The 61,135-nt window shown below is 34.7% G+C and overlaps 2 protein-coding genes and 1 long non-coding RNA gene across 3 annotated transcripts; all 3 read left to right on the top strand.

The window, feature by feature from the left end:
- The first annotated feature begins 14,979 nt into the window (after positions 1-14,979).
- Positions 14,980-22,728, top strand: LOC135838231 (uncharacterized). The gene is made up of 12 exons (XM_065353855.1): positions 14,980-15,365; positions 15,485-15,662; positions 15,760-15,886; positions 16,268-16,403; positions 16,533-16,670; positions 18,002-18,024; positions 19,909-20,128; positions 20,270-20,447; positions 20,560-20,686; positions 21,074-21,209; positions 21,297-21,434; positions 22,541-22,728. Exons 1-12 carry the CDS (start codon positions 15,234-15,236, stop codon positions 22,580-22,582), a joined length of 1,575 nt encoding a protein of 524 aa, XP_065209927.1. The 5' UTR covers positions 14,980-15,233; the 3' UTR covers positions 22,583-22,728.
- Positions 22,729-50,134: 27,406 nt separating this feature from the next.
- On the top strand, positions 50,135-52,785 carry LOC135834209 (uncharacterized). The gene is made up of 3 exons (XR_010556611.1): positions 50,135-50,476; positions 50,710-50,922; positions 51,130-52,785. It is a non-coding gene; the product is annotated as an uncharacterized LOC135834209 (long non-coding RNA).
- A 728-nt stretch (positions 52,786-53,513) lies between these two features.
- Positions 53,514-59,138, top strand: LOC135834208 (uncharacterized protein K02A2.6-like). The gene is made up of 3 exons (XM_065348045.1): positions 53,514-53,886; positions 54,045-54,242; positions 54,323-59,138. Exon 3 carries the CDS (start codon positions 54,722-54,724, stop codon positions 58,961-58,963), a length of 4,242 nt encoding a protein of 1,413 aa, XP_065204117.1. The 5' UTR covers positions 53,514-53,886; positions 54,045-54,242; positions 54,323-54,721; the 3' UTR covers positions 58,964-59,138.
- Positions 59,139-61,135: the final 1,997 nt, after the last annotated feature.

Here is a 61,135-nt window from a genome sequence, read left to right as displayed (position 1 = left end):
AAATTTCAAACAAAAAGCATTTTATTATTGAATTGAAAGCAAAATATACATCCATGATTTAAAACTTTTCTGGCAGAAGAAATTTTACTCCAATTTTTCCTGAACTGCCATCAATTTACCTTCACGTCTCTAATAGCATAACCGTGTCCCCAAACAGGTGTTTTATTTACCCGATACTCCTAATTCAACTTATTTCATCGAGAATATATAAATCTTGAATGCAAACTTTTAAAAAATCTGCGCTTGATTGAAACCGTATCCTCTACAATAGTCAGTCTACTCGCGCAAATTCAGCTAAAGAAAAAAAAAGAACGTCGAAAATTAAGCAATTTAGATATACAAAGGAGTGGTTGAAAAAAAAACTCGAGCTGAAAAAAAAACAAGACACGGTAAAACGTGATCCGACGGCGGTGCGAAGCCAGAGCAAGAGCATTTAATTGCCGTAACAGTTGCCATCGTTTGCGAACGCGATACGCTTCATTTTAAATGATGATACATCGTACAACCATCTTTTTAAAGTGCTACATTAGCGGAAAAACTTGCGAAATAAAGTCATTAAAGGCTTTCGGAGTTGGAATAGAAAACGGTAAAGAAATAAAGCGCGATAAGAAATTCCAAACTTTCAAGTAGAGCTTTATTACATTATACGGCCACCACCTCGGCTCTCCTCCATTTCATCGTCAGTTACTCGTAGTATGCCGGGGGCAAATGTTATACCAACACTGACATTCGGAGGGATGGTTGCTTACCTTTTGGCTGGGCTGTAAAACACCTCGTCGCCTTGTTCTCGCTACGCAAGAATATTGTTGTTTTTCTCGCATATATATATAGAAGGTATGTGTAGCCAAAAAAAAAAAAGAAAGAAAAAGAAACGAGACTTAAACACGCATTAATCTTATACAAGAAGTATGAAAAAAAAGCCACACATGCGATCTAGTGGAGTCTTCGTTAGTTCGTCGTCGTATCAAAAACCTTATAAATGTAGATGGAGGTACCTACCTAGACCTATGACTACGGTTATGGCGAGCTAAAGACCCATACTTCGTGAAGCTTTCGTAAAAACAAATAAGAGCACCAGGTGAAACCATTCCATGTATCCTCACCTATTTTTGCCATTTCACCCTCCATTCTTGCAAATTGCGAAGGAAAGGCCGCACAGTAGATTCATAATTTAAAAATTACTCGACACGAAAAACAATAATTAAATCAAAACGCAAACGATAAATTTTACTGGTTGATTAAGCGATGAAAGTTTGAGTGCTTGTAAAGCTTTTAAAAGTGAAGCAGTAAACGTTTATGAACAGCATTGTTAAGTTATATGGTCTCTAATTTTGCCAATGTTGGCACCCTCTTTATTTATTAGGTAATAAAATCGTTATGACAATCAAACACCGAGAGTAATTCTTAACACTTTTGCAAGCGACGCTTCGAGTCAACGTCGTCGTGGGCTGCACATTCGACCGCCACTCCTGCGCCAAATCTAATAAGCTGAAGATATTATTTCCGATCTTTTCTCTTATTATCCTCCCTCTTTACACGGTTTATTTTGTCGCCATTAAAAAGTCATTTATCGGTTTTAAATTTACTTACTTACCGAGTATTCCAGCCATGGTGCCATGCTTCGTGTATTTGGCGTAATATTTTTTCACGCGTGTTGCACGCGGCCCTAAAATTACTCCGAGTGCCGAGCTGGTGAGTTCCCCCTCTTCTTCAATGTGGTGTGGTCGACGAAAATTGTCTGATTGTGGTCGTAGGGGTGTTTGTTTTTCATTTAGCTGCAGCACCTCGTCATTCTTGATTTTTTGCAATGAAAATAATAATGAGAAATGAGTTCCCCTGAATTATTGGAGTTGATACAATTTTTTGTTGCTAATATCTGCTCCTTCTTTATGTGTAAGTATGCAGCATATTCTACTTGTATGCGTAAGCATTCACTCGCCCAAGTAAAAAAGATGCTCATTTAAAATCGCCAATTATTCCATTTTTCACATTTTGAGCCATAGTAGTAAAAAAAAAATCAATTTTTAAGAAGTCATCGTAACAAACTGATTTTGATTCCATTCTCAGCGAATTTCTAAATTTTTAAGTTACAAAATACGTACAGTAACTACCTACGTAGGTACGTTTGTTACTCAATTACATAATTTTTCTTTAACACATGTTTGAAAATCGATCTTTTTAGACTTAAATTTTTCTGATTTGAAGGACGTAAAGCATTCCAGAAAATTTAATTGCTGTGAAGAAAAAGAGAAATAGCCTGATAGCCGCGCCGGGGAGCCCGCATAAGGATCTATTGCAGCCCCGTCGATCCTCCAGGCCAACTTTTTTCATAAAGGGGCGGGAGTCCTAAGAAACATTTCTAGCCCTTGTCCCTAAAAAAATGTGGCCCTACTTACAAAATGGATGGTGGTCATTTTGATTGGCAGATCAGCCGAAATCGCAGATTTTGCGTTCCAAAATAGGACTTGCACGACATTTTTTAAACCGTACAAAGGTATGTAGATCAAAAAAATCAGGCAAAAATTTATCACCCGTCAAAATTTCAAGTGCTAAAAAGCTTTTCTCAATTTTTGGTGAATTTTTAAAAATCAAATTTAGGCTAAAAATGAGAGAAAAAAATCAAAATTTTACTGAATTGACCAAGAGAGACGAAATTTAGGATATGCGCTATTTACGACATTACAAATCGATTGGAAACTGTTTCAAACCGTTTTTAGCAGTTCTGGATCCTCCAGCAGATTTTTGAAACTCGAAATTTACCAAAATTTTGCGTCAAATGGAGATGGAAAGCCGAATTTCATTCTGCGAAATAATTTCAATACGCAACGAAGTCGACTGCAGGTGGATTTCAAGTAGTTTTGGAGCCTCCAGCGACTTCTTGAAAATTACTGGAGCCTCCAGTAGATTTTCGAAACTTGAAATTTCCCAAAATTTCTTCAAAGGGAGACGGAAAGCCGAAATGTACTCTGCAACTAATGTCTTGTGGAGCCTCCAGCAACTTTTTGAGAATTACTGGAGCCTCCAGTATATTTTTGAAACTGGCAATTTCCCAAAAGTTTATCAAACGGAGATGTAAAGCCGAAATTTACTCTGCACTCCAGTTTTAACACCCTCTGAAGACGACTTCAGGTGGGTTATAGACATTCTTGAGCCTTCAGCGACTTTTTGAAAATTACTGGAGTCTCCAGCAGATTTTTGAAACTCTAAATTCCCACAAAATTTCATTAAATGGAGTTGGAAAGGCGAAATTCATTTTGCAAACTAATTTCAATACGCTACGAAATCAACTGCAGGCGGATTTCAAGTCGTTTTGAAGCCTCCACTGACTATTTGATAATTACTGGAGCTTCCAGTAAATTTTTGAAACTTGAAGTTTCCTAAAATTTCATCAAATGGAGATGGAATGCCGACATTCATTCTGCAAACCAATTTCAATACGCTACGAAGTTGATTTGCTGGTGAATTTCAAGTCGTTTTGGAGTCTCCAGCGACTTTTCAAAAGGTTGTATGGTTTTTTTTTTTGAAAATTGAAACTTCTGAAAAGTAGCTGGAAGCTTCAAAACCTTTTAAAACCACCATGCAGTCGACTTCATATCCGAAGTAAATTTCAGCTTGCTTCAAGTTTCAAAAATCTGGTGGAGACTCCAGTAATTTTCAAAAAGTCACTGGAGGCTCCAAAACGACTTGAAATCCACTTGCAGTCGACTTAGCAGCGTATTGAAATTAGTTTACAGAATTAATTATGGCTATTTGATGAACTTTTGTGGGAATTTCGAGTTTCAAAATTCTGCTGGAGGCTCCAGAACTGCTCAAAACGGTTTGAAACAGTTTCCAATCGATTTGGAATGTCGAAAATAGCGCATATCCTAAATTTCGGCTCTCTTGGTCAATTTAGTAAAATTTTGATTTTTTTTCTCTCATTTTTGGCCTGATTTTCAAAAATTTACCAAAATTCGAAAGTACAATTCAACAAATTTCATTCCTGTCCTATGTTGGAACGTAAAATCTGCGATTTTGACTGATCTGTCAATCAAAATGGCCACCATTTTGTAAGTGGGGCCCCTTTTTTTTAAAAAAAACAAGTGCTATTAGAAATGTTTCTTAGGACTTTCCCTTAAAAAAAATGTTGTCCCGGACGATCGATTGGGGCCGGGGGGGGGTTACAGTAGATCCTTATGTAGGCTTCCCGATGATGAGCGAAGCGAGGGCAAATGCTTTTGGAAATTTATAATTAAAGTCGTATGGAACAGATTGAATTGACCAAAAAAAAAAAAAAAAAAAAAAAAAATGAAAACATTGACAGTTTTGTTGATAACGTTTCGTTCTTTGTCAGGGAATTTTCTTTGATAAAATTTTGTTGAAATTCTGAGTTTCAAAACTCTGCTAGAGGCTCCATGAACTGCTCAAATTGTTCAAAATCGTTCTCAATCGATTTAAAAGATTGGAAATGGGATTTTTGACCCAAATTTGATTTTCAAATATTCACCATAAACTGAATGTTGGAGTGTACCTATATGAGGGGAATGGGGAGAGGGTCGTGATGCTGGAGAAGGTCTCAGCTCTATCGAGCCTGTCTTCGTCCACAGGCTCCTGAGAATTAAGTTTTTCAATTTTGTATTATTTCAAATGCGACTGAATCGAGTCTGGGTCAACAGAGAGTTGGAAATTATTCGTGTTACCACATACAGCTTTTTTAATTCCTCTGAGTATTCAAAATCATTCGAAAAAATATGAAACGAAACCACGGCTGCGAAATTTTCACGGTGTGATTTTAGTAAAAAGAAAAAAAGAAAAGCTACCCAACTTTGCGTCGCTGTCGTCACCGAGGGTTGAAAATTATTAAAACGAAGAGTCCTTATTACATCATTGTATACGTAAAGGGAGTTCATTTATGCTTTTCATATGACACAGCCGAAGTGCCGGGGATGGCGAGAAAATTGAAAGTGAAGTAACCATTTCTTATTCATGAAAGTGCAGGAGAGAGTTGACGACGAAAAAAAAACACACACACATATTGATCAGTGTAGCTTTTTTATGTCCTAATAACTCTTTTCATACGATATTATGGCGCTGCATTATCAGGACATACATTTAGAATATAGGCAGGTACACGTAATGTAGGTAGGTATTCGTCGTCTCGGTTCAACCGAATATCCGATACTGTGTGTTTTTTTCCTCTATCTCTTTGTTTGTAGGTAAATTATACTCGGCTATATGGGGAAAGTTTAATTTATAAACGGATTCGGCGACGGTCTCTTCGTTCTTTAGTTGTATATAGCGATGAGCGTACCTTTGTGTAATAGTCTTGAAAACTTGGTAATAGTAATTAAAAGCGATGTCAAGACTGGCGTAAAACTATACAGCCAGAGAGTTATTGATTACGGCGTATTATTAATGAAAGTTTTAAGAAAAGGAAAATTCGACCATTAATATTCTACCTCACGAATTTTCCTTTAAAGCGGCTGTAAGCGTCGTGAAATTAATCCCTTCGCCGGTATTAAAAGCAAACGCGATGTTGCCTCGTTCCACCGCACCGCGATCTAAACAAACTCTCTAAAGGCAGAAGCGCCCAACAATGATACTCCAGCTCCACAACCAAACCCCGGCCCCGAGCCGCGCGTTACGAGTAAAACGAATACAAACCAAGAAAAAGCTCTCCGGAAAGGTGGACATTATTCATTTACAACTGAAGATCTTCGTTCTACACTTCGCTTGCCTCATCGTCTTCCACGCTGGAATTTATTACACGAGAAACTTTTCAACTTGTGCACAATTGAACCATTGAAAAATAGCCATTTATAACGCCAGCCTATACAGTATACACGAGCGACGAACGTGCGGAAGAAGAGCATCGAACGGGCTCCCAGCCAATTTCCAGCTAAAGCTCCGATGGCGAAAAGAGATTGCAATTTTTTGGCGGTATGGTATTTTTTTTCAAGCGACGGAATCCTTTATTAGAAAACTCGATCTGGTGTATTGCGGGTTGCGGCTACCTTCATTCGGATTAGTTTATCGCAAATATTTTCCACTAGTTGTAGCATATTTCAGCGCTGTGCTAAAAGAATAAGATTACGGAGAATTAAACTATTTTTACGAAACGGAAAAAAGAACGAAAAACGTAGTTACGAGGAGACATGAGTATTACTCTTTACGAGAGCCGAATTTGTTTATTGGAAATTCTTCTAGATGCTGATACCCAGCTCTTTGAGCAGGATAGAAAGAAGTAGTGTCCCTGTATCTTAGGTTAAAAAGTGAAAAAATGTATTATATTGACCAAAGATTATTCAAAAAATCTCAAATATTTTGAAATGTACAATTGAGCAGCTGTGGACAACTGCAAAACCCTTTCCAGACCATATTTGAGATGAAGGTGGACCGCGAAAAAAAGTACCTATTACGGATTTGGACCGAACTCGCTGGGGTACTTTTTTTTTGAAGTGGAAAGTCACCAGAAAAAATTTGGGCCTCCAAGACCAAAGGGAGATGGGCCAGGGGGTCTCAAATGTACGGTCTTCTTCGAAAAAACAGGGTTTTTTGACCTGGACAACCCCTAAGCACCGTATGGTAATATTTCGGAAACGGCACGAAAAAGGCAAAATTTGAGTTTTTTTTACATCCCTCTGAACCATTTCCGACTCGATTCGAGGGTACATTTAGTCCCTTTGTCATTATGTTAAACTTTTAAAAACGAAGATATGCCTAACTAATTTAGCTGGAATTTTGACATTACCTTACCTGTGTTACATTCTCTGACATTTTAATTTTAATATCAGACCTTTAAAAACTTGGAAAAAAGGATCAATTTAAGTACAATGCTTAGAGCACTTATCTGGTTTTACAATATTTTATCCGACTTTTTAGAACCTGGAAAATATGAATAAAAAATTACTTATCTTTGAAATTTTAACTAATATTGAAACGTAATCTGACTTTAAGAACTTGAAACATAATTACCAAATTGCTGATACGTTCGACAGGTGGACAGATGGCCTTGAGAAGCCAGACAGGTGGACTATAATGTGCTTGAGAATCCAAGCAGACGGTTTAACAAGCTCAACAGACTAGACTGGTGGCCCTGAGAAGCCAAACAAACTGGTCAACGACCTCCAGAGGCCAAACATGCAACCCTCAGAAGCCAGACAGACGGGTAAATGTCCTCAAGAGGCCAAACGGACGACCTTAAGAAGCCAGACAGATGGGTCAATGACTTCAAGAGGCCAGACAGACCGAAAGACAAACTAACAGTTGGTACATGACCACTTCCAGCTTTCCAAATCAATTTGGTGACATTTTGATTTTTCCCCCCGTACGTTTTTGCCACAAATTCAAGTTTTTAGGAATTCGCCAAAAATCGAGAAATGAATTTCAGTAAGTCCTTGAAATTTTGGCTCGTGGTGTTTTATCGATTACATTTTTTTTAAATTCACTAATTTTTGTGAAGGTTGGGACATTTATCTCGTATTACTCGTAAGAGGAATCAAGGATCCAAAATTTTAAAAATCAGTATTTTCTGTATTTTTTGAATGGGTTATTAGCGTGTTGTGTTGATTTTTTGTTTGAAAAAAAAGTAGAAATCTAATGCCAAACAGGGCAAAAAAATGGCAAAATAGCACGGTTTTTGACAGATTTTGATTTTTTGAGCATGTTGCACCGATTTTTGGCTCCATAAAAAATATATGTTATATTTTGGGGTGTACCTCGCTAAATTTCTGAAAAAATTAGCGGAGGGGAGTGGGAAGAGGAACCCTCGCCATTTTTTTCATGAATTTTTGAATTTTCAAATTTTCAACTCTCTCCTCCCCCCCCCCACCAAAAAAATGAACATGGAAAATTTTTTTCAAAAAAATTTTGCGCACGCACCTACCTACTGACAATTTTACATGAAAGTTTCAAGGCACTTATTTCAATTTTTTTTCATTTTTAATAAAGACACACGTACCTTTACAATTTGGCTGTTTTCTCGATACGAACTCGTGAATTTATAATTTTGAGTGCGGGCATCCGAAAGAGTATTTATTCAGCCCCAAATTATCGAAAAAAATTGCCAAAAAATGGCTGAAAAATGCGAACGGACTGTTACAACTTCTGGAATCATCTGAAACTCGACTTGTATGGCTAGAAAATACGATTCTCAGAGTTATAGCTGTCCAATCACATTTTTTAAATGCAGTTTAAAAAAGAAAAAAATTAGCATGTGCATTGTGCATGCATAAATCAGAAAACTTGATATTTTAAATGACTTTTTCAAAACTTTTTGTGAAATCACTTTTTTTGACCATTTTTGTTTTTAATATTGAAACCTAAGAAACACCTTTTTGGATGCGCTGACTAAAAATCGTACCCAAGTCCCAAAAAACTCGACTTGTGATTAGAAAAGACGAATTCCAAAGTGGTATCTCCCTAATCGCATTTTTTGGCCATTTTTAGACATATTTTTGAGAATTTTGTACCCATAAAATACCATTTTGGATGCACAGACTCTAAATTTCACCCAAACTTCAGGAAACAAGACTTGTGATTAGAAAAGACGAATCCCAAAGTTGTAGCTACCAAATCGCCTTTTTCGATCATTTTTGGACACATTTTTGAAAATTTTGGACCCATAAAATACTCTTTGGGATGCGCAGACTCGAAATTTCACCCAAACTCTAAGAAGCAAGACTTATGATTGGAAATGACGATTCCCAAAGTTGTTTTTGCCCAGTGACATTTTTCAGCCATTTTTAGACAATTTTTCGAAAATTTAGAGCCAAAAAATATTTTCTACGCTCAATAAATCCCAGCACTGTTTAAAATACATATTTTTATTGTTGAAATTGACCAAAAATCAAAATTTTGAGACCTTATGAACACCTGTGGGACAGATCGGTTACTGCACATTCGTGAGGTTCCTTTGTCAGCAATGATATCAGCATTATGTTGAGATTCGAGTAAGTAAGTACCTATTGGGTAAATTTTTAGCTTTCTAACTTCATCGAGTAAAATTTTGAGAAGATAATTTCGACTTTCAAAATTGTTCAGGGGGCTTCAGAGCTGCTTAAAAAGGGTTGAAACAATTTTTAATCGATTTAAAAAGTCAAAAATATGGAACGCATTCAGCTTTCTTGGTCAATTTGGTATAGTAATTCTGATTTTTTTTCCATCTCTGTCCAATAAATTTTTAAAAATTCATTTCGCCCCTTAAAACATTTGCTGGCGAACCAACATTCGATATAATAGTAAGTACCTAGTATAAAGAACATGTGTTCGTTTAAGTCTAGATACCTGTGCAAATGGTCGGCCATTTGTTAATGTATTAAATTTGAATGAAAACAAGCGAATAAACACATTAAGGGTTGATGTAAGTCGTTAAGGATACAAAATCGTCGAATCTCGTAATAATATCGCACATTATAACGTTTCTGCTACCTAATTCACGAGAACCATCTTTTTTTCTCATAATCGGTAATGCAAAGCTATACAAATACATACAGATACAAAATACGATAACTTCCACAGACTACCCCAGACCACGTTTAAAAATGTGATTCGACTAATCGTCTCCATCGAAAAAACCCTTTCAAATATTCGTGGCCACATGTCATCTAAAAATGACAGTTTTATCTAACCACAACCTAGACTCCGCACTACTGTACATTATAATGGATATGTCAGTGCGTTGAAATACAAATGACTTCCACGTACTGATAAACATCTATACACATTAAAAATCACATACGCTACTACCCTCTAACGTTGGTTTTTAGCTTCCATATTCATATTTTTCTGCAGCGCCGCAGCAATTAGTTCAATTTTTACCCTTATAAATAAGCTGTATAACTCAACGCTCGCTGTCACGTTTCAAATTCTTATTTCCATATTTGATTTCCAGAAGCTCCACAGCGAGAGAAAAAATAGCCACCGAAATTCAATTTAGATTTCTACGATTTCATCAACGAAAAAGCATGTACGAGGAGTAGTTGTGGACGTCTGATTTCTAACAGCGCGTTGGCGAAATATCTGGAATACATTTCACCGCTTGCGTTTAGGGCACATTTGTTTTTGACAGCTGCTGATAATCCATTAATAATGCAAACAAACCGCCACACAGACATGGCGTTTTAGGTACGTGAAAAGGTACATAATCTCCGCACCTTATTATAAGCTAGGAGAGGAGATGACTGCAATTTGTAAGCGAGATTTCGGCTCTTGACTAAAATAAACGTCTAGTTGAGACCGCAAATCGCCTCTGAAATAATTTCATGCTTTCGCAAGTTCGCCCAAACCTCGTACCGTATTTGTTCGATGATCTTTTAGCGATTAGGTAACCTGGAGTTTGGTTATTTATCGATAGGTATATTTTACTGGTAATTTCTGAAATCATTTTATAATTTTTTTTTGCACTAAAAGCAAAACAGAAGCATGAAATTTAAATTGCAATTTTTTCAGAATAGGGCAAACTGATGCTAACTTTCGAACTTGGACAAAAACTCATTTCAGAATTTGAAAAATTGGGATGATGAGATGCTGAAAAATAGGTAGAAATAATTTTTAATTACTATATTTTTGCGTCTCGATAAAATAATAATGTACATATCGTATGCCACAAAGCAATACCGAAGAAAAAAGGTACCTACAGGAAGAAGGAATATGTACGCGAATACGAAACTCGTATAAGGGGCTGGTAGCGGGGACACGAATAAAAACGTAGCTGTAATTTAAAATTGTTTATGGCGGTAGTTTATATTGGATACGGGATAAATTATCTTTTGCGAAAAGTGAAATGCTCGTAAATCACAATATAGTGTTAGTTCGACTCGAGAGCTGCCTTCAATATCAGATTGTGTCTATAAATTACGAGCAGTCTTAAAATATATTTCAGCTTGTGTATACTTTTCCATTCAGCACGTTTCGTTTTCGCCCTCGAAAAAAAAAGTAGCCGATTTTCTGGACAGCGTTTGGCGCTTTGCTGTACACGAGAAGAGTGAAAACTTTGTACGACAAAGAAGTTTTTTCGTTATGTGCTGTGTGTAAAGTAATACTTACACAATATATACAAAGCAAAATGTACGAGTACTCTGGCAAACTTTTAGTATATACTTTCATGCACCACACCATATACCGTGCTCTTCTGCTGATTGGTCAACACAATCGAATATACGTGTGGAAATTGAACAGGCGTCACCACCGCGAATTAATTATAAAATACGGTCGACAGAGCTTTTCGACAGACATGAGATAGAGGAAAACGCGAAGGCTTGTTTTTAGCTCTTCCCTTCGCTTTGTCGCGTCGTATTTTTTAGTTTTAGTTTTTGTATAGAGCGACAGTTGCGAGAATAACAGATTTGTCTACAATGCTTAAAACCACCAAAATAGAGACAGAATTGTGTAAAATTGAGCTGATGTCGCTGTGAACAGTTTGAACTCTAGTTCAAAGCCCTTTTTGTCTCTTCGCGGTGTCTGAAGGGGAAGCAAAGGCAGAGGTGTGCCGAACGGGAGTGTTGGGGTCTCTCATGCCCCATCCTCCTCCAACAGAAAAATTTAGGCAAAAAATTGGCCGAGTTGAAAAAACTGGGAAATTCGAAGAAGATCCGAAGAAATTGTGTAAGCAGGGAAAATCAATAAATTATCAAAAACCAATGTTTTTTTTTTGTGGGGGGGGTGTGTTTATAATTGCAGGATTATTACACCCGTGGAAAGAAGGGTTTAGATTTGGTTTATTAGGTTGGTGTTTTTTAGTGGGGTTATAAATTTTTGGATTTCAGAAGGGTTGTCTGGGATGATCATTGAATTTGGGTCTATTTGGAGAGATAGTCTTTTTTGCTGTAATTTAGGACAGGTGAATAGTAAATGTTGGATGGATGTAGGTTCATTTTCACAGAATTGACAGTGGGGTTTTGGAATTTTTGATAGAGATGGCTGTGGGTGATTTTAGAGTGATCTATTCTTAGATGGGTTATAATTATTTCTTCTCTTCTGTTTAGGTGATCAAGGTTCTTCCAGGGGTAAATTGTTTTTTTTTTGTGTTGAAAGAGTTGTTTGATGTATGTGATGACCAGAAATTTTGCCATTTAGAGTGAGCGTTTTCTGTAAAGAAGGATTTTATATCGTCAGTGGTGAAAATGGTGCAGGGTGGGGGGTTAGTGGCTGATTTAGCATAGGTATCAACAATTTCATTTCCTTCAATGCCGACAGGCGACATGACCATGAGTATACATACGATGGATGGTGCGGTTTGAATTTTGGAGATCTAGCAGAATTTTGTGGATATTTTGAACAATAGGGTGATCCGAAAAAATGTTTTGTATGGATATCAAGGAACTAAGAGAGTCACTTTGTATTAAAAAGTTTTTGTTTTCAAGCTGTGTGGTGGATATGTTCAAAAGACAATGGTGAATTGCAAGAAGTTCGGCAGTATATATTGAAGAGACCTCATGAATTTTAAAATTGAAAAATTTTTCCCTTTATTGAGAAATCATATCATGTATGTAGGTTAGAGATTTTGGAACCATCAATAAAGCATAAATTGAATTCTGTGTAGTTTGATATGAGTTTAAGATAGTGGCTTTTGATTTCTAATGGGGAATGGTTTCCTTTTGGATAATTTCTCAGTTGAAAATCCATTTGTAAGGGTTTTAATAGCCAAGGAGGGTAGGTTATGGGTTTTTGAACGAGATTTTTGAGATCAATGTCAAGGTTTTTTATTTCAGATTTGAACTTAGTAAGTGGGTTGTCATTTTGTTGGAAATGTTGAAGCTGAATATTGAGATAAGATTTTGGAGAGGAGGTGATGGATTAGTTGAGGCTGATGTAATGAATTTATTGGTTACTAGTGATTTTCAGAAATTTGAGGGTAGATCTGCAGCTTCACAGCAGATACTATCAATGGGTGAGGAGTAAAGAGCTCCAATGCAAATCTGTAAAGAATAATTTTGAACAGTTTTCAAGATATTGGCTGTTTTATTGGAAATTTTTGTAAAGCATGGACTACCATAGTCAATTTTGCTGCATATGAGAGATTTATATAGACGATGGATTAATAATTTACAGGAAGGGTTATATTTAGGGTTTCTAATTACTTTTAATAAATTGATACGTTTCAAGAGTTCTGATTTTACATTTAGAAAATGGGGGGGGGGGTCCAAGTTAGTTTTTTATCAAAAGTAAGTCCGAGAAATTTGGTAGAAAATTTGAACTCCAAGGAGCGACCTTTAAATTTTAGAGTAGCTTTTGGGTTTATTTGTTTTTTTTGGAAAAAAGTACACAATGTGTTTCAGATTTTGAAAAACTTAAACCATTTGTTTCAGCCCATTTTTCAATTTGATTTAGGGTTTCCTGAATTATTTCTACTATAAGATTGATGTTTTTAGATCTAATTGTAAGAGAGATGTTCAAGTCATCTGCAAAAATTCTTAAAGAGTGTGGCTTAGTTATAACATCACAAATGTCATCGATTTGTATCAGAAACAAGATTGTACTAAAAACAGAACCTTGAGGAATTCCATTTTCAATTTCAAAAGATTTTGAGTGAGTGTTATCTAGGCGAACTCTGAAAGAACAATTTGTTAGAAAGTTTTGAATAAAGTATGCCAAGTGTCCACGAATTCCAAAGGAGTGTAATTTTCTGAGAATTTTGTAGCGCCAAGCTTTATTAAATGCTTTTTCAAGGTCAAAGAACACTGAAAGTACATATTCTTTATTTGAAAAGCAGTGTTAATTTCATTTTGTAGGCTAAAAAAATGGTCTAGTGTAGATCTTTTTTTTCTAAATCCACTTTGAAAGGAACTAAGAGAGTTTGCGCTTTTTATGAACAATTTAGTCATTTGATAACCATTTTTTCTAAGATTTTGCAAGGGACTCATGTTAAGGAAATGGGTCTATAACTAGAAGGAAGATGAGGATTTTTACCTGGTTTTAGGATGGGAATGATAATAGCACTTTTCCATGTTTGAGGAAATGAATTTGTAGTCCAAATTTTGTTATATAAGTTCAATAGGTCATTTTTTCCATTTTCATCCAAATATTTCAACATGTGAGGGTGGATGTCATCAGGCCCTGGAGATGAGTCCTTTATGTTGTGATTTAAGCAGTATAGTTATTCTTGAATAGAAAAAAGGGTGTTATAGGACTCTAGGTTTTCAGATGAGAAATCAAAGGTTTCATTTTCAGCTTGTGCTTCGATCATATGGAAAGTAGGACTATAAGAGCTTGTAGAGGAAACCTTTGCAAAAGATTGGGCCAGGACATCGGTCACATCTTGAAGAGAGGTAATTGTTAAATTTTCATCAGTTATTTAGGACATTTCAGTTGGTATGTAACATCCATTTAAAATTCGAATTTTTTTCCACATTTCTTTCACTGATGTGCTTTGAGTGATTTTCAACATGAACTTATTCCAGCTCATCTCTCTTTGTTTAGATAGATTGATCCTACAGGCAATAGCACATTTTTTTTTTTTTTTTTGAAATCAATGAGGTTTTCCATGATGCTATTTTTCTTAAATTTTTTAAAGGACCTTTTGCGTTAAAGGATTGCAGTTTTTAATTCCTGGCACCACCAGTTTTTACTTCTCGAATCATAAATTTTCAAGTTATCGCTCATTGCTTCACTCGGGCCAGATCGTTCTCCTGTTCTTTTCTCAGACCAAAGTTAGAAGGTTCAAAAATAGGTATGTCTCCTGTTTACTCGAATAAATAAATAAAACTCTCTCGGAAAGCTGCAGCGACTTTGAACTGTTATATTAAAATACCATTGGTATTACGAGTAAATACAAACAGAACAAAATTTTTATCCATTCAACAACTTTTGTTTTATTTTTAATGAAATGATGTATGTACCAGCCGGCAATCCGGCATCCAGAAAAGATAAGAAGCAATTAACTTATCGTAAAAATATTCCGAAACATGAATGCAGAGGTAATTGAACAACATGTGACCCTAGATAACCCATTCCCCCAAATTGAAAATAAAAATTTTTCTGTCAAATTATCAACCGCGCCGACAATTAAATTAAGATCAAAATAATTACGAGTACAAAAATTCAAGGCCTTTTCCTCGCGGAATTAAACAATATGAAAATAATTTCGTTGGTCGTGGGTAATTGAAACGATATCGCTCGAAAGGTCACGTGTTTTGAAATTTTTTTATGTTTACGCGAGAAAGAAATCTCAAACCAAAAGCACACAGTTTGTAATCTCAGTGCAAGTGATCGAACTTTTGACGCGACGAGAACTCCGCTTAGACTTACATATAATAATGGAAAAATTCGTAGGAAAAACTGCCATCGTTACAGGAACCAGTTCAGGAAGTGGTGAAGCTATAGCTAAACAATTATTACGATATGGTATTAATGTAGTTGGTTTAGCAAGACGAGTTGATAAACTTGAGGTAAGAAATTAATTATTACAAGATTGTCAAAACTATTTATTGAGCGATCTACATATAAGCTGCATTGTACGAGTACAATGTATGTACATACCTAATATTTATTCACGATTGTATTATAGGAACTAAAACAAGAATTGGCCAATTCTTCGGAGTATAAGGGTAAATTCTACCCCTTACAATGTGATGTAAGCAAACGAGATGAAGTAATTTCTGCGTTCAATTATGCGTTCGAAAATGTGGGTCAAATTCATATCCTGGTAAATAATGCGGCAGTTATGCACAACGTTTACATAACAGGTACTAATTTTTTTTTAATATAATAAATTTTTGATTCATATTTCCATTTAAGAGTATAATACAAGACAATTTTTTCTTGGAATTCATCGTTCTTCAGATGCTGAAATGGAAATGGTGGATGGTTTGTTCGATGTGAATGTCAAATCAGTGATCTTATGTTCCACACTAGCAGTAAAACATATGGCAGCCCACAAAATAGCAGGACATATTATCAATATCAACAGGTAGATATATATATAACTGATGGTCGACCATCTTTATTAGGTTACAAAAATAATATTTTTATTTTTCATCGTGACGAAATTATTATTTTTTTGTATTTTATTTGTCATCGTTTCTGCTCAAAGACGAGCATTTAATTACTTAACATGCTCCGAATTAAAAATTTTGATCACCATCGAACGTTTCATATTTTGCTCTTATTTTGTGAAATTTTTTCATACCCTTCAGGTGTGCCAGAAAGTTTACTATTTTTCGATTGAATTTAAATTTAAAGCAATTAAGTACTTACCTAAGTAAACCATAAAAACGAAACTGAGCAAAACCAAAATGCTAAAAAGAAGTAAGTAGGTTCTAAGTACATACGAGTATTTTTGAATTTACAGTGTTTTAGGACAAGTAGCTTCTTTCATAAAACCAAACGTATATATGCTGTTTTCGAGTACAAAGCATGCTCTTCGAGTTATTTCTGAAGGCCTGAGACGTGAGATGATAGAGAAGAAACTTGATATCAAAGTTACGGTGAGTAGGTATTTCAAATAATTTATGTTAGTCACTCGTTTCAGAGAGGGAAAAAAATCTTTGAAACTGTAAATTTTACGTAATAAGTTTCATTGGAACATTAAAAAACGAATTCAACATTGTTTTCAGGATCTAAGTCCAGCTTTCGTTAATACAGAGATGACCAAAAATCTGGACGTACCCGAAGAATTTAAAAAAAGGGCACTGCGACCAGAACATGTGGCCAAAGCGTGCATAAGTTGTTTAAATACCCCGCCAAGAGTGGTTGTAAGTATAATCAATGAAAACCCGGGAAAAAATGGGACAGATCTAATTGTATCTGATCATATCTAATGTGATCAAATTAGATCTAAAAATTGATCAACATAGATCAGATTTGATAAAATTGTATCTGAATGTTGATCAATCTTAGATATAAATTTGTCCCATTATATCTGGTCATACATATTAAGATCCAATTGGATCTAAAAAGCTTGAATCGAATTTCTTACAAACATATCTATTCAGATCAGATTTGATCAAATTATATCTGAATTGATCTCATTATATCTGGTCAGATCTATGAAGATCGTTGGATCTAAAATGTTTGAATAGTATTTCTTACAAACATTATCTATTCAGATCAGATTTGATCAAATTATATCTGAATTGATCTCATTATATCTGGTCAGATCTATGAAGATCCAGTTGGATCTAAAATGTTTGAATCATATTTTTTGCGGACATATCTATTCAGATCAGATTTGATCAAATTATATCTGAATAGATCTCATTATATCTGGTTAGATCTAATGAAGACCCAGTTGGATCTAAAATGTTTAAAACGCATTTCTTGCAAACATGTCTGTTCAGATCAAATTTGATCAAATTATATCTGAATGGATCTCATTATATCTGGTTAGATCTATGAAGATCAAGTTGGATCTAAAATGCTTGAAAAGTGTGTCGTTTTGGCTACTCGCAGATAAAGTCTTGAGCAGAATCCTATATAGGGTTCAAGGCTCAAAAACTTCCAAATTAACTTTTCATGGTTCCATCTAAGTAAAATTGATCAAGTAAAACATTTCTGTTGAGAATTATAATTTTCAATATTATAATTCGATCTACCCATTTTTTGGAGACAAACTACATATTAAAGGGCGAGGATCCAAATTAAACTAAAACACTTCTACATGTAAATGTATAAAACTGAACATTGACCAATAACATGGTTAGATCTAACTAGATATAGAAAATGTCTCTATCTAGATAGATCTAACTGGATATAATTAGATCAAATTATATACAGTTAGATCTATCTAGATAGAGACATTTTCCATATCTAGTTAGATCTAACCATTTTATATATAATTAGATCTAATCCATTTTTTCCCGGGAATATAAGTAATTTAAAATTATTGTTTGCTATTTTCCGGTATTCAACTTTCTCAAAAACATCACGAGAAAAAGATAAAGTACCTAACCCTAGAGTTTACCTCTAAGGGCGCAATGTAAAACAAAATATTAAATCACCAAGGTATGGAGAGGGAAGGGGAATGAATTTGAAAATAAAATAAATTTTATCATTTTAAATTTATATTCGAATTTGCTTGTTCCAGATAAATGAACTGGTTTTGTTGCCGTTGAATATGAGATACTAATCTAAAAAGGACACTGTTGCTGCTAATGTACGAGTAGACTAGTTACTTCAATTCAACTACCTCTTATTCATACCTACTTAATTCAATTATAATTTTTGTGCATTGCTTTTTGCTTACCTAAATAAATACTGAATGAAACTTGAATTCTATATTTTCATCTTATGTATACTTGAATCAAATGCTCCTACAAAGGATAATTTTACTTTTTACAATATGACTGGAGGCTCATTCAAATTGGCTTGAAACCATCTGCGATCAACTCAGAACTCAGTATGCTGAAATCTGAAAATAAAAAATGTTAAGCAGAACATCAACCAAAAAATAAGCCAACTGATCAGTTTCATTATTGAAAATATATGAACCATCTACGTAGCATTTGTTTTTGAAATAAAACTTTTTACAATATTGGAATTTTACACATTGAATTTTGGAATAAGGTAGGTGCTTACAGATTTTAGAGTAAAATTTTGAGACGAACAAAAAAGGATCTCTCGTGAAATGGCGCATCTTTAAAATTTATGAATTAGGTATAAGAGATTGAAATCTCAGAATGAAAGTGAAAAAATTCCCAAGCAAAAACCTAAAATGGTTATGAGAAAGTTGTCAATTTGGTTCCTTCGCATTGAAGTGACATTGCTGACGAAAATTGAAAACTTGCTTGAGATTCTAGAATGTCTCAAAAGTGAATATTTTTCTGTAAAGAGAATCAAAATGAATCAGTCGATTCTTTTTATATTTTTGGTGAATCATCCACGAACGAATTGAATACTTTATTTGCGAACGAATCGATTAATTCAATTAATTTTTGGTAAATCATTCACGAACAAGTTGAATAATTTTTTATGAATCATTCGCGAATGAATTGATTTATAAATTAATGAATTAATCAATTCGTTGGCGAATGTTCGCTAAAGATGAATCTGTTCGTATGGGAATTGTTATTTCAAAAATTAGTCAATTCGTTCATGAATGATTCCTTTAAATGAACTGATACTCTCACGAACAATTCACTGAAAGATAAATTGAGTTTTTCTATCGAAAAGTGGGTAAAGGTGCATTTCAAAATTGCGTTAGAGAGAAGGTGCAACAGCCTCCTCTTGCTGAATTTTGAAAAAATTATTATTTGTGGAAAATACGCTGAAAAACGTGATAATGATTTTTTGGCCTTTTTCCAAAATTTGTAATCTTCTCCACGTGGCCCGGTGATTGAGAGTAGAAACTTTTAAAACTTTTGAGCGGAAAAAATCATATTTTCTAAGAAGGTTTGTAAGGAATGAAAATGGTTGAGAGGATTCCCAATTAGCTCAGACCACATTTAAAGGTGCTAATTAAAGTTCATTTTTGACCCTTCCAAAGTGATTCGAAGTTTCCAGAGAAATTTTAAAAATCGACGGAGGGCTCCAAAATTGGCCTCAAATTTATCAATTAGTTATTGATGTGTGCGAGTTAAGTAATTGGAAAATTATTCGCATTGGTTCATTTTGTCCAAAAAAGTTAATACTTCTTAACAGTTAAAAAACGTCCTCAAAAAAGCTTTTGTAAATTTTTTGCAATTTTCAAAAATTCGCCAAAAATCTAGGAATTTTTTTATGAGTGAATAAAATTATTTCCCACTGATGAAAAAATAGCACCGAGAACTTTATACCCACCATTGAAAAAATGTCTCTGATTAGATAGGTAGGGGAAGAATCAATTTAACTTACATATAACTTATTATTTACGAAGACCCCGATATCGCGATAAAACAATTCGATGATTACCGCTTATCATAACAAGATTTACACAAAATTCAGACTTCAATGAAATAATTAATCAAATACCGCAGTATGCCTCTAATTATATGTACTTACATACCATTAAATAAGAAAAAAATTTCGACAAACGTTTTCATTTAAAATTTACAATTCATTCGTCATTCGTGTACCTTGTATACAGTCAGCAAAATATAGAAAAATGGAAAGATTTGTTGGAAAAATCGCTGTTATAACCGGAAGTAGTTCGGGAAGTGGTTTAGAAATTGCTAAATATTTACTCAGAAAAGGCGTACATGTGGCTGGCATAGCTAGACGGACTGATAGACTTCAGGTAACTAGTTTTTAATACTTTCATACTTTCAAAACTTTTTCAATTCGATTATCTACTTTTAAAAAGTAAATAAAATTCCTTAAACAATTTTTTTTAAAACACAGGTATTTTAATAATTTGTGTCTTTTTTTACATTTTTAGAAAATACGTGATGAAGTCGATAACTCGAAAGAATATAAGGGTAAATTTTATCCCATAACTTGTGACTTGACCAACGAAGCTGAAATTATTTCTTCTATGAAATGGATATTCGAAAATCTAGGACCAGTTCACATACTTTTGAATAACGCAATGATCTTCGAACGCACTCGCGTACTTGGTAAAGATAATTTTTATTCTTAAATTAGCTCATAATGATGATACATACAAGGTTACTTTGAGAAAAAAATTCAAAATCCTCTTCGAAGCTCAAATTCAATTTTTTTTTGCAGAGGCTACATCAGATCAGGTGAGAACTTCTTTCGATTTAAGTGTAAGGGCAGTCATTCTCTGTACGAAAGAAGTCGTGAAGAACATGGTTGAAAATTCAACTGCAGGACATATCATCAATATTATCGGGTAATCAAAGTTTATCGAGACGAATTAGATTTATTTTAAGTTGAGAAGTCCTCTTACTTGAAAATTTAGGATTATGAATTAGGATCAAAAACAGGTAAAGTGAATCAGGAAAATCAGCTACCCATCAAAATCTTTTTCCTATTTGGCTAGAATTTTTGGTCAGCCAACTTGAGAATATTCACAAAAATTGACGAAAAAGGGTTATCTCACCTATAATGTACATAGGTACCTATTTTATACCACAGTTTTTCAATTTTGTGAGTGAAAGAGCGTGAGGGAACGTTTCTCAAAATTTGTCCTTCCAATTTAATCGTAAGTCCAGTACTGAAAATGTATACCTAAACTAGTTGACTAGGTATATAAAATTTCTATTTTTCCTATCCGTAGAGTTGCTGGGAAAGTAATCCTACACGTCGAACCGAACATCTACATGTTGTACAGCAGTGCAAAACATGCCCTTCGAGTGATTACAGAAGGCACGAGACGAGAGGTGACGGAAAGGAATCTCCCTATCAAAGTAACGGTAAGTTTCTCTTTATTTATATCATGTTTTTTGATTTATTGTGAAAGTTCAACATAGGTACGACTAAATTTCATGTTTTTCCCCTAGAATTTGAGCCCAGGTTACGTTCGAACTGATTTATCAGCGAATCTAGATTTAGCACCAGACTATAAAGATACGATATTTGAAACAACAGATGTGGCTGAAGCTTGTATGCTCTGCTTAGATACTGACCCAGATTGGTTTGTAAGTATAAATTCTCGATGCACAATAACAAAATGCCTGTGAATTTTTTTTTTTTTTGTTGAATTTCCCAAATCAGAAGTAGAATTTTTGTTTCGAAAAAACAACATTTTTTGGCACTTGAAACAAAATTTACAGATCTAATAAAGCTATCCGGTATCCCAAGCATCAGAAATAATTTCTGAACTGAACAAATTTAAATCGAAAAATTATGCAAAAATACATCACCAGTTAAAATTTCAATAATTGAAATGTATTTTTCGATTTTTGATGAATTATTGAAAATCAAATTTGAGCCAAAAATGGGAAAAAAATTAAATCTTACTAAATTAACCAATGAAAAGCCAAAGTGAAATTTGGTTTTATTCCTATTTTCGACCTATCCCCCCACCCACCCATCGATTAAGAACGGTTTCGGGCAATTTAAAAGTAATTCTGCAGTCTCTGACAAGTTTTCAAAAAACGTAATTTCCACAAAATTTCACTCAATGACGAAAAAGCACTAAATACCTATGTTTGTACGTTCTCAAGTCAATTTGAACAGGTTTGATGGTACTTTTTGAAAATCTAGAATTTCCAAAATATGGTTGGAGGATCCAGAAGGATTTGAAACCACTTCTAGTTGACTCAGACTGTTAGATTTATGATTTTCAACCTCATTGCATGAAATTCTGAAAAAATTTACATTTTAAAAAATCTGCTAAAAGCTCCAGAACTCCTCAAAATGGCTCAAAACAATTTTCCTACCTATTAATTTGAAGGGTCAAAAATAGGGTACATAGCAAATTTTGGCTTTTTGGGTAAATTAATTTTTGAACTTCTGATTTTTTAAAATTCGTCCAAAAATTTACGTTGGCTCCTGGAATTTTGGCTGTTGATGTATTTTTGCTTTGCTCTTTTTTTTTTAGATCAGTCCACTTAAAAAAAGTTTGTGTCAGCTGGGATACTTACCTCTTTTGTGAATTCTTGACAATATTTTTTTGAAAATAAAATTATATCTACCTACCTATTCTGAAAAATACTGTCCTTACCTTACCTTAGGTTCTTAAAACGTTTATTCATAAATTAAACTGACCAAAAGTTATGAATTCATTATCCTCTACTTTCAGATAGCAGAAATGGAGTTTGTACCATTACATCTGAGATACTGAACTAATTTCATTTCAAATTTACCACAACGAATCAAGATTTTCATATTTTCAGGGCCCACTATGATTTAGCATTTTAGTGAAATATTTATGTAATCTCCATTATTATTTACCAATTACAGAATACATACATAATATTTAAAGTACAATTTGGAAGATTTTTTTAACGTGAGATAAAACTATGCGAAAAACATGTAAATTCTGAACGGGATGCTCTGGACCAGAAATGAGATTTTTTCACAACATTTTGATCAATATAACAACATTTAATTGCAGAAAATCAACACAAACAGTGCAACATTCTAAAACCAATTTTATGACAGATCAAAATTTTAAGAGGTTTGGTGTAATTTACATTTTTTCTGACCTCTACAGAGTACACTGCCGGGTAAAATTATCCCCCCCCCCTAATCAAAAATAATTACATACTCGTAAATTTTACGCGATTTGGAAAATTTTTACGAATGCAGAAAAATCGATTCCGAGGTTACTAAACTCGACAAACGTTTCTGATGTAGCCGACATCGTGATCAGTAGGTATAAATATACAATAAAATTCTCGGGTTATCGCTCAATGTTACAAGATTTACAAGAAATTCGAAGGTTAGGGATTGAAAATAATTATCGCAGTGTAGGCTTATCAGGCACTCATGATTACCTACACCATTGAAAACAAGAGCAAGGTAGTTTGAGCAACACTTCATGCAAAAATAAATACGAAACAGTTGAGAAAAACAGCTAAAAATTCATTCATTTATTTTATTTTTTTTAATTGGCAGCAATGGCCGAAAAATATGGCACCTCTGTGTCTAATAGGGTGTACCTTATTTTGCAAAGTTGAAATTTTCCCCCTCCCTCTTCTAAAGTTGTCAACCTCGGGTGAGAAAATGATTCCCTATTATTTATTTTCCTCGTCTGTAAAAAAAAATTGCGCTGGTAGCCCCCACCCCAAGTAAAAAAAAAATTTGAATGAAAAAAAAACGTCCAATTTATGAAAAAATTTTGTTTACTGCGTCAGGATTTTTCTAAACAGATAATCCTATTTTCAAAAAAAGCCTTCCCCCGACCCTTCAAACCATATTGGCTCCCTAGTAAGAAGCCCTTCGAATTAAAAAAAATCACAAAAAATGAAAACATATCAAAATCAAGGAAAATTTTTTGAAAATATCTCATTTCTACATTAGAATTGTTCCACATAACCCCCTTTTCAAGAAAAAACCTTTATTGGCTCTTTTGTATCGAGCCCTCCCCCCTCCAAATTTGAAAAAAATAAAAAAAAATATGAAAAATTGATGTCTGTGGAAATTTTTTGAAAATTTTTCATTTATGGGTAGAATCTTTTTGAATAAGCATTTTTTCAAGAAAACCCTCCCTCCGGTCACCCCAATTATGTTGGTTCCCTATAAAGCCCCTTAAAGTCGAAAAAAATCAAAAACAACAAAATTATGAAATTCATATCTGTGCAAATTTTTTGAAAATGTTTCATTTCTGAGCAGAGTACTTTTAGATAACCACATTTTCAAGAAAAAAACCCTCTGATCCTCCATCCAAATGATGTTGGTTCTCTTTTATGAAACCCCCAAAACTGAAAAACATCAAAAAAGAGGAAAAATTTTTCCATGACCTTCAATCTCAAAATAAAGGTCTTCATCGAATTTTGTCAAAATCCTCCGAATTTTTTTTCGCGTTACGCCCTAATGAGCAATCGAGCATAACTCGAAACTTCATTTTGATGAATTAGTTGTGTTGAAAGTTGAGGATGAGTTGCCTATGTTACTATAAAAAAGGGTTCACTCAAAGATAAGACACCCTGTACCTCTACATCTATGCTCGTGAGAATTCACCCTAAAACTGCGCAACTAAGTATTTATTCGCAAACACGATACACTTAATCGAATCCCAAACGTATATCGCGAGCTTTCGAAGAAAATTTGTCGACGACGTTTGCTCGACAATAAGTCAACGTGCTCTTAAAATCGGCTAAAATGAAGGTATCATTGTCGAAATAATATTATATTCCAACCACGGATGTATAATTTATACCCTGGAAACATTCGCGGTTGATATCTGCTTCTCTGTCTGGCAGCGAAACAAAAACTATACGAGTAAAAACGGAAGTCGCAAACCCGAAATGTTTTATAAGCGTAACACACGAGAGCAGTATGCTGATTTATGGCGTGTTTTCAGTACATTACTGTTCGCTATTATAGCGAAAAGAGCTTCGGGTAATTAATTTATCCCCGAGATAAAACAGCCTTTAAATTTAATTAAAGACAGACCGCGTACTTCCACTTCGCGAAGAGCTTTCCTAGCACTATACCACGTAGAAGGTAATACAGGTATACACAGAGTATAGATCTAGGAAGCTGTTGGCTCAACTTACTCGTATATAGTAGACTCCTAGGTAGAGTGCTTATAGTACTCCGTGCACACTGCACACCTCCGCAAATACCTCTCAACTTTGTCGACTTACCTAGGTAAGCTTTTAATGTCTCATTCCAAGTTATTTATCTTGCGAGTACTCGCTTAGTACAGCGGCGAAAAAAAAAGGAAAAATAAATCTCACCGGTCAGTGCCCTTTGTTTTGTTCGAGGATATAGAAGTTAAGAGTGAAAAATGGCAAAATTTCACGTCAGCGTTGATATATCTTCCTATCTGCTGGCATTTTTGGTGTTGTAAGCTAATTCGGAGCTAATGTTGGAATAAAATTTCGTATTTTTACTCGCCTCGCTTCAGCTCCAAGACACCATTTTCTTGACCTGTTTAGTTGGACGGAAAGTTACTTGAAATAAATTTTGAAAACGAGCAGATCCCTCGGAAGGAGAAAAAACGAAAAATACAAGTTTGATACGAAACAATTTAATTTTCTAGTTTGAATATTTCAGCAAGAAACTCGACAGGAAAAAAAACTTGAAAACTTCATCGCTGTCGACCTTTATTAAGCAACTTTTTTTCAGGAGAAAAAAAAGTAGGTACGTAGGATGATTTTTGTTGAAATTTAGTTTTAAAAAAAAAAGTTCAGCATTAAGATGCATATTTTTTATTAGGTAGATATAAGTACAGGTATTACATTCGACGATGAATTAAATTTAAAAAATATAACTCGGCCTTCTGCCCCTTTGCCTTCTCGGTACACAACTCTGCACGTTATTCGGCGATATTTTTCTCAAACGAAGATTAAATATAATTACTCGAGTCGTAGAGCACGAGTTGAAATTCAATTTAAAAACTGTAGCTGAGAAATTCAGTTCGCTGTTCGAGTTAAAACGCATGAAATAAGTCGGAAAATTTCGCCAAGTCAGACTCGTAGGAAGCTTAACCAAAAAGACCAACGAGTTTGTAAAATTAAATACGCGTTTTCCCGACGTCGCAGGACAACAATTCTCGAAATACTTCAAGTTAAAATAAATGGTTTTGTATCTAGCGTTTGTCACATTATAATAGGCGGGCTTAAAAACATTTTAAACGCCGCCTGCACTCTCCAGCATCCTTGACTCTCACTCGTCGTACATTCGTGTAATTCGGCCGTCGTTTCAGAGCAAAAAAAAAAATTTCCCAGACCGAAGCATTTTCAACTCGACTGCAATATCAAAAACACGTAACTACGCCTACGAGACAAAGCTGCCTGTAAAATGCATCTCTCGTGGTCGAATTTTAGTGCACATCGCGCTTTTTGAACATCTTCTTCGTTCTTCCTCCACCACACACCACCACCGTGCCGTGATGAGATGGCGAAGTTGCTACGTTAAAAACAATTTAGCTTTTGAATGCTGTTGCAAGATCAACGCCGACACTTTCTTCATTAAGTGTTCATTATTCTGCGAGCTGTTTGCTGTCTTTAATTCGATTACATCCGCTTTGATGAATATCCCAACGTTGCGGCGCATTCGCTTCATTAATTATCAATTCAACTTCATTGTGATGTAAGACAGTAATTAAGTTTCCATTATGGTGGTATATTCGAGCTGGGGCTAATGCGAACGAAACTACTATAGTGAAACACCAGGCCCAACTTTTCGACGAAAAGCTTTTTGCCAAGTTACAATTTACAAACTTTTAGCAGCGTAAAAATGCTAGCGCAAATCCGTCCGATTTATATACAAAAATGAATTGCATTGTTAAATGAGTCTGCGTTATTTTCAAAGCAAGGTATATACATTTAGAGGGTCAAAACCAGTGTTTTCGTTCGATAACAAATAAGCTGCATCGATTTGTACTGTTTTTCGTGTGTATAGTTTGTAACTTTGTATTGTTAGATTCGAATACGTAAAAATATTGAAACTGCGCAATTTAATTTATCGCAGCTTTTCAATGAGCAGGTGTACCTAAAATAATAACCATAGTATGTACTCGCCAATTCACGTTGATTCTGGTTCACTTCACTGAGTTTAGAACAAACAGCGATATTTATTTCATTTTTTGATTTTACCCTTGGGTATCTCTTCCAGTCTCCAATTTTATTAGAACGAGCGATTGAAAAATTGAGGAGTTGAATTAACGAATTATCTAAAGAAAGATTCGAATTCAGGCAACTGGAAACTTTTCAGTGTCCATCTTCTATTTGAGCGAGACCACAATTTTTGGAACGAACATGGTCTGAAACCTCCTTAACCGAGATTTGAGATTTTCAAATTGATATTTTGATTTTTGGTGAATTTTTGAAGATTTGAAATGACAATTTTTAATGGTTCGTATTTTTTTTTTTTTTTTTTTTTGAAATACATAAGAATTCAGTAAAAATTATGGACATTAGTCCTGAAACTAATATCAACTCTCACGAACCGAATTTCATCATTTTTGATCATTCTGGAGCCTCCAGCATGAGTTTCGATTTCTCCAGATTTTTAAAATTTTTCCAAAACGTGTAAAAATTAATTTGAGAAGCTAAACATGAAGTTGTGGCTTATTCTCGAGTCTCGATTTATTGGACGAGTTCATCTCTATTAGGCTCAATTTCCAGTGGACACCTCAAAAACGTTTTTTTGACGAGGAAATTTTTTAAAAAACCAAAAATGAATTCTTTTTATGGAGAAATTTTTGAATTTGCACAAATGACTTTGTTTTGTCTAATACCAACCATTAGAATCCAAATTTCTTCATTTTGGACCATTCTGGAGCCTCCAGCGCGATTTTATCTATTCTTCAGAATTTTGAAATTTTTCCAGAAATCATGAAAATTTACTTGGGCAGTTGAAAATCGAGTTGTGTATTATTTGGACCCATTTGACGAGTTCACTCACATTTGGCCTGAAAAATACTGGTCGAAGAACACCCTCTCGAGGTGTCTACCTACAAATAAGCTGAAATGAAAATAAGCACTTCATCATACAGGTTAAGAATAAGCAAGAATTCGTTTTTTAGTGGCCGAGATCATTTCCCATTCGTTTTCTGAATAAATAAAGTCGCACTGGAGTCTTCAGAATGACTGAAAATGATGATATGCGGTTCAGGGGAGTTGATATTAGTTTCTAAACTGATAATTATTTTCAATTTTTTGTTTTTTTTTTCGATAATAAGTAGGTAGTTATGCATTTTTTAAAAGCACAAATCACAAAAATGGTCAATATTTTGAATTTTGAAAATTTTGCTGGAATCGAAAATCCGATTCGGGCACCTGAAATCTCGATTATTGGTGGTACAGACTATGCTCTTTCCAAATATCACGGTTTTTGAGTGGTTCCTACACGTGAAATATCGAATCAAAGGGCATCAAAACTATCTACTGAACTACTTACTTATGCTTGACCACCACGTTTAAAAGTGCTGATGATGATTATTCAGAGGGATTTGATTGAAAAAATTTACACCTATTCGAACTCAGGACTTTCAAGTTGGTCAATGTGCAAATCGACTTTAAAATTATTCAAACTTTGGTCAAAATTTAGAACCCAGTTTGAAATTTTACTCATTGAAACAAGAGTTAGAAAACATTCTACGATGTATGTAATTATTTTCAAATTTTTAGTGACTGGACAGCTTTCAAATTATGCAAGGAAAAAGTCAAACTTTCATGAAAGTTCAGTTTTGGGTTTTCAAATTTTAATTACTGATTTCAAGTCTCGTATCTTATTTCTTGAAAGCTCTGCCAATGTGCCCCCTCCACTTTTTGGAAGTCGAAATATAAATAGTGGCCATTTCACTAGGTCATCAAAAGCAACTTGAGAAAAAAGTAACTCAATCAAAGAATCCTACTTCATTTTGGGTTCAAAATTATTTACGGCGAACTGGTTATGCAAATCTATTAACACACTTGTAAAGAGATTTCTCGCGTTAACCCTGGGCGGATGAAGATGAGAAAGATATCCCAACCGGCAAAAAAATTTCCAAACCAGACAAAGCTAAATTAAAGAGCAAAAAAAAATACCCCTCCTACCAAAATTTTACGCTCTAACGTGAATTTTTCGATTTTTAGTAAATTTTTGAAAATCGAAGTGTCAAAATATTGAGGGGAAAATATCAAAAATTCATCAAAATTGACTTGAGAAAGCCGAAATTTGGAACCTATCTTATTTTTGACTCTCCACATCGATTGGAAATGGTTTTGAACTATTTTGAGCAGTTCTGGAGCCTTCATCATACTTTTGAAAATTGAAAAATTTCATTGAAAATCAAAGTGCCAAAATTGAGAAGAAAAAAAATCAAAAATTCATCAAAATTAACTTAATGAAAGCCGAAATTTGGAACTTACCTTATTTTCGACCCTCCACATCGATTGGAAAAGGTTTTGAACCATTTTGAGCAGTTCAAGAACCTTCATGTATCATATTTTTGAAAATTACAAAATTTCATTGAAAATCAAAGTGTCAAAATTGAAGAGAAAAAAAATCAAATATTCATCAAAATCAACTTATGAAAACCGAAATTTGGAACGTACCTTATTTTTGACTCTCCACATCGATTGGAAACGGTTTTGAACTATTTTGAGCAGTTCTGGATCCTTCATCAGATTTTTGAAAATTGAAAAATTTCATTGAGAATCAAAGTGGCAAAATTGAGGGGAAAAATCAAAAATTCATCAAAATTAACTTTTGAAAGCCGAAATTTGGTACGTATCTTATTTTTGACCCTCCACATCGATTGGAAATGGTTTTGAACTATTTTGAGCAGTTCTGGATCCTTCTTCAGATTTTTGAAAATTGAAAAATTTCATTGAAAATAAAAGTGTCAAAATTAAGGAGGAAAAAAAAATCAAAAATTCATCAAAATTAACTTATGAAAGCCGAAATTTGGAACTTACCTTATTTTCGACCCTCCACATCGATTGGAAATAGTTTTGAACCATTTTGAGCAGTTCTAGAGCCTTCATATACCTATCAGATTTTTGAAAATTACAAAATTTCATTGAAAATAAAAGTTTCAAAATTGAAGAGAAAAAAATCGAATAGGTATTCATAAAAATCAACTTATGAAAGCCGAAATTTGGAACGTATCTTATTTTTGACCCTCCACATCGATTGGAAATGGTTTTGAACCATTTTTAGCAGTCTGGAGCCTCCATCAGGTTATTAAAAATTGAAATTTCTACAAAATTTCACCCAATGTGGATGAAAAGCTAAAATTTAATCAATACTCTAAATTCCAATAATCTGAATTCAACTTGAGATGGTTTTAAGCTGTTCCGCAATTTTCAAACTGTTGTTTTAAAACTTTCGGATTTTCAAAAAATTCCATAAAAACTGTTCAAATCAATTTCAAAAGTATGACTGGCGCTGGAGTCTCCAGAATGACTCCGAAACCATCTCCAATCGACTCAGGTTGTTTAAATTAGAGTCTAATTGTGATTTTTGCTTTCCAACTTCATCGAATAAAATTTTATGAAATATTGCTTATCAATTTCAAAAATCTGCTGGAGGTTTTAGAATAGCTCAAAACGGTTTGAAATCACATTCAATTGAACCAGAGGGTCAAAAATAGAGTATCTACTAAACCTTGAGTTTCTATGTTGATTTAGCAAAATTTTGATTTTTTTCCCATTTTTGGTCCGATTTTTTTTAATTTACCAGACAATCGAAAAATACTCTTAATTCCGGAAACTTTGAGTGGTGATATGTATTTTGCATGCTATAACAATTTTGCTTCGCGAGTTTTAACCTTTTTTATTTTAGTTGAGATACCTCCCCCCGAAGCAAAAATTACGCATTCTCACCAAAATAATATGTTTGAGGTTAAATGAGTGAAATCTCGACCCACCCTTCTGCAAGAAACCGAATTCTCGACATTTCTGACCACTCCAATTTTAGCACATATGCTTAACTTGCATTCCGCCTCCTTCATCCATATTGAACACCATCGCCGATGGTAATATCGTCGTAATAAAAAATATAGGGAAAAAAGATCACAGCTGAAAAAAAAAAACATCCCATATGAACGCGTTATTGCGAACTAATTTCGCATTCATCAAATCCCACAGGTATTAAAACGCTATCTCGTACAAACCCTGTAAAGCTCGGAGGCTTGAACTGTAGGCGAGCTGGAGCGGAGTACTTATACGTTTATACGTACTCGTACTCGTATATGATGGTGTGTATTGTGAAAAGCAAGCACAACTTTATATCTGACAAATATATTGCCAACACGTAGGCATAAATTTGTTTGTACGGCGTGTTTACGTATACGTATACAATACATAGTATACATGCAGATGTATGTACTCGTAGATATGGGACAACGGAGCGATGCTCCGCGCTGCCATCGTAGCCTTTTTGCTGTGCCACGTTTACAAATGCTCGCCATTATGCATCATTATTAGTAAATACACCATTTCTGGTTCGTCGCGCTTCGTTCAACATAAATTTTTATATTTTCTCAAAAACCTGCGTTGAAGCGTTACTTGTGCTCTTTTGCAAGCTTCCCCCAAGCGTTTCACGTGGTCTGGAGTTGACAAAACGCTTATCGTTTATACCAAGGCCGATTACTACTATACTAACACCAGTTACAGTTATTTTCACAATTGTGTTAATTAAAAGGTGGAGTGAGAAAGAAAAAAAGAAATATTTTCAAATTTTATATACGAGATGGGAAAAAATAGCAGCAAAATCCATGAGAAAAAGTTTAGGAATTAACAAAAAATTGATGAGCAATCAACAAAGTTCAGATGAAATATTTCAAAATGGTCAAAAATTAGTAAAAAAAAATTTAATTGGTAAAGAAACCGTTGAAAATGAAAAAAATAAAAATTTTGTCCTTGAGAATGTCGAAAAATTTCAAAATTTTGGAACGTTCAACCCCCCCTACCCCCGGTCTACACTCCTCCAGTTCATCCAAAACCCTCACATACTCAAAATACACTTAGGTAAGTTTATTATTATCATTCTACAATCTACATCGCTCGTTGGAAAATACACCGTGTCTTTATGCAATAGGTAGAGAATCCGAAAAACAAGTCATTACGACGAACTTTCGTCTCGTTGAAAAAATAAAAAGTCTGGACGGATGACGACGAGACGATGGCGGAGCAGAGAAACATCGCCAATAAAACGTTGTCGCGCGAACGTATAAATTGCTTTATTGCAGTTAAAGGGCCAGCTTTAATGAAACAGTTAGCTGTTCCATACGAATGGGCAACCACCCCAACGCTACCGCTCCACAACAACCCTGAACCCGGTGCCAATTTATACGTAGTACGTACAAGATCAAAGCTTCACCGACGTTCCGGGTTCAGTTGCAGTACGATGTCGATGATACCTACTGATAGAAAGAGTGATAGATAATTCGAGAAATGATTACGTAGATAGTGTATTAGCAGGAATTTGGAGGAAGAAAAAACCGAATTTGTTTCCAGTAATTATTGAACTTGTACGAGTAGCACGATGGTGAAGTTTTTATGTATGGGGAAAGTTACATGTTATCGAACCAATACGAGAAAAAGTTTGATTATGGTGCGATTCCCTAGCGAGATAGATGTGTTTGCGCGATCATCGGCAATGTAATCTGGCAAAGCGTGTCGTCTGCCAAATACTTTTTTCTGAGGTTATATTTATTTACTTACAAGGGAACCTCTTGAGGTATCCAGCATGTTCTAAAACCCCCAAATCCAAATTTTCAGCTGCCCGAGTTTCATTTTTCGATTTTTGGCGAATTTTTGAAAATCCAAAATTGACTATTTTGGTGATTTATGCTTTTTTTAAATTGATCAGTAAAAATGTTCAAAATAAGTCCTAAAACTGATATTGACCCCCCAAATCCAAATTTCGCCATTTCCAGCCATTCTGGAGCCTCCAGCGCTATTTTTCAATTTCTCCAGAAGGCGTGAATATGAAGTTGGGCAGCTAAAAGTCGAGTTGTGTGTTATACTCGATCTGTTTATCAAGTTTATCCACATTTGAGTCGATTTTGGGAGGGACACCTCAAGAATGGTTTTTTCACCAGCTTTTTTCATTAAGTATAAGAAATCCAAAAAAATCAAAATTTTACCGTTTGCGAGGAAATTTTCGAAATTTGCGCGAATCGCTGTATTTTGAACACAACAAACCCCCTGAGGCTGAGTTCCGCCATTTCCAGCCATTCTAGAGCCTCCAGCGCGATTTTTAAATTTCTCCAGAATTTTTAATATGCTCCAGAAGGCGTGAATATGAAGTTGTGCATCATACTCAACCTGTTTAATAAGTTTATCCACATTTGAGCTGATTCAACTCAATTTTTAGCTGCCCAATTTCATATTCACGCCTTGTGAAGCAAATTAATAATTCTGGAGAAATTTAAAAATCGTGCTGGAGGCTCCAGATCGGTGGAAAATGGTGGAATTCGGTCTCGGGAGGTTAATTGTGGATGAAATACAGCGATTCGCGCAAATTTCGAAAATTTCCTCGCAAACGGTAAAATTTTGATTTTTTTGGATTTCTTATAATAAAAAAAGCTGGTGAAAAAACCACTCTTGAGGTGTCCCTGTCAAAATTGGCTCAAATGTGGATAAACTCGTTAAACAGATCGAGTATAACACACAACTCGATTTTTAGCTGCCCAACTTCATATTCACGCCTTCTGGAGCAAATTCAAAATTCTGGAGAAATTGAAAAATAGCGCTGGAGGCTCCAGAATGGCTGGAAATGCTGAAATTTGGATTTGGGTAATTAGAGTAAGAGGTAGTAAAATGGACCACCAGTAGTTTCGGTGATATCCACTAGCGCAACCTGGTGAAAAATGACAGAAACTGGTGTTATTTGTACCTGATACTTCATTTTAGGTGACCATCACTCATTATTTCCAACTTTCGAAGTGATAAGGCAGTTTGTTTGAAATGTGTGAATTTCTCATTTTCAATAAAAAAATTAAACATTTTGATTGGAATGCAGATTGTATTTTTTGTAATTTATTTCTTGCTGAACGATAACTTGAGTTAAGTAGTACATACTTTCAGCTTTATTTTCATCTATTGGACATATTTTTTTGGCTCGAGCTTTCATAATGAAATTCATCTGTAATGTATTTGTATCTGTCATACTTTGTGAGGTAGTAAAATGGACCACAACAATAATTCCTATTTTTTTATTTGATTTAGGCAATTGCGAAGTAATTTGATTCAATCTTCTTAAACTAGACTTATCTACCTATCATTTAAGCCCTCGATGACCAAAAATGGTCAATTTGGTGAAAAATAATCACAAAAATAAAAAAAGCTAAGGTGCTCTATTGCTCTACCATTTAAGTGTTTTCATGCGTTTTTAAGGTGTTTTTTGCTGTGGTCCATTTTACTACCCCACAAAGTCAAACCCCCTTTTTTGATACCTTCGCCAAAATGAAAATTGCTCCACCTATATATAAATTGTGAGGTAGTTTTATTAAATATAATTAAACTAGACACATGTATCTATCATTTAAGCCCTCGATGACCAAAAATGGTCAATTTGGTGAAGAGTAATCTCGAAAAAAGCTTAGGTGGTCCATTTTACTACCACTTACTCTAATATTATTTTTGGGGCTTATTTTGACCACTTTTATTGATCAAGTAGGTACGTACTTTTTTTTAAAAAAAAAAGCATAAATCGCCAAAAACAGTCAATTTTGAATTTTCAAAAATTCGCCAAAATTCGAAAAATGAACTTGGGCAACTGAAAATTTGGATTTGGGGGTTTTAGAACATGCTCTTTTCAAAAATCGCGGTCCCGTTCAAATCAGAGGCGGACACCTCAAGAGGTTCCCTTGTTAGTTTTCATCTGTAACCACTTTCCGTAACTTTGATCTTCAAGAACTTTCGAACGGTTAAAGGTAGAGCTTTCGGTAAAAACCCACACTTAAAACAGGATAAAATTGCAAACGTTTTGCTTCATTAAAATACCAAGGTGTTCACTCAGAATTTTGAGTAACATGTCATTCTATTTCGAAGTTCAATACTTACCACTTGCAGCTTGTTTTCGCAAGTTTGAGCTTCGTGAACTTTTAAACATTTGCATCTAGAGCTTTCGATAAAAAATAATTTCAAAGAGGATGAAATTCCAAACATTTTGATACTTCGAAACATTACGTGTGTTCACTTGAAATTTCGAGAATTTTTAGTTTAAAGATGACGTACGCAGTATGCAAAAATCTGTAAATGGAAGTAAGTACCTATTCATAATATCGTTATTTTTACGCGAAATGATAAAAACTTAACATCAATCGATAGAGAATTTCATTGTCTTTAATTTGAGACTACATAAAAAGTTCTTCCAAGCTCGCGAACAATCGAAAAAATTCAATTTTTTATTCGAAAAATTGTATCCATACTTACGATCTGATAACGTTCGCTACGTTATCCTCCTCACAAGATGGCGGTCCAGCATACTCCCTCTTATAGTAGCCTGGATTAAACCCATCGGTATTTTCCTATCCTGTATTGTAAGGGTGGTCTTTCAGTGTATTTGTGGTAATTATAATTCCTCGATTTTTTTGCTCTCGTCACCTTACAATAGTTAGTTTTCACTTTCTGTAAAAGAAATCATTGGAAATTTTAGCCTTTCAAATTTGAAATTCATTAGTTCTCCGAGAGTCCTCTTCTTCAAAATTGAAAAAAATGAAAAATTTTCAATTGAATTGAAAAATAAAAATAAATCAAACAGAGTTTGCTGAAATTAATTTTTAAATTTTGAGTCAGAGACGAGCTCTTTTAATTTTATGATGAATATCAGAACCATTTTAAATAAACTTTTTTAAAAAGAAAGGCCCCTTAGACTTGAGTATAAACAGTGTTGTTATGTTGCAAAAATGATGAAATTTTAGTACTTATTAGCCAAAAATTAAAGAAAAACAGCTGTAAAAGTGTTGTAATGGTGTAGAAACACTGGAAAAAAAATGGAATTGCTGTAACTCATTAAAAATAGTTTGAATTTGAGTCAAATAATTTACCAAAATTCATCTGTAAAATTACCACTTTGACCTTTTCAAAACACTTTAAATACGTCTTGTACATTCGAATCACCAAAATAAAATCTTAGCAGATGAAATTTGAAAAAAAATGCGTGAAAGTAGATTAATCTATACAAAGAATGATGAAATTTTGGTGAGAAAAACTGTCAAAAAAGAAAAAGTACTACCTACATATAAACATATTTTTAAAATGGTCCAAATACAACCAAGAAAGCATGAAAAACATTGTAAATCAGCATTCAGCAAAAAAAGAAAATGATGATATTTCAGTGTTTGTGATGCTTTAATTTGTGTTTTTAAGTTTTTTTTCACGTGTTGTTGATTTATTTTACTCGTATAATAATTTATATTTTTTTTTTGACTCGTATAGATATTTATATCTAGAGATGAAAAAATCAAAACTAGGTAGGAGTAGGTACCTATGTTTTTTCTTACTATGAGCAGGGCAGACGTCTGCTAGGGTTGAAAATCAAATCACCGGGCAAGATTTGAAAATTAAATAGAGCTTTTCAAAAATGATAACGGAATAGCTGTAAAGCATTTTGGTAGGGCCAAGCATACGTCATGGTTTATAGTTCCTATGTATAACCTATAGCAGGCCTATAATGCTTTCGAGCTAAAGCTCTCATCAGTCGTCACCGTCAGCGACACCGACCCCGACACCGGCTACAACAACAACATCGAGTAACTCGCACTCGCAGCAATAACCCTCTCGACGCAATAAATTATTCACCCTTAGATCAATAACGAACTTTTTAGACTCCCTTATAGCACACGAGGATGCACCGTGTAACTGTGTACAGCCTAAGCTATGCCTGCCTGCTGCAAGCGACGAACTTTCGAGTGAGGAAGAGAACAAAAAAAAAAGCAACATCGGAAAGCGTTCGCAGTGAATTTCCCTCCGTATGCGACGAACGTGTCTGTATGTATCCCAAGGCCACGTGAAATCCTCTTCATTATTTCCTTTGAGCAAAATTTAACGAAATTTTGTATCGGTCGTTCAATTCTCCAGCCCTCATCTCGTCAGTTTTGTTTTTTTCTTCTTTCTTTTTATCATCGTCGAATTTATGCGGTACGCGTATACGTGTTTTGGTTTTCGAGCGAGAATTGGACGAGAATTTTCAACGTATAATTTATTCATTCACGCCGCTGCGATGCCGCGCATAACTCGCATCTTGATGAAAAGTTTCACGTAACACGCGTGCGGTTTTGCGCAATAATACGTATGCACGCAGATTCACGCCATCGCCATAGCCATAGCCAGCCTTTAGCCATACACGCTACCATACTCGCGAGATGCGGTTTTAGTGACCTTTTTGTTATTTACGATGAAATTTCGCATCATCGGATACGTGTGCTTGGTACGAACGAGTAGAATGTTGTATTTTGCAGATTTCAAATTCTCAACCGTCATGTAGGATGGTATTGTGTGTCTCACGTGCGACCAAGAAATGTGCGCTGTTTAAAAATTTATCCAACTTTTGGAAGTAGCTTAACCAACTGTACGAGTAGGCTTGAGAAAACATGACTCAAGTTCTAATTTGAAATTAAACGTGTATGCCCTGAAGACGGCGGTTGAAAAATTGAAGAAAACTTCAGCCAATAGATGGCAAGAGTAATGAGACATCTGTTTTCAACATTGCATCTCGTAAATTTTCAGCTCACACGAAAGAAGTGGTGGTTTAGTGAGCATTAGCACGAAACTTTAAATAATATATTGTAGGTTTTTGTAGATGATTTTTTTCTCATGATCACGAACCGAAATGAGGACAGAAAGAGCACCACTTTTTCGTACAAATTCGTTCTCCCAGTTGAAATTGTCTACAGTTATTAAAAAAAGAATTTTCCATTTTCACGATGATCCATATTTTAAATAACACGTTTTTCCATGAAAAGCTTTAAAACAGCCTCAAATAATTGAAACGTTCGCTACGTTATCCTCGCCACAAGATGACGGTCCAGCATACCCCCTCTTAAATGGTACCCTAGTTTAATCTAACAAGTGGATAACGTAATTAGATATTCGCAGTCACTAACTCTTTCGGTAATTTTTTGTTTTTTGTTTCAAAATTGGGTGTCTGAATCAACACATGAAGAGCTTTACCCAAAAAATACGCGGATGTTTCAACGTATACCCTCGAAAAAAATTTATTTTGACCAAATGACGGGGACGTTCGTGGCAAGCTTTGCAGAAATATTACAATTTTTCATCTTCAGACCGCCCTGGAGTACCTGTGGTAGGAGATCGTGGAGGGCAAGACCAAAAAAGCCAAGCCAATCTTTTGACTCACTCCTCTAGAAAAAATGTAAAAAACAATTATGTCCATGGCACTGTCAATTTTACAATTATTTTTTAGCTTAGGGTGCTTAAGTGATAGGGTTCAAGGCTCAGATCAAAAAGTCAGGTTGATATCAATTTTATTTGTACCCACTCGGCATCACCAAGGGCGTAAAGAAAGGACATGTCATACAATATTGTCCACGATTTTCGTCTAACGTAAGTAGGTAAGTATACTCGTAGAACAAAATCTTCCTTCTTCGGCCTTCTCATCCTTTTTGGAATAAATCCAAACATGCAAGTTATAATAATGATACATTATAATGGACTTGATTCGAATAACTCACCTAGATTTATGTTAGTTCAATTTGAATTGCAGGAAAACTGCGATGGGGGCGACGAGTGATGATGGTGAGAATTGAAAAACGTGAGCTCAAAATATTGTCAACATTAACTATATACCTGAATCGCGATTGAATTAGTTACCGAATAATGACGCGAAATTCACAACTTCGAAACATCGAAATTCACGATAGATATATTGTTAATCTTCATAATTATTACACTACCACAGATATACAAAACCAGAACAGCACAAACAATAATCAAATATTATCCACGATCCACACACTAAAACTAACTGACGGACGCGTTAACTCACTCGTAGTCACCGAAATGGACAAAGAGCCTTTCAAGTCTGAGTCTCCTCCATTTTTCTTGATTCTGAGAATTTTATTGATGTATAGATAAGAAATCTTACACCCGAAGCGCACGTAAACGTAAAAAGATAACGCGAATGAGAGTATAGCAGTTGTTATCGGACTGACAATAATTCCTAAGTAATTGTTACGTCATCGATGTCACATCTATAGGGATAGAGCATGAGACTTGAAAATTTTTGACGTTTTGTTGAAAAATATTTGTATTGTTTTCGGCAAGTGATGAAAGGGGTTCTCAATATTTCTGCGCTGGAGCCATTTATAAAAAAAATGTGATCGTGAGGATCAATTATTTACTTCAGTATTACTTGTCCGAAGGAATATTACGCAATTTTAAAATGATTGATGCACTTTCCTGAATAATTTTTACTCAAGTAGCCTACTTCGAAAATTCAATTTTTTAAAACGAAATTCAGAAATATAGGGCCACTTTGATGAGAAAAGGCCAGTTATACCTACTCACTTTATTTTAAAAATGAGGGACATGGAGAGACACCATGATATAAGTAGAATACAAAAAACAAATCAATATTCACAATATTCAAGTCCATCGAAATTGAATCAGAAAAAATTGATGAGGCTTGCTATATTTACTTGATCACAACTGTCACAAGTACCTATGCTCATTAATCATTTTCAAAATATCCTCATTCCTCAGTAGGTGAAAAAATTAATAATGCATAATAAAACAGAACAATATATGCAACTAAAGTGTAGGTACTTATTATTTATTTTCAACAAAGTGTTAATTCTAATGTTATAAAAATATTATAATTATTAACTTGATTTGGATTAGAATTGAAGAATCACTAATTAGTTAAGGTAAGTATTCGTCAGACACCTCGCTTCGTACTAAAATTCAGAATTGTATCTTTGACGAGAGAAAATTGAATCAACCCTAACCATCATTTAGCACCTCGTAGCCTATCTAGATAAGCAAAGAAGCAATAAAGCATTTTCCGAAAAAGAAAAAACTTATCGAATTTCTTTTTCATCTTTGGCAATATATCATGCCGATGAACTTGTACGATTTCATTATAAGCTTTTAAAGTTGGTGGTAAAACATGGCGAAGTTTTAACCTTCGCGAATATGATAGACGCTGTGGAAAGTTTATACATAGGCTCAAGCACAAGCATATAGCTGGGAGGTAGTAGTTTTTGCAAATAAATTTAACCACACGCCCCCGCTTATATACAGTGATCCGTTATTACAAAACTTTGTAAATGACAACTTAATGCTTTATGTATAAAATAAGAAAATAACTTTTCGAATTTATTATTTCCATATGAAATGATTCGTAAGTTACGGCGAATTTTTATATCGTTTGCATTGTAATTATGCTATATCATCGTAGCCTGCTGGAGAAATTGTGCATGCTGAATTGCTGAAGGATTTTGCTTATGAATTTAAGGTATAGTATAGGTTTCTTTAAGTATCAAGTGCTGATGAGCAAAGGATTGGAAACATAATCGTTGACAGTGGAGTCCGATTTTCCTATCCAAATATGATGAGACATCATACTCAAAATGATGAGTAGGTACTCATGCTAGAATAAGATTCTTTCAGCCATACAAAAATTACGAGCATTTCACAATAATTTCATTCCGAGTCAAACTACAATTAACCAACCAGCTTGAAAAAAAAACACGACGTTGAAAGGTAATACATTTTCATTCTACTCGAAAAAGACGCAACCATCGGTTACAAAAAAACCAGGGTAAGTAATATGCGGCAAAACAAGAACAGGTCGTCGTCGTCCTCATCCTCGTCGTGTAAAAAAGGTAATCTAGAAAAAGCTCTTTATTTAGGTTAGAAAATTTTGCGGATTTGCCAGCATGGCGTTTATTTGCGCGCTTCGCACGCCTCCTTACTTTGCTGTCAAATAGGTTAAAATCTCTTGTAAGTTTAATTAAAAAATATACGAGAATGTAAAACTTTTATTTAAAACTACAGCAATTTTATATACTTTGATAGCGTGTATGCGGAAGTTGCGCTAGTAATCGTAGTTACATATAAGAAGTAATTGAAATTATTAAAGTTTTAATAGAATAGATATTTATTCCTCGTTTTTTTCTTCTTCCCTCTTGTCGTGAAATTGGATCTGATTAAATGCGGTGACCTGAAAATAATGGAATAATTTTACTTTTACGCTTATCGAAAGTTTAAATTATTTTACGAATAAATTACTTCTAAAGAGGGAGAATAGTAATGCGCATAAGTCTTAATAAATTTATGCTGTTTTCCAATAAGAAGCGCGATGACGAATAAATTCCACGAATCGTTGTATTTTTTTACCTCAGATCGAGTTCGACGATGTTGTACCTAGTACTTTTGATAAAAATCAGTCAATTCATTGAGAAACTACATATCTTCAAAATTTAAAGGGACAAACGTGGTTCAAAATTTTCGAATTCGGTTTGCACTTTTGAATTTGAAATTTCAATTTATGTTTTAAGGTGGATCGCGAAAAAAATTCAGTATGGACACCTTAATTTTGAGTTGAAAATTATTCAGAAAATTTTTCAGCTTTGGAGGTGTTCCTAGAATAAGGGAAATATGAGTCCTCAAAAAGGGAACATTATCAAAAACATGGTGTTTATTAGTCTCAATTTTGCATTAATTATGTTGAAACGTCAAAAGATATCATTTTTTTGAAGCTGGGAAAATTTTTCTGGTCGATATTGCGACTTTCAAAAAATCGAAAAAAGTAACCAAAAATAACTTATTAAATTTTTAAAAATGCTTTTGATTTTCTAAACGCTTTTCAACTGGCTATTCAATAACAGTGTACGTATATCTATTTATACTAATTTAGGTTTATTCTGATAACCTATTAGATTAAGTGTATAGATTACTTATCAAGTAAGTAAGTAGATTCCTGATCTGAGCAGCTCTTGCATCTGGGTCAATTTCTGTGCGACCGCCATGTTATTCTTCGCGAGATCAGAGCGACATTGTGGGAGGTTAGGTATTTTATGAAGGGTTACCACCTAAAAATTGAACGTATGTATTCAGCCAGTTAATAATTTTCAATACGTATTCATCCATTTTCAAACCATTATTACAATAAACTACAGTCAGAGGCGATGAAACAGTAGACGAATTCACGAGAAACAATCTATAGATAGTCACGGAGAAGACATGACAAAGAACATCAATGAAAAGATATTTCAAGAGATCGAAGATCGAAGAACAAAAAAAAATGGTAAGCGATTGTTGCACTTCGTATAGAAATATTTTCCAGAAAATTCTGATTCCAATATCGGGCCTCAACGATATTACTTTATGATTGGTACAAACCGACGGGATGATCCAAACATCTCTACTCATCATAACCAAACACCATCAACGGCAACAACATCTATGTAATGAGACCTACATCTATAGGATTAAAAAGACAAATTTAGAAGACTTTGCGAGATAGAATACAGATTAGCTACTCTTGTCGATGTACCTATAGTACCGAAGAATGGACCCACCTCATAAGAAGTATGGTAGCATAAAAGGGAAAATAATTTTGCAAACTGTCCACCCATAAATATTGCACTCGAACAATCTGAAAAAATAAGACAATCATAAGAAAGTTAAACATCATTGTATAAAAGAAAACTAATGTTTTTGACCAACTACAGTGAAATCATGTACTACAGGGTGACCCAAAAGTTAAGTCCGACTTGCGTTACCACTTCCCAAAGGTGTATCGGTTGCATAGTTTTTCTTATTGAAGGAGAACATACTGAAGTTAATGTGAACTACTAGTAAACGCAAGTGGGACTAGACCTTTGGTCCACTCTGTACAGCCCGACGATGCGATGCGTCATAATTCTATGGGATAGAAAAATGCAGAATCTGGTAACCAAATTTAGAAAACTGCTTTCATTGAAAAACGATTCCATCGAGGCGTAAAATGCTGGCATGACATGGCAGCATGCTTGTTTTTATTGAAATTACGTACTTGTGTTACTTATTAAATATTTTACAAATGCATTCAAATATGTATATCCCCCACTCCTCATGTAACCATGAAAAAGCAATAATAAATATTCTGTAACTTTTCCTCTTAGATTTGATTGATTTATGAACTAACCGACGCTTGTTAGACTAGTTACAGTTTAATCAGGAGAAGCGTTCAGTTGATGAGTTGACTGACATTTTTGCAGCTTAAAAAATTCAGTTGGCTGTTTGTAAATAAATCTGTGTCCAAAATGTACTTACGAAAAGATGTAAATATTTTGAATTTTCGCTGTTGTACAATTGGTGAGAGGATTTCTACCGTAACCTTAACCTATTTTGGTCAATCCCATTACACGGTCTTCAAAAACTCCCAAAATCATGATCCATTTTGAGCTCGAAATGGAAATTCTTTAAAGGTGCAAAAAAAACATTGTAGGTAGAAATTTTTGATTTCCTAACAAAGTTTTAACCTCGTATTATCATAGGTTGCATCACGTCTTTTTGAGAATCTCCAAATAAATCATGACCCAATCTTGGGCTTGAAGTTTTTAAAAGCGCACATAAGGTTTCGACAGAAAATTTTGTTTTTCAGCAGAAGTTTCATCCTTATTTTGAAAAATCACAAAAATCAAGCTTCAATTTTGTGCCCAAAATTCTTCAAAAATGACCAGAAAAGTTTTGATCAAAATTTTTGATTTTATTCTAAAATTTTAACCCATTTTGAAATGTACCTGTAGAGGGTAACGGAGGACCGGAAGTGCTCAAGTAGCAAGGGAACTTTATGCCCAAGCGAAGTGGCTGCACTGAGCTTTAGTTCAGTGCAATCTGGCGGATTAATTCCTGCGAGCCATGAGCAGTTTTGGCTGCTGTGTATGATTTGCAGTTTCCTAGAGTCGTTGAGAGTAGTCGCTCCTTTCACGAGACATTATAGGGAACGCCCATAGAGCAGAACGGCATACTTTGTATGTGTAGTAAAAGTACCACGTTAGTACATGAATATGAATACATTCTGTATGTCCGTTTGATTGAATATTAATAAATGGTTGTGACAATTTCTATTGTTATATGTAATTTGTTGTATGAGGTTAAACGAGACGTACGAACTGTTTGAGAGATTGGAGGGAAGAAAGCCGGACCTTCCCAGAGCATATGTAGGGACAGATACCCATTGTCTCAACATTGGCGCCCAACATGGGGCTCCAATGTTGAGAGAATTAGTAACTGTCCCTACATCTGCTCTGGGAAGGTCCGGCTTTCTTCCCAGAGCAGATGTAAGGACAGTTACCAATTCTCTCAACATAGCATGAAACTTTTTTGAAAACCCTAAAAAATCATGGCTCAATTTTGGGCTTAAAATTCTTTAAAAAATCAAAAAAATCATAATCCGATTTCAGGCTTGAAATTCTTCAAAAATACATTTAAAAATTTTTAACAAGATATTTCATTTTTCATAATGAATTTTAGTCTCATTTTGATAGGTCACTTGACTTTTTAAAAAAAAAAATCACAAAAATCATTCAAAATGCTCTATAAAATTGCTAAAAATAAGTCTTGATAGAAATTCCTGATTTTTTGTCAAGATCTTCAACGCAATTTGATAGGTCAAGTGACACTTTCAAAGACCACAAAAGTCATAACACAATAATTTAGAGCTCAAAATTTTTCAAAAATAATCAAAAAATGTTTTGACTGAAATTTGTGATTTCCTGCCAAAATTTTAACCCGTTTCAACATTGCATTTTTTTCCAAAACCCCAAAAAACGGAGACCTAATTTTAAGCTCGAAATAAAAGTGCTCAAAAAAAATGATTTTCAACTGAAGTTTCGCCCTTATCTTGATAAGTTGCATTATACTTGTACCTTACAAAAAAAAAAAAATGGACCAATTACCAATTTTAAGGGAAAAAATTCTTCAAATATGCGTTTAAAAAAAATCAATTTTAATCAATTTTGATAAGTAGCATGGCACATTTAAAAAAATCACCACACACCAAATTTGAGCTTAAGTACTTACTCGTATACTTCTTGAAAACTGCACACATGATCTTCTGACAAAATTTCAATCTATTTCGATAGTTTGCATGGCCCTTTTTTCAAAAATCTTGAGAATCACGACCCAATTCTGGGCTCAAATGCTTCAAAAATGCACAAAAAAGTTTTAAAAAATTCCTGATTTTCTGTCAACATTTCAATTCATTTTGATGAGTCGCGTGACATCGTTTTCAAAAACCTCTAAAATCAGGATCCAGGTTTGAGATTTAAACCACTTTGAAGTTCACAAAAAAAGTTTTCACAAAAATTTCGATTTTCTGCAGAATTTTCACTTCTATTTTCATAGATTGCGTGACACTTTTCAAAAAATCCCAAAAATGATGACCTAATTTTATGCTCAAATTTTTTCAAAACTGCTTTTAAAACGTTTTTGTGGAAATTTTCGATTTTTTTACCAAACTTTGAACCCAATTTTGAGCACAAAATACTTCAAAAATGCTTGAAAAACCTTTTTCGTCGACATTAGTTAATTTGAATTTCGTCCAAAATTTAAACCCATTTTTATAGATCGCATGAGATCATTTTCAAAAACCTCAAAATCCCAAAAATGATAAACTAATTTTAGGCTCAAATATTTTCAAAACTGCTTTTAAAAAGTTTTTATGGAAATTTTCGATTTTCTGCCAAACTTTGAACCCATTTTGATAGAACACATGAAATATTTTTCAAAAATCCCTAACACCACCCAATTTTGAGCACAAAATTCGTCAAAAAGCTCAAAAAACGTTTTCTTTGAAAGTTATTTGAATTTTTTCCGAAATTTCAATCCATTTTGATGTATTGTAAGTAAGGTCACTTCTGTATGATTCTACAACAGCTGCTCATCTCTACTCGAAATTGGAGGGGGGAGGTCGTATTACTTCAAAATGCGACTACGTTCGCTATTGTGGAGGAAATTTCACAAACTTTGTTCAAAAGGGACTTGGAACGAACTCTTTTATGCTACGGAAATTCATTTTTTCAAGTTTTCGACTTAATGAAGCCTGCGTAACCATTTAAGTAAGTATAAAATTAGCTGAAATATCAAGCTTATTAACGAACACCATTGTCAATGTCCCATTTTTCCATTAGCCAGCTCAAGTAAACATGCATATTGTATTATATTCGAAGCAAGGGAAGTGCCTCACTTGCCTAGTAGTGATCTTACAACAAAATTTTGGATCTGAGATTTTCTAAAAATAGGGAATTTTTAGATGTGCCCCCCCCCCTCAAAAATTGTGAAATCGCGAAAATCCAAGATATGTACGACTTTTCTGTAATTAAAAACCAACTGAATTTCTCACGTCGTAAAAATGCTCTTCGAATGATACCCTTTTGCCAGCTTTCACTGTAGACTAATTACAAAAAAATGGAATTTTTTCACTCAAAAAAAAAAACTCATACGCATGTAGGATTTTAATTTAAAAAACCTCACGTGCTGCATTGGCACAGTTATCCCATCATCTCACATTTGAATTTCGCATACATTGAAATTTCGTACAACGACGCATTAACATCGTCTCTCTTCGTCGTGCCTACGTACTTATAAAATGTAACCTAAATTTTAAACTTGGCAATTTCCAGAAAGCCCTCGAGCTTCTTAATACTCCAACTCGAATCTTAATAATTTTGGCAAAACTTGGTCGTTAAATTTCGCATAATCGTAATGGCTGTATACTTATAGTATACTCGAAAGCGAGCGAATTTATAATTCGTGATTCGATTTAGTTCTCGTTTCAAAAGCTCGTGCTTCGTAAAATGACGACGACTGAGAATATAAGAGCGAAGACGCCTCACATACATGCAGTCAATTCCCCAACACTTTTGCGTATAATTGACGCACACACGCGTGCTATTTTGGGCGAGAAAAAAGATCGTAGATAAATATGCCACTCTCAACTCTGTTGCGGTGAAGTAATGTGCGAACGCATTGAACAGTTAATAAAGAAAAACGGGCTCGAACCGAGTAAAATGTAAAGGACACCTCTATAAAGGAGAAAATTTTTAAAATACTCGAAAAAGCAAATTAAAAATGGCTACAGTCGAATGTGCCTACTACCTACCTATACCGGAGAAGGGGTGAGAAAATGCGTAGCTCAATATATTTTCATTTGGCCAAACGAGTGTGTTTTCTTTGACCCCTGTAGTAAATTCAGCTTTTACCTGCGTTGCACACGTTTTGGTTTCACAAAGAATCAACAACCGGAGAATAGAGAGCTTCCCTTCGCCTTTGGCTTTTCTCAGGCTTGGCTATACCATTAAGACTGCGTAGCGGTTAAAATAGATGAGTAAAGTTACAAAAACACCAGAATTCCAAAAGGATATTTCTCGTATTTTGGGGGTGTTTCTATATCTACGTTCTCCGATTACACATACTTTCTCTCGACTTTCGTCTTTCGCCCCGGCTCGAATAGAATGGTACATACGATGTGAGGGGGAAAGAACGATGAAAAATCATCCATCAGTTTGGTGACACGGCGATAAATCCTGTTTCAAATTCACGTACCTCTTTCTCCTCAAGTTTCGCAATCTCGTTTTCGCTGCGATACGTCTGTGCCTAACTTATTCGTATGTTTATCATCGGTTTACCTCTCGTATAACTCTACGCATTCGATTAATGGCTGCCACAAATAACAAGCCTACATGTGCACCCTTAAAATGACTCATTTTACCAGCAAATTGCATTACCTGCAGTCAACTTTCGGTTCGCTGTAGCTAAAGGTAGAAGCCTATCATAGGCTACGATAAGCGATTCATTTTTCATTTCTGCTGCTTTCGTATTTCCAAATACTTTCGCACACACACTGTACCTTATCAGCTTTATCAAAGCGTGTGAAAAAATACCTAACCCATATACGAAAATATATAAACGGTCCTTATACGAAGAGAAGTATGTATTATTCATTAATCATATCTCAGCAGCGTGAACTTTTCGAGTCGACGAAACATCTGAGCAATATTGGAAGCACGAGTAAAACGATATACGAATAAATGCGCAAATATTTGCAAGAATAATTCATAAATCATACTATCCAGCGTAAGTTTCCTTTTTCCGGAACCCTGTAGCTAAATTTTATTGTAGATACCTAAAACTAAACACAAAAATATACGGACCAACGAGCATTCGAAACGAATGATGTATTGCTTCGTGGTCAACTCCACCAACTGACTGTAATATTTTTGTAAACCAAATTATAAAATTAAATTGAATTTTGGTTTCGTAGTGGAAATGAATTCATCCAAACAATGTTATTATTTATTATTTCTTAAATTTTCAAAAGTTCCCATTTTTTTGGTAATTTATGCAGGAGCAAATTAATTTATGCTTGGATTTTATAATTCTTTTTTAGATTAGAAAACCCACAGAACGGTATATAGTTCGGCATATGACAATAGGAGTAATTGCACCCCCCCTCCCGACGATCCTCCGGGACCACTTTTTTCTTAAAGGACACATCCTAAGGAATATTTTAAAGCAAACTTGCCCAAAAAAAAGTTGGCCTTACTTACAAAATGGTGGCCATTTTGATTGACAGGTCAGACAGGTCAGCCGAAATAAAAATCAAAATTTTACCAAATTGACCAAGAAAACTGAAATTTTGGATATACCCTATTTTCGACATGCCAAATCGATTGGAAACGGTTTCAACCCGATTTGAGCAGTTCTGGAGCTTCCAGTAGATTTTTGAAACTCGAAATTCCCACAAAATTCCATCAAAATGGAGTTGGAAAGCCGAAATTCATTCTGCAAACTAATTTAAATACCCTACGAAGTTGACTGCTGGGGAATTTCAAGTCGTTTTGGAGCCTCCAGCAACTTTTTGAAAGGTTGTATGACGCTTTTTTGGAAAATTGAAATTACCTAAAAGTAGCTGGAAGCTTCATAACCATTTGAAACCACCATGTAGTCTGCGAAGTAAATTTCAGCTTGCCAACTCCATTTGATAAATTAATGTTGGGGAAATTGCAAGTTTCAAAAATCTACTAGAAGCTCCAGTTATTATCAAAAAAATTGATAGAGGCCCTAAAATTACTTGAACCCATCTGAAGTCGTCTTCAGAGGGTGTTAAAATTGTAGTGTAGAGTGAATTTCAGCTTTCCATCTCCATTTGATGAAATTTTGTGAAAATTTAAAGTTTCAAAAATCTGCTGGAAGCTCCAGTAATGTTCTAAAAAAGTCGCTGGAGGCCCTAAAATGACTTGAACCCACCTGAAGTCGTCTTCAGAGGGTGTTAAAATTGGAGTGTAGGATACATTTCAGCTTTCCATCTCCATTTGATGAAATTTTGTGAAAATTCTAAGTTTCAAAAATCTGCTGGAGGCTTCAGGAATTTTCAAACAGTCGCTGGAGGCTCAAAAACGACTTGAAATTTACCTGCAGTACTTCGTAGCGTATTGAATTTAGTTTTTAGAATGAATTTCAGCTTCACAACTCCAATTTGATGGAATTTTGTGGGAATTTCGAGTTTCAAAAATCTGCTGGAGGCTCCAGAACTGCTCAAAACGTGTTGAAATCGTTTCCCATCGAAATTTCGGCTTTCTTGATCAATTTGGTAAAATTTTGATTTTTTCCCTCATTTTTGGCCTAAATTCGATTTTCAAAAATTCACCAAAAATCGAAAAACGCACTTTAGCACTTGAAATTTTGACAGGTGGTAAATTTTTGCATGATCTTTCGATCTGCCTTTGTAAAGTATGAAAAAGTTTGTGCAAGTCCTATGTTGAAACGCAAAATCTGCGATATCGGCTGACATGCCAATCAGAATAGCCGCCATTTTGTAAGTAAGGCCAACTTTTTTTTGGCAAGTTTGCTTTAAAGTGTTCCTTGGGATGTCCTCTTTAAGAAAAAAGTTGTCCCCGAGGATCGGCGGGGGGGGGGGTTCAATTACTCCTATTGTCATATGCCGGACTAATTCTTCATGGTATAAATTTCAACCAATTTACAGCAAAATTTAGATAATCTCTCCTGTCATCCAAACAATGCTCCCCCTCCCGTTGAAAAAAATCAAAAAAGAATGAAATCAAATAAAAGTTGGTTCAATTTATGAGCCATCATAATTCTTGTGTTGGTTCAAAAAGTGAAAAACATCAGCTTCAATAAGTGTGTAGTGTGTACCTAGCTAGTTTTTACGAAAAAATATGTAGGTAGCTTATCGACCACCTTCACCTTCAAAATAATTCGTTGAACTATTCATACGTAGTAACATTTAGATTAACAACCTATTGCGCTTGAAACAAACTTACGTAGGTGACAAAAGTTTAGTTATATTTACGATTAGCTATACTACCTGTCGATAAATTACTGTATAGGTAACAAGGAGTGAAGAGATAGAAGTATTTCACATAATGAAGAATTTCAATATCTTTTATATTTTTGTGTTCGGTGTTTGTTTTTTAATTCGTGCAATTGATTGGAATGATGCGAAAGCGATCCAAGGAACAGAAGAGGGAAAATTCAGGTCCCCTGGAGATATACTGAATCTTGTAAACGATACGGCCTTGAAATCAGTAGTACCTCTTATAGCAGAGATTCCACTACAAATTGGAGAAATGGAGAAGCCACTGGTTGATAAGGTGAATATTCTTGGGTTTATTCGAATATTAGGTAAAGTAACACTCAAGAGAAAGTTACCTAGCATACTTACCTAATTATTAAAGACATATCTCTACACACATATACCTACCTAGTAGAGAAAATTAAGACATTGGCACTGAAAAATGTACTTACTTACCAATCTATGTCGTTATTCTTAACTTTAGCCAATATAGATTCCTATACAAATTGCTAATTAAAATGAAAATTCCAGCTGTTCCCTATAGTGAAAAAATACGCAGATGAAGTTTCCATTCTTCCACCTCTTCCGTTTTCAAACATGATGCCAGTACAAATGCAAGAAAAAATGGCAACCATGCAAATTGAACCAATTTTCATGGCTTTAAACAGTAATCCGTTGACAAAAAAGCCTCTCCTCTTTTTCCGACCTCTTTCCGAGCCAATTGTAGGTCCATTGAAACCGTTGGTAAGTGCTGATCCCTCACTCTTCACGAAGCATAATCACCAGTCATGTGATACGCACATTTTTCAGAAAACCATAGCATAGGCAGATACTTACCTAATCTTTCTTACTCCAAAGCATCTTGACCAAATTATAAACTACCTAATACCTATTTTAAGAACTTACCACATTTCTTCAATGTACTTACCTAATCAATTTCATAAATTACAGCTCGATGAATTACTTCAATTGCTGATCAGTTTGGCGTTCAAAACACTCATGCACGGTGGAAACATGAATAATGAAAGTTTTGATTTACCTCATTAGTAAATGAAATAACAAAGCTGTTTCCAAAATATTTGTTACGATGAATGCACCTATGCACTTAATACGAGCACAAATTCAAGTAGATACACACATAAGCACACATAGAAAAATGTTAATATGCTTTTCTGAAAAAATTTATACGCAAGAAAATTATCACATTTTTTTGGTAATCTTGCTTTTTTTGTCGAGATTTTTTGAGATTTTCGAAATTTTCGGATTTTTTTGAGAGAGCATGAGGAATGTTGCTATCCGAAAATGAATTCCTAGAGTTGGAAGCACTGGTATTGTTAAATTGACTATACCTACTTATTTTATACTGCTGTTTTGTAAGATACCTACCTATATACATAATTAGTTGGTAATGAAATATAAAACGTGACTAGGTATTTATGAAAATTTTTGAATTTTTAAAACACATTTTACGATAGGTAATCGATAATTACTTTATAATTAAAATAAATTCTCTAAAAATGTTAGCAAATTCCCATCAGTAGTTCGAAGAGGTAATTTAAATTACGAGCAGTTTTCTCAGGAAAATAATTTTAGGCGTCAGCACGACAAGCATTTTTACGTTCATTGTACAATAAGTTGAATGAACGACAAACGGTGATGCTTTTCTATGCCAGATAAAGCCCAATAGTAAAATATGAATCAAAGACTGAGAGTGTGTAATGAGATAAGAAATAAACTCACCTAAATAATCGCATAGGTACACCACACGGGACCGATTTTAGTGTCGATTGGGCTATTTAAAGGGGAGGGGGACTGAATTCTCAGAAATGAGTGTCTTTCAGAAAAAGAAAAGCTTGTTAAATTATACACACATTATTGAAAATGAAAATCACCAAAAATTTATCAAAAGATTACTCGCATCAAAATTGGCTTTAATTTTAGCCATAAATTGATGACAAATCAACAAATCTTTGATCTAATTACGTATGAGCTAAAAGTTTAAATTTCTAGAAAATTATCTAGTTTGATAAGTTTGTTACAAAGCGATGAAAATCATTAAAAATCACGAATAGTCGATGGAACAGAATATCATTTTGGGAAATGACTCAAAAATTCTTGATCAGCATCAAAAAAACTACAGACATTCAGACATCATGAAAAATTGAACAAATATCATCAAAAGGAAAGAAATATTGGAAAAATTACCTATAAAAAATATATTTTTTTTAAATTACATGATCAACAAAGAATTTCTAAAAATAATCTAAGAATGAATGCATTTTGAATTAAATTAAAATTTTAGCGAGAATTTGATTCACAAAAAGAAGCTTTCCTTGTCAACAAGCAAAATCTATTCCAATCAAAAAAGGAAAAGAGGTAGCGTTACTTTTTATATAAGTTTTACACATTCTTGTACGAGTAAGAATTATTTTTATTCAGCTTATTTTGTTACATAGGTACTTACTCGTAGGTACTTATTTATATTTTGTTTTATTTCTTTAAACGTTAATTTTTATCGATAAAATGTCTCTTTTTGAGGGGAAAAGTTCCCCATACGTGACCTTATAAGGCAGTTTTAGGTAATGAAACATACATTTTTTTAATTCATCAGTTGATACATACATTATTTTGTCGTTTGAATACTTTTTTTTTGTATAGGTAAGCTCTTTACTGTCGGGAATCTAAAATTGCTCCCATTTTTTTACACTACCTATGGATGTAAACATCAAAAGTGAATTAATCATTCACCGTAGGTTATTCAATAAACTGGTGGGTAGATTAAGTATAGGTAGGTACTTACCTATTTGTACTTATTAGTAAACTTTGGAGAGTTTGCATATTACTATTTTAAATATGGTAGGCACCAAACCATACCTACTCACTTATTTATTTTATAATTTTAAAAATTTTGAAAAATACTTATTCACTTTCAAATAAAATTAAAACTGAAACAGTTAAAAACTTCTAGAGGAAAAATTTCCGAATTTTGTCAGTTTGAAGTGGATCGAGTTGGACAGCTCTTCTTATGCTAACTACAAAACTGCTGAAAATTCAGGAATAAATTATCTACCCACAATTTTTATCGTTTTGAAAACAGTGTTTTTGAATTCCAAGAACAGTGATTGGGTATATTGTTGTTCTTTAAAATTTTACGCTTGGTAGGTATATTCTATGTATGTATGTCAAATGGTACGGTTCCATGGGGATCATTAGCCTTTCCTTGACTGCATTACAAAGCAAATATGTTTACTGACACTGTGTGATAAAATTTATCAGAACATAATATGTGATAAAAATATTTACTTTGAAGTTGTCTATATTTCGTGCAAGTAAATAAGTATACTAGGTATTAGGTAAGGTACATAAACATCAGTCACTCATATAGTCTCACACAAAATATTGTGATAGGCACCGCTCACCAAAAATTCAGCATTATTGTTTGAGTAGAAATGTGTGATTAGTTACATCATAATGATGAAGAATTATAAAATTGCTATCATTTTTGTGCTCGGTGTTTGGTTGACTATTGGTGATGTAGATTTAGTTGACGCGGATAGTCAAATTGAAATAAAAGAATATCGTGCTCCGGGGGGTAAGGATATAATAGGTTATTTATCCAAAATACCATTTTTCAAGCCATTTATACCTTTTATCCAAAAAGTGCCTGTGATGATTGGAAATTTTTTGAAAACGACGGTCACTGATCCGGTGAGTACCTTGTTAATTAACGTAGAGAAGAACTAGTCACTATACATACATAGCCTACAAGTATAATTAATTGAAAATTAATCAACGGTATTCTATAAGGCAGTTGGATTTGAAATTGTAAAAAAAAAAACTTGAGAACATTATTTTGAACATTTCAGCTCTTCCCACAGTTAGAAAAACTTGCAGACAAAGCTTCTGGGTTTTCAATTCCTCTGTTTTCAAAGCTACCGTTACAGATGCAGGAAAAACTAGCTGCATTGCAAATACAACCATTACTCAATTCGCTGTTATTCCTACCGCCAATTTTATTCTTTGCACCAATATCTCAACCGATTTTTGTTGCAGTTGAGCCGTTGGTAAGTTAATCAACTTGCAATTTAAAGTCAGTTTGTACAATTAGGTAACTAAAAAAATTTTTTTCGAATGAAAATTACAGATGTCTGTAATGATAAGATTGATGATCAGTTTCTCAGGCAAATTCTTGCTCCATATAACAACAGGAAATTGAAGTGAACGATGATTTGTCGAATTAGGTACACCTGCAGGTCGGTTTTGGGACATGACATTCGGAAATCCGTAATTCACGTCGATAGGTAGGTAAGGTACATGTCAATAAAAAAAACTTTGGGCTCGCATTGTAGTATCTTACTTTTATAGTCTCTGACTATGGTAACCCTGTTTTAGATTATCGTTAAGTTACGATTACGATGTTTGAATTAAGCACATTGATTTTGTACATAGTTTTGTTTTATTAAAGTTTTATTTTGCGTGCTTTTACGTATTCGTCTTTTTCCATTTACTACATTATGGCGACGAGGATAAAAGTTAGACAGAAATGACTACTGTTAATGGTGAAGGTGGTGGCGGTGTCGTTACACCTCGGGCCACAATAACGAGGCAGATTAGTGACCGCATTGCAGGATTTCGTTTTGAATCGTACAATCCGGAAAAAGATGTCTGGAAATACTACATACAACGGTTCAATCTCGAGATGTCCCTCATTCAGCTTAACACAGAGGAATATTCACCATATCGACGAGATCTACTATTGAGAGCCATTGGTAACCCAATGTATCAGATTGCTGCGGAACACTTCGATCCTCAACCAGTAACAGAAGTTCCTTACGATGAATTAACTTCATTTTTAGAACAACATAACACCAAATCCGTAAGCTATATTATTGCTCGTGTTCAATTTGGTCAGTGCTACAGAGAGACTACGATGTCTATCTCCGATTACGTTGCGAAGCTCAGATCATTGGCACCCCCTTGCGTTTTTGGGTCAACACTCGACGAGAGGCTCAGGGATCAATTTTTAATTGGTTTGAAAAATCCTACTATGATTGAACGGCTCTCGGAGATTTACAGTTCACCGAACGACAAACTCGACGACATAGTAAAATCAGCACTTACTATTGAGGCGGCTCAACAACAGCGAGCAGCTCTTACGGTAATCGATTCTAGTTCGACGAAAACTACAGCTGATAACCAGCTCCTACAACTACAAGCTAACAACAGTAACAATTCGAAAAAAAACAAACGTAACAACAGCAACGCTAATCGCAACAACAACAACAACACCAACAACAACAACAGATCTAACGTCAACAATCGATCTTCGAACAGAAATTCATCGTCAACAGCTGATAAAGATAACCGCAGCAACAAAGGGAACCAAGTATTAACATTAAACCCACTTCAAGATTGCTTACGTTGTGGTGGAAAACGTCACGATGATGTTAATTCCTGCCGTGCAATCAACGCTACGTGCCGCGCCTGTAGTAAGGTCGGGCATTACGATCGAGCCTGTGTTTCTGCAGGTCGAGCAACGATTTTGAAAAAGGCGAAAGTACAACGAATCACTTCGACTTTTAACAACTACTCTACATACGACGACGATGAATACCGGCATCTATATAATGTCATCTCGGATGATCCGCAAGGTCATTACATCATCTCGCCTAAAGTTAATGGTAACATTCTAGAGATGGAATACGATACAGCCGCAGATGTTTCTGTTATCAGTTCTCGCATCTGGAACCAATTAGGATCACCGCAATTACGCCCAGCTGCGGGTATTTCTGGGTACGGTGACGCGGCTATTCAAGCTTTAGGTGAGTTTGACGTGATTGTGCAATTAGATAACATCAAACGTGAACTACCGTTGGTAGTTTCACAGAACGATACTGCATCATCATTGTTCGGTAAGAATTGGATGTTTGCTTTACAAGTTACTCCGTTAGCACCTCGCACTTCTAGTTTTCTGAATTACGTTCCTAAACATGGTATATACGAGGTTAAAAACGTTGCTAGCGATGATCCAGATGTAAAAGCTATTCTTAACGAATTTAGCGAGTTGTTTAATCGTGAACGAGGTACTGTAAAAGATTTTCAAGCAACGTTCGAGCTTACTCCTGATGCTCAACCGAAGATTTTTAAACCACGTCCAGTACCAATTGCGTTGAAACGTTCCGTTGATAAGGAATTAGATCGATTATTGAAAGCTGATATTCTTGAACCTGTGAATGTTATGGAAACACCAATCGAATGGGCTTCACCTATTGTGCTACGTATTAAAGGAAATGGTGAGGTACGTTTTTGCGCAGATTTCAAGTGTACCATTAACAAATACGTGAAAAAACAGTTACATCCTCTCAAAACAATCAACGATATATTTCCGTTATTCGCTGGTTTCATAGAGTACACAACGTTTGATTTGAAAGATGCATATTATCAGGTATTAGTTCACCCTGATTGTCGTAAATTTTTGGTTATTGTTACCGAAAAAGGTTATTTTCGCTATAAATACTTACCATTTGGACTTACGATTTCACCTATGGTTTTTCAAAAACTCATGGATGATATATTGATCAACATAGATGGAGCTGTTGCTTGCCAAGATGACGTTGGTACTGGTGGTAAGAACAGAAGAGAACATTTAAATCGTTTACGTTTAGTTTTGAAACGGTTTCAAGATATTGGTCTTGCCCTACAACCTACGAAGATCAATATTCTCCGTAAAGAAATCGTATTTTTGGGTTATATTATCGATGCGCGAGGTATGAGACCTGTACCTACGAAAGTGAACGCTATCAAACTAATGCCAGCACCTACGAACATTTCCGAATTACGCTCTTTTCTCGGCAGCATTAATCAATTCAACGCATTTGTACCTAACTTACTTCCCAACTGCAATAATCTACATTGTTTACTCGAGAAAAACGTTCCATGGAAATGGACTAAAACTGAGAATGATACTTTCGAACACCTGAAAACGTTGATTACCTCCGATCGTATACTTGTACATTTCGATCCGTCCGTTCCGGTCACGCTTGCGTGCGATGCCTGTGAATATGGAATTGGAGCAGTCTTATTTCACAACTATCCAGATGGCCGAACGCGATTGATATCTACTGCATCACGTACCTTAACTCCGGCAGAGAAGAATTACTCTGTTATCGACAGAGAAGCATTGGCGATTATTTTCGGCATCGACAAGTTTTACAAATACCTTTACGGACGTCATTTTACGTTACAATGCGATCATCAACCGTTAGAACGTTTATTTGGAGAAAAATCCGAACTACCGAAACTAGCTGCTTCCAGACTCGTTCGATGGGCTATACAGCTGTCAGCATTTGATTACACATTCAAATATGTACCTGGTAAGAAAAACTGCCTCGCAGATACATTATCGAGACTTCCGGTACCTGGTATTAATCCAACATCGTTCGAATCCGAAGCCAGCTTGGTCATTAATCAGATCGTTTCTGAAACTATTGAAAATTTGGCACTAACTTCTCAGTTAATTCGTTCGCGAACATCTTCCGATCCGATTTTGCAACAGATCGTTCGTTTTATTGCTCAACATTGGCCATTGAAGAAAGATGTTTCAGACGAAATTATGCCGTTTTTCAATCGAAGAGATTTATTATCGTACGAGCAAGGAATCATCATGCTCGGAAGTCGAGTTGTTATTCCTGCAAGTTTACAGAAACCGGTACTCGAAAAATTACATTACACACACCCTGGTATAAACGCTGTAAAGTCTTTGGCGAGAACAACGGTGTGGTGGCCAAATTGTGATAACGACATCGAAATATTCATAAAACGTTGTGAACATTGTCAACGAGCTGGTCCAAGGGAACCATCCACCCCCCTCAATTTATGGAATACTCCTGAAAAATCGATGGAGCGAATCCATATTGACTTTACAGGACCATACCATGGTTTTATATGGTTCGTTATCATTGACGCATTCTCTAGATGGATGGAAATTTTTGTATTAAAAACTGCTACAACAGAGACAGCAATCGGGAAATTACGTCCGTTTTTCGCTATGTTCGGTTTGCCGGCGCAAATCGTGGCCGATAATGGAGCACAATTCCGATCGAACGAATTTAAACAATTTTGTTTATCGAATTCCATAAAGTTGATTTTTACTACTCCATATCATAGTCGCTCGAATGGTTTAGTCGAACGTGCAATTCGCACCTTTAAATGGCGCTACGATAAAATGTCTAGCGATCCGCGATACAAAGGATCACCGTCTGATCGGTTACAGGAGCTACTGTTTGTGTACAGAACGACTGAACACAATACTACCGGCCGTACGCCTGCTGAAATGTTTCTTGGACGGAAGTTAAATACAGTATTGGACTTACTACGTCCGTGTGTCCGTAAGGATATTAATCAACGACAATTCCGTACCAAAGACAACAGGGATCAATCATTCAAAGATCGCGAATTCGAAGTCAACGATACTGTCTACGTACGACGTCCAATAGACGCAAATTGGACACCTGCAACGATAGCCAAACGTTCAACGCCGCTCTCGTATACGTTAGATGACGGCCGGCGCGTTCATGCCGATCATTTGAAAACCAGATTCACAACTCCGGCTCAATCATCGCCCAATTCGACAGATATTCGAACAGAAGATTCTGTCATCGAAGAATCGCCGATTCCTTCTAATTTGACCAATGAATCGGTAACTCAGACTCCCACTATTCGGAGAAACCCTCAAAGAACTACGCGACGACCGCCAAGACATTTTCAAGATTTCGAGATTAATTAGTTCTTAATTAATTCGATTTTTAAAGGGGGAGAAGTGTAGTATCTTACTTTTATAGTCTCTGACTATGGTAACCCTGTTTTAGATTATCGTTAAGTTACGATTACGATGTTTGAATTAAGCACATTGATTTTGTACATAGTTTTGTTTTATTAAAGTTTTATTTTGCGTGCTTTTACGTATTCGTCTTTTTCCATTTACTACACGCATGTATTCAGTTTTTTGTTTCTGATAGATACCTAATTACCTATCTAATAAACCATTACCTACTTTAGTATATTGTATAGTTTGTAAATAGTAGGCATAATTTTTTCAGCTAGAGGTTAAAATAAATCATATATTCTGAGATCCAGTTGGAAAGACTACATTTTCTTTTCTATATCGCCATTCGGGTGGATTGTTCCAAAAAAATGTTACAGGATTTTGCTCAAATTCAACAGAGACGTTAAATTTGAGTTGAAAGTCAGTCAGAAAAAATTTTAGCACTGGGAGTGTCCCTGGAGGGAAGATATATGGGTCCTCAAAAAGGATGCATTTTTGAATAAATTTCCGGCTATTTTTCTCAATCTTTTGAAATTGGTAATGATAAAAAATTAGCACCGCCAAGTAAACAACACCTGTTATCATCTTTCACTTCCTTCAAGTAATTCGTTGCGGATTCAAACGTTATGTTAGTTGATAAAAGAAGCTCTTATCACATTGAAATTGAACTCCATTTATACTTACTTCGTAGTCCGCATATTATGTTCACTGATTGTGAGCCATAAAACAAAACACCTCAACAGTCAGAAGTAGTTAAGTTGTTCTAAAAGTCAAAGATGACCTTGGAAATTGAACGAATTATCAGGTTTGAAACTCTTAAAAAAAACAGCCAGATACTCAAATACATACTTGTATTTCGTGTAAATACTAGACTAAGTTTTACATTATTGGTGAAAAAAAACCTAGGGCAAGTTTTTTTCTACATAAGGGTACATCATGAAGAATTTTAAATACCTACTTTCCTTTCTTTTCTAATTTTGCCACCTATACGTTGAGCTGTTTTATTCACTGATCCAATAGGTCATCCAATCGTAGATGGATTTAAACCACTGGTAAGTACCTACTTGCAAAACAAATAAAAACTTGTGATTGATTAATTTGGAAAACAGAACCGTAAATTTGAAATTTGTACCATAGTCAATAAAAATTCTAACTTATACCTAGGTACCTACAATTTCTATGCAGTATCGAAATTTCATTGTAGAAAAAACTTGCATTTTCAAACACTAGATAAGCACTGGCCTTGTATGAAGAATTCATAAATATCAGTTTGTTTATCGCTTTCATAATTATTCATTTTGAAGAATTCGATGTTTTTTCAATTTCATACTGGAATAAAATGCATTTGTTTATCTAATTTTCTCCTTCAAAATGCAAAATGAAATTTTCAAAATTTTCCCATTTGAGTTTTATTTTTATTTATTTTTTTTTTCAAATATTGAAACCTGATTTTTTAGTTCAATTTCTCGCGTGAAATTTTTTAAACACCTCTCCGTTAAATTAGGTAGGTATAAGTAAGTACTTTATTGGTGCGTTGAAAGTTTGAAGAAATTTTTTTCTAATGTATTCTCCACCTTCATATTTGATTTTATTTTTCAAAAGTGCATTACAGATTTTTATCTGCACATGGCATATTTGTTTTTCTGCATCTTTGATTTTCGATTTACAGTTGTATGAATCTATAAGATTCGTTTTCGGTTTGATCTTGAAGTTCTTCGGAATATGAGAATCCATGTTAATTACGAGCTTAGGTATATTACCTAATTACCTTTATATTCTTACAAGGGAGGTATCCGAAATGGGTGAAAAATTTTCAAACCACACAAAGTTACATTGATAAAGCGTATTTAGTATATGAAAATGCATCACCAATAACAAAATTCATGATGCTGAAGAGCATTTTTTGATTTTGGTAAATTTTTGAAAAAATAAATTTAAGCTAGAAGATGACAAAACTCAAAATTTTACAAGGTTGACCCAGAAAGCTCAAATTTAGGAAATAGTTACCTAGCCTGTTTTCCACCCCCTGAAAATATTGAAAACTGTTTCAAACTATTATGAGCAGTTGTGGAGCCTTCAGCAGATTTTGTTGAAAGGAGGAGTTGCGATAAGGCCATTTTTTGGCACCAGCTA

The sequence above is a fragment of the Planococcus citri genome, chromosome 2 (genome assembly GCF_950023065.1).
Source record: "Planococcus citri chromosome 2, ihPlaCitr1.1, whole genome shotgun sequence".
Classification (NCBI taxonomy): domain Eukaryota; kingdom Metazoa; phylum Arthropoda; class Insecta; order Hemiptera; family Pseudococcidae; genus Planococcus; species Planococcus citri.
This window is presented reverse-complemented; position numbering and strand designations above follow the sequence as displayed.

Coding starts and splice junctions, on each gene's coding strand:
- LOC135838231 (XM_065353855.1), top strand. CDS start 15,234: ATGGAAAAATTCGTAGGAAAAACTGCCATCGTTACAGGAACCAGTTCA. Junction 18,025..19,908: donor AATGAACTGGTTTTGTTGCC/GTTGAATATGAG, acceptor CCATTAAATAAG/AAAAAAATTTCGACAAACGT. Junction 20,448..20,559: donor CGAACGCACTCGCGTACTTG/GTAAAGATAATT, acceptor TTTTTTTTGCAG/AGGCTACATCAGATCAGGTG.
- LOC135834208 (XM_065348045.1), top strand. CDS start 54,722: ATGACTACTGTTAATGGTGAAGGTGGTGGCGGTGTCGTTACACCTCGG.